This window comes from Momordica charantia, assembly GCF_013281855.1.
Source record: "Momordica charantia cultivar OHB3-1 chromosome 6 unlocalized genomic scaffold, Mcharantia_2.0 BLBB01000006.1, whole genome shotgun sequence".
Classification (NCBI taxonomy): Eukaryota; Viridiplantae; Streptophyta; class Magnoliopsida; order Cucurbitales; family Cucurbitaceae; genus Momordica; species Momordica charantia.
In genome coordinates this window covers 23,648,232-23,720,320 of record NW_028275164.1, presented here as the reverse complement: position 1 = coordinate 23,720,320, position 72,089 = coordinate 23,648,232, and the positions used below count along the sequence as shown (strand labels likewise).

General features: G+C 33.2%; 4 protein-coding genes across 10 annotated transcripts; 3 read left to right on the top strand and 1 right to left on the bottom strand.

Moving 5' to 3' along the window:
• Nucleotides 1-14,818: 14,818 nt before the first annotated feature.
• Nucleotides 14,819-18,415, top strand: LOC111023362 (uncharacterized). 4 transcript variants are annotated; one of them, XM_022300783.2, is made up of 6 exons: nt 14,819-15,030; nt 15,549-15,754; nt 15,887-16,066; nt 16,253-16,340; nt 16,435-16,638; nt 16,763-18,415. In XM_022300783.2, the coding sequence occupies exons 2-6, from the start codon at nt 15,644-15,646 to the stop codon at nt 17,953-17,955; spliced, it is 1,776 nt and encodes a 591-aa protein (XP_022156475.1). In that variant the 5' UTR covers nt 14,819-15,030; nt 15,549-15,643; the 3' UTR covers nt 17,956-18,415. The 4 variants fall into 4 exon arrangements, with proteins under 4 accessions (XP_022156475.1, XP_022156474.1, XP_022156473.1 ...); XM_022300782.2 differs by having other exon boundaries at nt 15,444-15,754; XM_022300781.2 differs by having other exon boundaries at nt 15,430-15,754.
• A 9,211-nt stretch (nt 18,416-27,626) lies between these two features.
• LOC111023363 (adenine phosphoribosyltransferase 3) lies at nt 27,627-32,957 on the top strand. Its single transcript, XM_022300785.2, has 6 exons — nt 27,627-27,987; nt 28,227-28,337; nt 29,993-30,085; nt 30,345-30,494; nt 31,040-31,098; nt 32,034-32,957. The coding sequence occupies exons 1-6, from the start codon at nt 27,906-27,908 to the stop codon at nt 32,085-32,087; spliced, it is 549 nt and encodes a 182-aa protein (XP_022156477.1). The 5' UTR covers nt 27,627-27,905; the 3' UTR covers nt 32,088-32,957.
• Nucleotides 32,958-34,268: 1,311 nt separating this feature from the next.
• On the bottom strand, nt 34,269-35,494 carry LOC111023338 (uncharacterized). The gene has a single exon (XM_022300755.2). It carries the CDS (start codon nt 35,282-35,284, stop codon nt 34,427-34,429), a length of 858 nt encoding a protein of 285 aa, XP_022156447.1. The 5' UTR covers nt 35,285-35,494; the 3' UTR covers nt 34,269-34,426.
• Nucleotides 35,495-63,775: 28,281 nt separating this feature from the next.
• On the top strand, nt 63,776-69,751 carry LOC111023341 (oxysterol-binding protein-related protein 2A). Of its 4 annotated transcripts, XR_002603103.2 has the most exons (11): nt 63,790-64,519; nt 65,558-65,917; nt 66,407-66,503; nt 66,927-67,351; nt 67,536-67,859; nt 67,980-68,120; nt 68,207-68,428; nt 68,553-68,666; nt 68,755-68,944; nt 69,164-69,229; nt 69,378-69,751. XR_002603103.2 is itself a non-coding variant. In XM_022300760.2 (10 exons), exons 1-9 carry the CDS (start codon nt 64,097-64,099, stop codon nt 68,920-68,922), a joined length of 2,274 nt encoding a protein of 757 aa, XP_022156452.1. In that variant the 5' UTR covers nt 63,797-64,096; the 3' UTR covers nt 68,923-68,944; nt 69,378-69,751. The 4 variants fall into 4 exon arrangements, 2 of the variants coding, with proteins under 2 accessions (XP_022156452.1, XP_087981640.1); XM_022300760.2 differs by lacking the exon at nt 69,164-69,229 and having other exon boundaries at nt 63,797-64,519; XM_088125514.1 differs by lacking the exons at nt 63,790-64,519; nt 69,164-69,229 and adding an exon at nt 64,536-65,393.
• Nucleotides 69,752-72,089: the final 2,338 nt, after the last annotated feature.

Here is a 72,089-nt window from a genome sequence, read left to right as displayed (position 1 = left end):
TGGAAACTCTAATGGGGATATTCCCATTGACGAACCACTGTCCTCCACATGACACTCTAGTTTTCTTCCTCATACATTGACCCCCTCTCTATCAGGTTCGATATCGACCTGGCAGAAAAGTTACTTTTTAAAAACCCGACCACTGTGGTGACTTCTAAGTTCGTGGTGTAAAATATTACCATTGGGGAACCTCGAAAACGGAACCAACAGCTGTCATGTACTCGAGTGTCTCCAACGTTAGAACTTCCGCATGATCTGGGTTGTTGGTTTTCAGACACGTGTGCAGTGAGATTAAATTTTGGAATACTGTAAATAGCCCCAAGGTTCATATCCATTTTTTACGCTTTTTGAAATCTTGGAATCTAACCTGAGCAGCTCGGAACTTATTATTAGGTCAGTCTCGTTCTCCTACTTTTTTGTTTTTGCACTTTCAGGCACTTTCAGTTTTAAACCATGTCAAGTGCTTCTAGTTTGTCTAGTAGTAGTTCATCCGATAGCGTAAATCGGAGTCGGAGCCTTTCGCCTAAGAAGGCTTACTCCGTAGAGGAATTCGCTAGTAGGTTAGATTCTGAGGTAAAAAAAGAGATAGAGAACTTTAGGTTTTCTAATAACGATGGAGATGACAATGACTCCTCCACCGCGAGCCAGGGTATGGAATTCCCTTCGCAGATGTCGGAGAACTATCTCGACCTTTTACGTAAGAGGTATAACATTCCAGACAACATCGTCCTTAGACTTCCTAAGGAAGGGGAGCGTGCTTGTGACCTCCCAGAAGGGTGTGTAACTTTATACTTGAAGATGTTCGAGTACGGCTTTCGCCTACTTGTTCATCCTCTAGCGCAAGAGTTCCTAGCTCGAACTGGGCTTGCTCTTGCACAGGTGGCCCCAATGGGTGGGTATCGTGTCGCCTTCGAGTTGGTGGCGTTATTTTGGTTAAGGTGTCGTAAGGTAGATGGGTTAGACCTCCTTAGGACCGACCAGCTTTTAGCATGTTTGGAGGCAAAATGCATCTCCAGGAAACCAGGGCGGTATTATTTGTGTGCTAGAAGAGGTGTAAGAGGCATTCTCAAAGGTCCCAGCTCCATGAAGAAATGAGTCGAAAAGTGGTTATATGCCTCCGGAGAATGGTTGCCAAGGACGAGTCCGACCAGCCTTTCTACAACGTTCCCTCTAGGTTTGGGAACTTAGGTAAGAGGTTGAATCTTTTGTTCTTCTGAACGCTGTTCCTCCTCATACTCTAACCCATTGTTTCTTTTTTTTTTTACAGTTGCCATCAGACCTGTTCCTTAGATTTTCTAGTCAACATTCGACATTCTGAAGTTTTATAAGGACAAGTTCAAGATTAGCAAGAAGATCGGTATTCTCTTGACCGACAAGCTGCTTTTAGCCTCCGGACTGCTAGATTACAATTCTCTGCTTGTTCCTCCTAAAGCCAAAAGATCTAACTCGGAGCTTAGTATGTCGTCTTCGGTTCTTCATTTAATTTTTTAAAGCGCTTGATCAATTTTCTTACGTTGTCTTGAATCTTGCAACAATGGTTTGTGGATTTGCTCAAGATGTAAGACGTAAGCGTCCTCGTCAAAGGCAAACATCCAAATCGAGGGCGGCACCAAGCCTTGTCGTAGTCGACCTTCCTGCTAAGGTCGAAGTGGTGGAGGTCCGTCAAGAAACTACCACTCCATAGGGGACGAAGGGCTCGGCGCTTCTCAGGATCAGGAGATCCTTGATGTCTCCCCTCTCAGGGAGGTTCGGAGAAGATCTTCCCCCAAAAAGTTGAAAAAGAAGAAGAGAAATGCGACCTCCTCCGAGGACATGGTGGAAGAGGTTAGAGCCGATGTGCGAGGCAGTTGCTTCGGAGGGCTTGTTGATGATCTAAAATCAAGAATGGATACCACTTCCGACATCGATATGAGGTTCAAGGTCGAGCCTTCTAGTGTGGGAGTAAAAGAGAGGATGTCGGGCTCCTGCTTTGATCACTGTTAGAGGAAGGCTTCCAAATTTGTCAGCTCTCCAGGCTCTGCTATCCAGCTACTGTTGGACTACACTGCTGAAGTAAGACATGCTTTTCCTCAACTGGCCTTAGATATTTCTTCCTTGTTAGGGAATTGTTTAACTTTTTCCTCGTTTGTTCTAAAGCTCACGTTGTTGCCTGCCACGCGACGGTAATGGTGAAAGTCGAGTTGGACAGTCGCAACCTCCTCACTGTGAGAAGCCTCATCGGCTGCGCTCAAGGTGGCTGTTGCTTTAGACGGGGAGCTCAAGAAAGCCCAAGCCGAGATTAAAGCTTGGAAGTCTACTTCCGAGGCCGACAAGGCCGAGCTTAAGAGCGCTCAGCAAGAAGTCGATCCCTATATGGAGGCTCTGAAGGGTGCCCACGCCGTAGCTAAGGGCTAGAAGAAGGAAAAATTTGCTCTTATGAAGCACAATGACCAGCTCAAACGCAATGCTGGAGACCTTTAGGCCAAGGTGTAGAGGCTGAAGACAGAGCTGGATTTTGAAAGGTCTAAGCTCAACAACGGGGTGCTCCTGGAGGAGGTTTTTTGCAAGCACTCAGACTTTGACAGTTTTGCAAAAGACTTTAGCGACACCAATTTCAGGTTTCTGATGAAGAGAGTTAAGGAAATGGCTCCTGAGGTCGACCTCAAACCCATTAAGCTACGTTACGCTGAGAAGTGGGCGTTAGGTCCGAACAAATCTCCTAGCCTCCAAGCCTTAGTGGACCAGTACTTTAAGGACTTGGACTCAAAGGTTGACGTGGAGGAGGGAGAAGCTGACGAAGGCATCTCATCCCAAGAGGTCGACGGGGCGAACCTCCCTACTGCTGGCATAGCTTCTTCCCAAGAGGTTGGGGCCCTAGACTCTCAAGAGCCTGATTTGTTGGCTTCCCAAGGTGAGCTCGGGTCGCACCTTGGAAGCAACTAGTCGACGCCCACTGCCTATTTTTTCTACTTTTCTTTCAATCCCAATTTTGTAATTTTGATGAGTCTCGAGGCTTATACACATCGGCTTTGAATTAAAGATCAATGTAATGAAATGTCTTTATCTTTTTTCCGCACCTCATACCTAGAACCCATTTTGTGTTGGCGAACTGGCTTGAACTCTTACTTTTTAATTCATATTTAGCACGTCCTACCTCGAACTCGTTAGCTCAAGGGTTTAAATTTTCACTTTAGATTAACTTCCCATACATCGTACCTCGAACTCGTAGGTTCCAAGGTTTGAATTTTCACTTGTGGCTAAGTTCCAGTACATCGCACCTCAAACTCGTAAGTTTCAAGGTTTGAATTTTCTGAAGCGCTTTGATTAGTGTTTTCGCACTTTACGCTGTGTGGGAATGCCTGGCCCTAATTTAATTTCACGTCGAACTCGTAATTTCAGGAGAGATGAAATTAAATAGTGCATAAATGTTTTATTAGTGCTAATCGTTGAAAATTTTACAATTCCAAACAATTTTGAACTATTTTGACATTTCAAGGATAGTAGCGTTTTTGGTGTTCTACGTTCCATGGCTGGAAAAGTAGTTTCCCCTCGAGATTCACTAGCATATATGTTCCAGGTTGAACTATGCCCTTAACTTCGAATGGACCTTCCCAACTTGGTTCCAATGTGTCTACATGCTTCTGCACTTGATGCAAGAAAAGGAAGGTAGGGAGGAACTCCCTGAAGTCCTTTGGTCATACCGAACTACTCCACATGAGTCGACGAACGAAACAACCTTTTCCATGGCCTTTGGTTCCGAGACCGTGGTGCCGGTAGAGATTTACATGTCTACAGAAAAGGATAAGTACTATGAGCAGGCAAGGAACGAGATCGAGCTGCTTCTAAACCTCGATCTCCTTGATGACGAAAGAGAATCGGTCCAACTCTGCCTAACGGAGTATCAAAACCGTATGGCCAGACAGTACAATGCCAGAGTCTAACCTCGGAGTTTCCAGGTCGGGCATCTAGTCCCACATGATGACCTTGTTAATAGCCTCCACCTATCCATTGGCTTTAAGGTGAGCAGGGGACGAGTTGAGATGACTGATTCCAAGCTTCTTGCAAAAATCCTTGAACTTTGCATTATCAAATTGTTTTTCATTGTCTGTCACAATGGTGTTCGGAATACCAAAGCAGCAGACAATGTTAGCCTAAATGAACGACGTGACCTTGGCTTTTGTAATGGTAAATAGCGCCTCGGCCTCAGCCCATTTGGTGAAATAATCTACGGCGACGACAACGTATTTAGTCTGTCCCTTGCCCAAAGGGAATGGTCCGATCAAGTCTACTCCCCTCTAGGCAAATGGCCAAGGGGCGGAGATCAGAGTAAGTAACTCGGGAGGCTGGTGAATAATGTTCACGAAATGCTGGCAATTGTCACACGTCTTCACAAACTCCTTCGCATCTCGGTCTATTGTAGGCCAATAGTAATCTTGATGGACTACCTTGGTCGATAACGACCTGGCCCCCGAATGGTTGCCGCATATGCCTTCGTGTATTTCCCTTAAAACATAATAGCCCTCTTCTTCCAAAGTGCACTTGAAAAGAGGCAGGGAGAATCCGTGTCGATACATGACTCCATCTTGGAACAGGTACCGAACTGCCTTTCATGACATTTTCTTTGCTTCATTTGAGTCCTACATTGCCCATCAAGAATTCCTTGATTGGATCCATCCATGATAGGGGTTGGGAATAAACTTCCATCACGTCTGGCTCCAGGATGGAATCACGTCTAGCTCCAGGATGGAAGGAGGGTCTAATATCTCCATTGGGACCGATCTCGCGAGGTCAGTCTCATAGGCGGATGCCAATTTGGCCAAGGCATCTGCGTTTGAATTCTTGGATCTCGGAATTTGGTTAATCTCGTAAGCCCGAAACTAAGCAAGGTGCGACCTGACCTTGCTCAGGTACTTCTCCATCCAAGAATCCTTTGTCTGGTACTCCTCTTTAATTTGGTTCAGAATCAGCTGAGTCGCTGAAAATTTGGATGTGGCTGGCTTCTAGCCCATTAGCCATGTGCAATCCAACCAAAAAGGCTTTGTACTCGGCCTCGTTATTTGAGGTACGGAAGTTGAAGTGTAGAGCATACTCGTAGCGCATGCCATCTGGTGCGAGTAGGAGCACACCTACACCACATCCCCTTTCATTGGAGGACCCGTCAATATACATGGTCCATGGCAGGTCAAACTCGGAAGTCTTAGGTAGTGGTGGTGTGAGCTCGCTATAAAGTCGGCTATAGCTTGCCTCTTCATAGCTGTTCGTGGTTCGAACTGAATATCATATTCATTCAACTCCACTGGCCACTTTATTAATCTGTCAGATGTCTCTGGCTTGTGAAAGACTTGCTTCAAGGGTAGGTTCGTGAGCACGGTCATGGTATGTGCTTGGAAGTAGGGCTTAAGTCTTCGTGCCGAAGTGACCAACCGCGAGGGCCAACTTCTCCATTTGGGGATATCTGGTCTCAACCTCGGTGATGACCTTACTTCTGTAGTAAACTGGACTCTGGTGCACTTCCTCTTGCTTAATTAAGGTCAAGCTGACGGCATTGTCAGACACGACTATCGTCAGCTTGGCCAAGTACAAGTGTAACTTGTCTCCTAGCAAAGGTTTTGCCAGAAGCGGTGTCGAGCAGAGGTAGTTTTTGAGCTGTTCAAAGGCTTCCTCGCACTCGGATGACCATTTGAACGACCCTTTCTTTCTTAATATTTTGAGAAATGGGAGGCATTTGTCGGTAGACCTGGACACAAATTTGTTTAAAACAACAATTCTCTCATTCAACCATTGCAGCTGTTTGAGAGTCTTTAGTGCTTACATCTCGAGCACGATCTTAATTTTTCTGGGTTGGTATCTATTCCTCGGTTGTTCACCATAAATCCAAGGAACTTCCCAGACGAGACTCCGAAGGCACACTTGGCCGGATTGAGTTTCATCCGGTACTTATGAAAAACCTCAAAGGGTTCAGTCAGGTCGGCAAGGTGTGACCTAGATTGCTTGCTCTTGACAAGCATGTCGTCCACATATATCTCCATGTTACATCCGATCTGATTAGTAAAAATTTTATTCACCATCCTTTGATAGGTTGCACCTGCATTCTTTAGACCAAATGACATGACTTTGTAGCAATACAGACCCTGATCAGTTATGAAGGAAGTGTGGACATGGTCGAGCTTGTGCATTTTTATTTGGTTGTATCTGAAGTAAGCATCCATAAAGGTGAGCAGCTCGTGCCCGACCGTAGCGTCTACGAGCTGGTCGATCCTCGATAGTGGGAAGCAATCTTTTGGGCACGCCTTATTAAGATTAGTGAAGTCTATATACATTCTCCACTTTCTGCTAGATTTTTTGACTAGAACAATATTAGAGAGCCACTCGGGATACAAAATTTCTTTTATGTATTCAGCTTTGAGCAATTTGTTTATTTCCTCAACAATTACATCACTCCTCTCTTTATTTACAGGTCATCTTTTTTGCTTAACAGGTCGGAATGATGGGTCAATGTTGAGGCGATGCACCATTATCTTCGGATCAATGCCAGACATGTCTTTGTGAGACCATGCGAACATGTCAGAGTTGGATCTAAGGAAGGAGATAAGTTCTTCCCTATCAGCGGCTCCTAGCATGGTACCTATGTTCACTTGCTTCTCTAGGCAGAGTAAGGGGACAAGCTCCAGCTCCTCAATGGGTGTAACAACTTCACGCTGGTTGCTCTTGAGTTGCTCGTCCTCAGAAGGTAGGACGATCTACTTAGGCAGGGTTGCCTCATCTTCTAAGGCACAAATTGTCGATCCTTTGAGTGCTGAAGCATAACAGTCCCTGGAAGTCTTCTTTTCACATCAAACTATTCCAACTCGATTCAGGGTAGAATACTTCACGACTTGATGAATGGTCGATGGGATGGCCCTAAGTGAGTGGATGATTGGTCGTTCGAAGATGGCGTTGTAAGTTGATCTGCCATCTATCACCACAAACTCGGTCATCTGGGTAACTTGAGTGTCCCCCTGGCCAATTGTGGTAGGGAGGTCGACACATCATTCGACGGTCACTGATTCCCCTGCAAATCCAAATAAAGGTGTTGGACTTCTCCTGAGTTATGCCCCGGTCCACGCCAAAGCTATGTAAGTGGTGAGAGATAGGATATTGGGTGAGGCGCCACCATCTACCAGCACTGTCCTAACCTGCACGTGGTCGATCAGAGGGGAGATCACCAGGACGTCATTATGGGACAGATGGACCCCTTCCAAGTCAGAGTCAGAGAAGGATATGGGGCAGGTCGGTTTCTGCTCTTGAATGGCGCAAACTTTGAGCCTAGCTTCTCTGGAAAGCTCCTTCCTTTTGTTTCTAGACTGGCCTCCACTCGGGCCTCTCTGAAAATGGTGTTGATAACCGCAGGTCGATCATCTTTCCGAAGTGGCGTCCTTGAACGCTTCCTCTCATCTTTCTTTTCTGTCGAGCTCGATCTCGGCTTACCTACATATTTCTTGAAATAGCAATCTTGAATCAAGTCTTCAATCTGGCGCTTCAACTCCCCGCAACTTGAGGTATCATGGCCGTGGTCGTGGTGGAAACGGCAATACCTGTCTTTGTTGTGCTTTTCAGAGTCTCCTCTAAGTTTCTTAGGGCGCTTGAGGAGCTTCTCCATCCCCGTCTCTTTGATATTAGTAAAGATCTCAGAAATGGGGATGGTTCTTGGAGTGTATCATTCGTAAGGTCTTCTTCGTCTAGAACCCGAATCTGACCTTCTGTAATCAAATCGGCCCTGGGAGGGTTGAGATGATGATCCATTGTCCTTAGACTTGGAATCAGACTTCCTTTTGTCCTGATTGTTTGATTTCTTCTGGTCAGACTTTTTTTCTACCCGACCTGTTTTTGTTCTGAGCAGTTCTTGCCCATCAATCACCTTTTTGGTCTTTTGCAAGACTCAGCAAAAGTGGACAGTGCTTCTTCTCCCAGTTTGACCGTCAATGTCTAATCGGCCAGACCGATGAGGAAGTAGCACATGACAGAATCATCTGAGCAGTGCACGACCTTGAGCTGCTCTTCCTGGAATCTGGTCACGTACTCTCGAAGTGTCTCGCCCTCCTTCTATCGAATGATGGCGAGATGGATGGCTGTCTTCCTGTCGTAGAGTCGAGAAGAGAATTGACTTATGAATTCCTTTCTCAGCTGACTGTAGGTCCATATCGACCTGGCCGGCAGCTTTCTGTACCAGAGTCGAGCACTTCCTATCAAGGTGATCTGAAATGCTTGACACTTGATGGCGTCAGTTGCTGCCTGAAAGTCCATGAAGCCTTTGAAGACCTCCACATAGTGCTCTGGATCTTTAAGCCCATCATCGGGCTTCATAGCGGGCGTTTTGAACTTAGGAGGAATGGGCGCCTCCAGAATGTCCAAGGTGAATGGCGATTCGCCCATCTCGCCATCATCGAACGAGTTCTCTTTCTTCTCGCACTTAGCCTTCAGAGCTTCAACTTGTGCGTCAAATTTGTTCTTCATCAGGTCGAACTCTTCCCTTGTGATCACCCCTTCGTCTGTTAAAGGGTTGTAACGGGATTGGGCTTTGAAGTTCGAGTTCTTCCATGAACAAGAAGGAGAAACATTTGTGCCTAGTAAAGCAGAGTTTTTCTTCTTTTTGTCAGCGAGGATCTTTCTCAAATTGTCCTTCTGACGGCTGTAATCTACCCCTCCATTATCGGCAACGCGCACGTCGTCATCAGGGTGGAGAAGTGGATCTTGGTCATCATCGTCATATTGTAGGTCATCCGCTCCGCCCTGGGTCTTCGATTGGGACCCAGTTTGGTTCGCCCGCATCATTTCGTTGTAGGTCTCTTCCATGGTGCGCACTCGGTTGCGCATATCGTCAAGCTCCTGCTGGAGTATGGTGAGAATATCAGGATCCGCAACTGGTACGATCCTCCGAGTAGTGGTTCTTTTAGACACCCCACCTCGACCTTGGTGGGTCTTGGCGAGCTTCGGATGAGTAGGAGGCAAGATCAGATTCGCATTGCTGGCCGACCTCCTAGGCAGATCAACCTCCTAACCTTCTCGGACATGATCTTCCACCACCTTGGACCTTACTCTGGAGGCCATTATTACCATTTAGACCTCGTCGGTCTGCTGAGTTAATAGAAGTAATTGGTTGAACCATCTTGGTTTAGTTCGTGCTTGGAATGACTTAAGTTGTAGCTTTCCCACAGACGGCGCCGAATGTTTATGCGAAGAAATGCACAACGTCGAACCTTGGTCAAGATCAAACTTGGTCCTAGCCCCGACTTGGAACATAACGGGAAGACCTGCAAAAGAGGGCAAAATCTCTGACGCTCAAGTCAGTAAGTAGCTCGGACCCAATATTAAGTTCGAGGAGAAATTTCATACCTGGTGGTGAAATGAGACCTTCTATTTATAGGTTTAGACTCTGACAGGGGTTGCGACAGACAGTTACCTTGATCTGAGTTGAGGTCAAACCTGTCGGGTTGAGCAGATCAAACCTGAATAGTTTATCCTTGATATTGGCGATTTTGATAAAAGAAATAATGCTAACTGTTCCGCTTCGGATGGTTTCGAGGTGGAAATGCCTGGAAACTCTCATGGGGATATTCCCTTCGACGAACCACTATACTTCACGTAGCACTCTGGTTTTCTTCCCCAAACACATTTTATTATTCAAGAATAATAAAGTTAGGCTTTTATTTATGTTTTGAAAAAATAGTAAACGAGAACAAGTAAATAAGAAACGTTGTTTTGTTGTTTCTAAAACTTCTACACAATTTTGGAAACATTTATTTAAAATTAAAAATAAGAAACATAAATAGTTACGAAATGCTTATGTTTCTAAAAAATTGCAAAAACTAGAAACAAGGAATGTAACGTTATCAAATGAGCCTATGCAAGCCAAATTCAAATATGATTTTATTGGTTAAAGTATTTAGTAATCTACCTTATGGTAAAAAAATTTGAATTATTGATCCTACTTTTATGTGTTGTTATTTTGCAACTCAAATATTTATATCGACCATGTAAATAACTATTGAATGAGAAATTTTAGTTAATTATTAAATGTCACGATCACAAATTTAAAATTATATCTATGATCAATCACAAATTTACACGTGTCATAAATTAATTTTAAAATTGACAAATCAAATTATGTCACGTGTCTTTCTTATGGCTGTCCGATGACATCGACAAATTGGATCAACCCTAAGAAGTTTGGGCTCGAACCCATTTAAGCCCATATAAGACCCATTAGCACTCTATAAATTGAGGCGTCACCTCCCATTTGTAGGGGCACATTCTAAAAGACTAAGAATAATTGAAGATTCAAAGCCATCAAAACATTTGGAATTGTCTACATGATCATTTAGAGTAAGCGAAACATTCAAACTCAACAAGATTTGAAGACTCAAATAATCGTAGACTTGAAGATTACGACACTTCAAAAATACTGAATCTTCTCTTCACCAAGGCAACATAAGAACTCTTCTCAAACGACAATACTTGAAGACTTCATCAAGCTGCGGACTTCAACAAGTCGAAGAACTTCACAAACTATAAGTCAAAGAACTTCACACAAACTACCGGCTGTATAGTTGAAGAACTCCAACAAACCGAAAAACTTCACAAGCTACAAGTTGAAGAACTTCATCAAGCATCAAAAGATTATACATTAGAGATGGTAACACTGCACACATGAATATAAATACAAATTCATAAATTTGAGTTTCTTTTCTTTGAATTTCTTATCGAAGAATAACCTTTTTAAAAAACAAACAATAGCAAAATAAAGCCAATAAATCGTGTTATTATATGGGTAAAAATTTCAAAAATAATTTAGTTAAAAAAAAAAGTAATGTAACTTTCACTGTAATAACCTCTGTGAAAGGATATCCAAATTAGAAACGATTTAAGGTGCCACGTACTACTGGTTTTACACAATTTATCTTTTTTTACTTATTTCCTTTAGCAATGTTTTACATAGAATGAATATTACTCTCCACTGACTCGAACAGTTTTGCATCTTGGCAAAGTAGTCAGCAATATGTCCAGTCTCCTCTACCACTAGCTTTCGAATCTTCATTTTGTCAATCTTATATCTTTTTCTTTTTCCTTCTAAAAGTCGACATATTTATTGGATTTGAATTGTGAATTAATTCTATGATTTAGTTTAGGCTGCACTGGTTGGGCACACTGCTGCCCACTAAACCAAGATGAAATATTGTAAGTTAAGTAATAATAATATATATAATACAAGATTGATTTCGGTTGAATACGCTTTTGTGAGGTAAATCGTGTGAGTACTACATGACAAGAATGAGTTACGTGTAGCATAAGTCGCGTGTGATTTATCCTTAAGTCACGTGCTAGAGATGCGATTTATGGTGAAAACACGTCTACCACGTGTGATTTATCTCAAATTGTGGCGAATATACCTAATTTATCTACTCTAGCTTTGAAATTATTTTTAAAAATAACTTATTTCTGTGATCTTTTTAAATAAATTATTTCTTAAAAAGTCTATTATTATACTCTACATTTATCTCATCATCAAGTTAAAAAATAATTAGTTAACAAAATTTGTCAATTTATAAAATAATTATTAGTCAAATAACAACTATTTATTGTTTTCACTATATACAAGATTATTTATGAATAATTATTTAATTATATGCGATGCATAATTTAAATTTCTAGGTAGTTATAAATTAGGTGGTTAAATTACGGGTATTTACGGGTTGGGTTGGGTCGAGTTCAGGGGTTTTTTTGGACCAACCCGAAAATTCGGATTGGACAGGTAGGAGAACCGATAAAACCGACTATACTAGCTAACTCAACCCAACCCAACCCTATATTTTTCGGGTTGGGTCGAGTTGGATCCTCGGTTTACTTTACTTTCTATTTTCCTTTTCAAACCAGGGTTGGGATGGGATGAGTGGCGGATGGTTGTAGACAGAAGGGAATATCGGCAGCGGCAGCGAGAGGCGAACGGCGGCAAGAACGGCAGCGAGAGGCGAACGGCGGTACGAATGACTGCGAATATAGGTGAACGAAAGCAAACGGCGATGAACATAAGCGAACTGTGACAAACAAAGGCAAATAGAGGCGAACGGCGACGAACGAAGGGGAACAACAGCGAACAAATGAGAAAGGCGGGGAACGATGGTGAATGGCGGCGAACGACTGCTTAAGATAGTGAGATTGAGAGAGATGGAATGAGATTGAGAGAGATTGTGATGAGATCGATAGAGTAGAGAGATGAGAGGGAGATTGAGAGAGGTGTGATGTGATTGAGAATGTTAGAAAAATGAGAGGCGGCTACAAACCCTAAACCTAAAAACATAAGATATATATATATCGGTTCGGGTTAAACCGATTTTTTCCCTCTTAACTCGAGACCGAACCGAACCGAACCAATCGGTTCTTTAAAATTAGAACCCAACCGGAACCGAGCATATACTTAACCCAACCCAACCCTCACGGTTCAAGTTGGGTTCTTCGGGTTACCGGGTTTTTTGAAGACCCCTAGATTAAATCATGGGATTAGTACATAATTACTAGCCTATTTTATAATTCAAATTACACAATCAGCTTAACTTAACAATTTACATCATTGTCTAACTCTTGACACATTATAGGTAGAATCCATTAGAAAAATAATTACTCATAGGTCATTTCTAATATATGTTAAATAAAGATAAAAAATCAAATTAAATATGAAATAAATTTAGAATTTGGAAGTTTCCTAATTTTTGTTTTGAGATCCCTAAAATATCATGTTTCATGAAATCCATAATTTTTGTTTTGAAATCCTTGAAATCTCTAACATTTCTAATTTGAAAACTAAAATCCCTCGAACACCACCACACCCACATAGAAGACTACAGTTTTTCATTGATTTTTTTTTTCCAAATCATAAAAATCGTGTTAGGGAGTTGATTAGATTTTGAATATATGACACAATAATATATAAAACACCTAATATTCGAGAATATATAACTCTCCACGTAAAATATTTAAGTATATACCACTAAAAGTTATACATTAGATAATATTTTGAAGTAGTATATGTTTATCATACTGTAAATTATGAGATGAAAATATATTATATAATGGTAGTTGGAATATATTCTTTTAACATAATAGTATATAACAATTAAAAGTATATATTATATAACTATTTAGAAGATATATGTTTATCCTACTATTGAAAAAAAAAATATATGAAAAAGAAAAGTAAAAAAAACGGTGAGAGAGAAATTTTTAAAATTTTAATTACAAAAGGATGAATTTATATTAACTGTGATACGAGAAAAATATGGGATTTTTTAGATTACTTGAAAGATTTGAAATCCAAATATGGAGAAACATGATAAAAATAAAATCTAATCATTTAAATAAAAAATAAATTTATTCAAATAAAACCGTAATAATAGAAAGTAATCTTGAAATTAATGAAAATATAAATAAAAATTTAAAATATGAGAATCTGAATACGGAAAAATTTGAAAACTTAAGTTATTTATAAAATATAGTTTTTAAAATGAGCCATTAAAAGAGGATTTACTCCTGAGTTTAAGGGTTCAAGTTTGTGAAGGGAAAAAAATGTAAAAATAAATTTTGGATGATTGAAAATGAGCTAAAATAAATAGATAGTGGTGGGTATAGTCAGGGAGCCAGCTGTCTCCTAAAGTTGGGGCATATGATATAATATTATCTATTTATTATTCTAATCAAATATTATATATTTATTTATTTATTTTTGGACTGCAGCATTATTTAATCATTGAAGTTGAAGGGTAAGGTAGAGGCATCCCAGCTGTACTGATCCGTTAAATTCGTTTATGCTTCTGTTATGTTTTCTTCGATTTTAACTTATTGAACTATATATTGATATTTAAATTTTTCCTGTTGGGTGGACTAAAATTGTAATTATTTTTATCATATAGGTTAGATTTTTCATAAATAATCAATAATTTATTAGAGTCGTCAACATAAATATATAGGTTAGTAGTTAAGATATCTTACTCTTTCTTCATAAATAAGAGGTTCATAACAATCCACTCTCCAATTAAATTAATTCGGGAGAGGCTAAGCCAGTCCTAGACTAACTAGTGAAACTAAGGTACAATAGTGGGATTAAGTGATCTAAACGAGATACCTACGAGTGGCCTTTAATCAACACGGAGTCCAAGGTGGTCCATGAAATCAAGCGAGGTGACCACTTGGGTGTCGCTAACTTACAATAACTTACCTACACCGTATCATCCTACCTTGCATGACGGACCACTCTCAATGCACAATTGAACGACTTGTAATGTAATGGTGGCATATTTTGATTTTGTCGAATTTATGCAAATGGGCACAAAGAAGGAAAGAAGTATATGTATTAAAATGTATTTTAGGGACACCACATTAAAATTTTATACTTGATTGATTTGATGCACATATTACTTCGTCTCACGTTGTGCATATGAAATCACTGAATATCTAACAATCCATTTGAATATAACAGAACGAATAAGACACAAATTACCTTCACTGCACTTAAAAATAAGAAAAATCTTGATTTGAGGGAGGGAGAAAAGGGTAAAAGCAGAAGGGTGTAAGATATCCGGATCAAGAGGCGAGTGGGCATTTGAGCATTGCAGTTGAAACGGTCGCCCACACAGCAAAATCCATTATCAGTTTGAAGAGTTTTAACGAATGAAAAAGAGAGTTTTAGAGAGAATAAAAAATGAGAGAGAGAAGAGAAAGAGAGGGCGAATGAAAGCGACAGCACAAGTATCGATATAGAAATGAAATGGAAAAAGGGGTTTGGTGATTGGTGGAGAAGAAAAAGAAAACAAAACAAATGACGTTTCTTTTTAGTTTTTCTAATCCTTTCCCAACGCACGCATTTCTGCTCTCTCCTCCCCTCCCTCTGCTTCTGCTTTCTCTCTCGGAGTCTGACCACCAAATCATCTTAATTTACCCCATCACTTTCTTCTCCATTCGTCTCACAGCCCAGTAATCGCCAACCCCATGCTTCCATCCTTCTCTTCCGCTGCTTTTCGATCGGTACGGTACCCCCCTCTCTCTATTTCTGTGTTTTTTGCACAAATATTTTGTGGGCAATTCTTTTCCAGGCATTTTCTCTTGCCTAATTGCATTTTCTGGACGACCATGGAGAGTTGGAGAATGGCAAACTAGTTTCTAAACTTGGTTTCTTCCGTTCTGTAAAGGGTCTGGAGAACAAACTATGTTCCCAATAGAACGATTTGGAAGATTAGCTGTGAATGCTGAAACATTGGTCTTATTACCACTGGGATCTTGTGAAGTCTGGCATTTGGAAGTTGTTTGATGACTTCAGAACGCACCCAATTCTCTGTTCTTGTAGTCTCACAATATTATAGGAGAGTATTGCTAGGAAATCCAATTTATTCATAATTGTCGAATGCTTTTTTTTCTCACTTGTAGAAGGCTTGTGATAGGTTTACTTTATCTCCATCAAGTCGCCAGGTGTTCCAATGTATAAGTTTTTGATAGGAGGAATCTATCTTGGCATTTCTGGAGCTGAAGTTAACATTTTCTTTTAGATGGTTTGCAATGATGGCCAACGGTTTTGTGAGGGATTCTTTATGTTACGGCTAAAGGGTGTTCCAATGTGAGATTTCATCTGATTACGAGAGAAATGTTGGTGCAAGGAGATTTCAATATAGATTCAGTGCAAATGTATTCTGGTTCACTTAAAGAAGCATTGAAGCAAACCATGCTGAGCCAGGAGGTTATGTTTAGGAAGCAGGTATTGGGAGATGATATTTCATCCTCTATTACCATTTTCATCTTCAAGACTCAGTAACTTACTGAATTCATTATCTCTAATAAGGCTCTCAACTATAACTTGTTGCAACTATTCATCTCCTCATTTGTTCAGGTTCTTGAATTGCATCGGTTGTACGGTGTACAAAGGATACTGATGCAGGATTTCGACTTCGAGGAGTTTGACCGATGCAGTTTTAAGAAAGCTGGGATAAAACCAACTTTCATGCCATATCCAAATCCTGAAAGATATGATCCGTTGGTGAAAGAAACCAAAGCTTCCTCGATTCACATGGTAAATGAGTTTGCTTTCTTCTAGAAGTCTTGAGAATTGTTCCTACCCTGGAGGGCATAGTGCCATTGCTATATAACCTTGTGAAGTAAAGAACAGTTTGTAGATCAGATGAATGACTTAAACTTTGCTTTTAGCATTTCCAAACTTCAATTGTTCTAGCTTTAACGCGATATGCTTTCCTGATAGCTCGAAAAGCGGTCAGGTAAAACCTTCAAACTCCGGCACAGGCCTCTCGATTTGCAGCTGCCTGCTGATCAGTACGTTAGCCTCATTGGTAAGGGTTCTCAAATGTCCCTGATCTCAGTAATCAGTTAATGAAATTCAAAAAAGTAAGGTTTCTTGTTTTGGTGGTAATCTTTGAGAACCAGACTTGGAAGAGTTGGAACTTTCGCTCCATGTTGGAGTGGGGCATCGAAATGAGGAGAGTGTGGAAGAAATACTTTCGTACAAGAAGTCTCGTGTGCTCTCTGGAGAAGTTATTGATTTGGAAGATTCAATTGATGGGGATGCAGAAAATGAAAATGTGTCTTCTTTAGATCTAAATGCTCCAACAATTCAATGCACAAGCAATGGTTAGTCTCATGATTCTTCTTATTGATATCCTGTATCCAATAACCTTACAAATTAACTTTTCCGCTTGCTTTCTGATGATCTTATTTCCATCTAGCATTTCTGAAGTGATCTCTTTTTTTGCAGAGATTGATAACGGCCATGGTCATGTCTCATGTGAGAATCTCTCTATCAAGAACGAACAGTTTGGGTCCTATGAAGAAGGATACCTGGACCTTAATGAAGCTCAGAATGATAATTCATCTTGTCACTCGAATGATCCCATTATGGCTCGTTATTCAAGCTCAAACTCGTGGGCTGGATTCAAGGGAGCAGTCTGCAAGGTAAAACAAGCCAATTGCTCCTCCCCAATTTGGGTCAAAGAGAAGAATAACTGTTCAACTGAGTCCTCCACACTCGAACAGGATGCAAATCTAGATGTGATGGATTGTGGTAGCAGAAACAAGAGAATTGAAACTCAAACTACAGGGTCAAAATATAAGGGAACAAATGCTGGTGAAATGTGTAATACTACTCAATCTGATGAAGCTCCAATGGGGTCAATAGTAAACTTCTGTAAAGACTCAAGTGATTCTCGTGATGATGGAAGTAAAAAATCCATGGCAGTAATTGAGGTTCCTTCGAACATGCATGCAAGGCTTCAAAAGAGTGAAGTCTGCTCTGACGGCTGTGACAGCATATTGACCTGTATTGCCGAAAACGTCTCTTGTGGGGCAAAAAAGGTGCAAAATTTGAGGCTTCCCACGTCTAACCAGAGTAATGAAGCTCAAAAGGGGATGCATACTACAGAAACATCCTTTTCCGCCGAGCAAGATCACAAGTCCTCTGGTAGCATTGAATCAGAACATGATGAAGAATCTTCTGAGATACAAATTTTACTTCAAAGTGCAGCTGAATCACTTGTTTGTATGTCTTTGGCTGATCCAGCCTTTGTTAGTGACATGGGAAAGGGTCAGGTGGATCAGCAACAGCACTCTTCTGATTCTTTTGAGATACTAGTTCTAAGCCAAACAGAAAACAATGAAGAAGACGAGTTCTCTGCATCGTCCCGGCCGTTAACTGACAAAGAGAGTACGAATTCGGGCTTCAAATTGAGGAGGGGAAGAAGATTGAAAGATTTCCAGAGAGAGATACTTCCTGGTCTATCCTGTCTCTCAAGACATGAGATTTGTGAAGATATTAACATTCTGGAGGCTGTCTTACGGTCCAGAGAATACCAAAAAATCAGAGGTAAAATGCAAGATGGACACAAATGGTGTGCTCCTACCAAAAGCAAACGGTCCAGGCTCAATAAGGCGAGGCGGAGAATCATTTTGTGAAGGTTCTTTCAAAGCTATGCTTTTGACAATGACAATTGATGCTGCTCTGTTGCAGGCTGTAGATATTGTAGCTATGTATTTCTTGATTGCTGTTATTTGTTTGTCTGCTATTTTAAGAAGTTAGTTTCACTTATTCAGTTACATGTGTATGTATACTTGATATTCGAAAATAATCAAGTTAAGCACGTTATAAAATACGAAAATGTAAATAATGTGCTTTAACTTTATTACTTCCGAATGTCAAATATATATACACGTGTAATCGAATGAACGAAATTAACTTTTTGAAATAACAGACTAGCGAATAAGGGTGATCGAGAAATACATTACTCAGAATAGATTACCTAAAATAACTCTAGACAAATTGTCTAAGTGTTGTAGCTAAATGAAGATTCAATTATTTTGACCATTTTAGTTGATGAAACAACTCTGGAATGGAATGCAATGTCTCATTGATAAATTGGTTGCAACATTGTTTCTTATCGTGCTGCCTGACTAAAATCGTTACAAGAATTTGATAATCAAGATGACGGTATATATCTTAAAGTGAGTTTAAGGTGACTTTTGAAAGTAAAACGTGGATACTGTAACGGAAAATGCTAATTAAGCACTTAAAAGGACCGTTGATTTGTCCCAAATGCTTCATTTGCAGCAGTAGGAGGGGAAATGAATACTGCCCTTAGATCACGAGGTAACAAATAACTTTCAAGTCTCTAAGCCTTGGGCTCCCGGTCCCAAATGCCCAAAAATCTCAAGGGAGTTAGCAAATAGCAATCGATAACAAAAGAAATGTAGTTCAAGATTGAGAGATTCGAACCTCTAACCTTCAACGATGTAAGTAAATTGTATAGAAATTTTAACGCAATTTAAAATTGTTTTTAACTCTGTTTATTAACTTTGGACTCATCTAATAACAAAATTTCTTGGTTAAAATATAGAAGAAAAAACGAGCTTTTCACGGTGCGTCTTAATTTAATAATAATTTCCTTGTCCAAGCATTCTTGGTTATTGAACTATGCCAAATCTTTATATTTATGGATAAATTTAATCAGCTTTAAAATAATAACATAAGGTCATGAGCCTATGATTTTAAGTTAAAGGGAGTTGCCCCAATGTTGAGTGATGATTAGACATTGTAACATAGGATGCTCTTTGAATTTGATGAGACAAGTGTTGGCCAATCAAACGGGACTTGACTTTGATTGATTTTTTTTTAGTTGTGAGATTAGGGTCAATTTGTTCTTTAAATAATGCATTTGGTTGCATATTACACTTGGAAATTTTTCTAAAATATTCTTTGAATCTATGAAACATGAGTTCGAGATGACTTTGAGAGCATTTCTTCTACGACCACTTTGAAAGAATGATTTATACCTTTTCTTAGAAGAGTTTTAGCATAATTTTCAAAATTACTCAACGAAATTTTTTAGAAACTCATCCTAAGTACGTGTGGTAGAAAAATTCGTGAAACATAAATCGAACTTGTACGTATTTGAAAAACTTGTAAAATATTTTAATTAAAATAATCCTTATTCAAAATAGTTCTTACTAAAACACAAACACAATTCAGATGAGGGTGTGAAATTTGATAATATGATAGTTGAAAAATAAAAAATGAAAACGTCGTCAATAAGAAAATCGAAAAACATTGAGTGGGAGGAAGCACTTTGAATATGTATTCAAGCAAAGAATCATGGCTCCATAGATATAAGAGGAAGATTGAGTTTCTTTTGAATGATCCATATTCAATCTCCCATCATTTAAGTTGAAAACTTTTTTTTTTTCTTTTTTCCTTCCTTGAGAAACTTAAAAGGGAAAACAGCAGTATGACCCACTAGAAATTTTCATGGAAAGCCCATTTTTGTTTATAGGACACTTCATTTCCCTTTTGCCCCCACAATATCATTAAGCACTCAACCATTATATGTGGATAATAGAGCTTCATTTGAGCCTATTTTCTTTTCCAAATTCATAAGATAATGTAAAAAGATCCATTAAAAAAACTTAAAATAAGTGAATATTTCTTTTGTAGAAAAAGACATAAAAATGGACTAAAATCATATCAAATTCAATTTCTCGTCCAAAAACGAACGTTAGAGAGAGAGTCTTGTAAGACCTCCCATTTTTATATCATTCAATAGTGTCAATTGTCATCTCCGATATTAAACAGACCCGAATTTTTTTTGTCTCGCTTCTAAGGTATGTTGTGTTTTTTATTTTATTTATCTTTTTTAGTTACATAACCTTTTTTTTGTTATTATATCTAGAGCAATTTTATTGACAGGTCTCTTTGTTTCATTTATAATTAGATTCGTTGTAATATCGCCTAATTAAAAAAGTTATTTTCATGGGTAGGACACGTAACTTATGCTTATTACCTATATACCCTACTAGGCTCAATTACTTCCACTTGCAGCCCGCAAGAGGGACCACTGTCCACATTTGTTTTTCAAAATATTCTTTTTTATTTATTTGGCTTTTGCTTCCCTCTATTTTGCTATTTTTTTCCTTATTAATTTTTTTTTTTCAAATAAGATGTCTTGTTTCTTACTATTTTATTAGTTTTTCATCTTGATCTCTCAATTATCCTACACCATTTAACAAAAAATAAAACATTAATTTATAAATTTGAGAAAAAACGACATACTTCAAATTAATTTTAAATTTTAAATTTAAGAGAGTCCATTTTGAACATTTAATTCATATGGCTTTTAAAATCAATAATAATTCTTGAGACAAAAAAAAAATCATGCTAATTTATAAATGAATGAATATACACATATCTACGATTTATTTCTTTTATGTCGTTTGTTTATTGAAGGTAGTTGGTCTGGTTTTAAATATACACTTACCAGCTTCAACTTATTTTTCCATAAAATCCGTGCAACCCGAATTTCATTTTTGTACTTTCACTAGAAACATAGCTTGGAAAAGTAAAATTAAAGAAAATAAATAAACAAAAAAGAGGACAACTGCAGCAATAGACAAAATTAATAACACGTCCTATAAAATATTGCAATAATTGTTAATTGATTTTTTTTGAAATAATGAAATAATTTTTAAACAAATATACCCTGGTAACCAAAATTAGTTATACATGCATAAGTTTAGTGATTTAGGATTTTTGACAAATAGCAAAAACAACAGTCTTGAGAATTAACTATATCTAAAATGAATAAAATTAGAATAATTAATTTGAAACTAATTGAAAGTTGATAATCAAAATTTGAAAGCAGAATTAAGAAAAAAATTGTTATAAATGTATTGGGATAGATTTTGAAATTTATCGCTCTAAGAGGGTAAATATGATTATTACTGGATAAATTGAAAAATTTAAGTCTTACCTTTGACTTAATTTAAAAAGTTAGGGTTTAGGAGCATCCTCATCTTCTTTACTTCATGTGCCTCCCACGAAGTATTTGAATATGTGTCTAGCATCAACCTCATGGGTTGTATAATGCATGATAATTATTAGTAAATATACGCATATACAACCAAATTGAAGAATCAATAAAAAAAAATGTATGGTAATGATCAAGTTCAAGAAATTACTCATACATTCATGCATGATAACGTTTGGTAAATATACACATATACAGCAAAATTACTACAGTATCAATAAATATATATACATTACTGGATTTTTCTCAACTTTGATGCGAACGACGAAATGAGTTCCTTGCGTTTACGGTGAGATGTGGTGTGTACTAATGTCTCACTCTCATTCATGGTGTCAATGGTATGTACAACAATGTTATCTACTGTAAACTGCACTTGTGTCGCACTCTCATAGCTACGGTAAATGTTGATATTTACATTCGTTCGGAATGATGTCCCACTCCAACCTATGGAGTTGATATGAGTATCGACAGTATCAACGACAATACAATACTCTCTCCCCAACTCATTCGACAGCACAGTTAAAATCCATGTGACATCTCTATCTTCAGCTAGTCTAATAATAAGAAATTAGTGACTATCATTCTTGACCAATGATATGGATGCAACTTTTTTAAATGAATGTTCTTCCTAATGCCTTCAATGAGGTGGGATAACGTAGAGTTCTTCCAGACTAACATCTGAGAGATGTTGAAATTGTTGTACATATTTTTTTCATCCCACGTACCAACATATAGAATCGAGATTGATACACAATCTATTGTTGCAAAGAGAGAAGAGGAAGAAGAAGAGTAGAACAATAGTAGAAGGATGAGGTGAGAGACCGTAGAACAATGACAAATCGTTTAAATTAACTGAAATTCAAAACAAAATAATTAAAATAATTAACTTAAAATCCTTTGAACGTAACAAACCCAATTTAAATTAAAAACCAAGTTTTTAAGTGGTTAAATATGAAAAACTCTAAAAAAAAAACATGGAAAGGATATGTGTGGAAATCACTATATTGTCTAAAATTTCTAAAATATCCTTTAGTTATTTTTACAAAATTTAAAATAAATGGACATTTTTTAAAATTGGTGATAAAATTTAAACATCCACTCCAAATTACGCATAATGGAGAAGTTGGGTTGAGAAGTTAATAAAGTTGGAAATGGGAATGAATGGAGAATGCCGACAGTTAGGAGAGTGTCGGGTGGGAGAAAGCAGTTATTCTCAAACAAAACACTCCAAATATGACACAAATTCTTTTCACTCTATCATTTGCCTTCAACCCTTTGGACACAAAATTTCACACCTTTCTTTTTAAAATCATTTACTAATTTACTCGTTATAAAAAATGTGATTCTTTTTTTTTTCCTAAATTTCTTCTAACGGGCCCGAGCGGGTAAGGTAGGCCGATCCAATAATTTTTTTTTCAAGAATTTAGAAATGAGATATTGCGTAATTCATTGTAGGACAGTGAACAAATGAGAGACAAATGCCTTCCTTTTGACTATTCTTAAATCGAAAAGATTGTAATTAACATTACCATGGTTTAACTAGTCAAAACGTGTCCATTCACACAAAACTAAATTAATTCATTTCGGTAGTAAAGATTGATTGTTCGATCTTCCACTCCAAAGTTATTGAACTTGAAGGGAATAAAAATCAAAATGCTACTTTCCTTTTTAAAAAGAGGGATATCTAGTCTTCGATCTTGTTGTACTAAAAAATATTAGAAATTTTAAATTTTAAAGTTTTCTCTCTCATTCAAAATTTGAAGACTATATATTATATAAAAATTTATAATGTACAATTTTGCGTCATACTACAAAAAAATAGCTCCAAGAAAGGATAATTTTTAGTTATTTTTATGTGATAAAATTTAAGTTGTTGCAGGAGAAAAATGAAGTGAAGGAACCAAATAGTAATTTTGATTTAATAAGATTTGGAAGAGATTCTTGAAACATAATAGCCAGATTAAAAAAAAACTTTTGGTGCTTAACACTGGGGCAGTTTGAAAAATAATAATTTAATCTCTAAATTTTAGTTTGTAATGATTTAGTCCATGTATCATTAGTCTTTGAAATTTAGTATGTAACAATTTAATCACTATAATTTAAAGTTTTTACGTAACAACTTAGTGATTTCTTCAAGGGAATCTGATTTCAATAGAATCGAATAGTGATTTCTTATGGGGACAGCTTTCAGACCTTCACGTATAGCCATCATTTTTAAATATCGAATGTCTCATCTCTCTCTAATTTATTTACGGCTTGCTTTAATTAACTCTCCTTTCTAATATAGTGATTTCCTTTTGAGACAACTTTCAACACACCTATTCTTCAAATGTTGGAAGAAATACATTTTGCTAATTAATACTAAAATATCCCTCTAAAGCTATATTAATATTATCATAATCTATTTGTCTCACCACATCTAAACAAAAAAAAAAAAATCCTTAAATATGGCTCATTAGAAACATTAATATAATTCAAAATATTGTGAATTTCAAAGCTTTTAGTGTAAAAATGTGAAAAGAAATAGAGAGGAAAAATCAATCAAAATCATCACAAGATCTCAATCAAATGATGACCTAATTAGCTAAATCTCTAGGGGTGATTATGGCAATTCTGATAAGCCATCTTTCATCCCAAATTTACTCAAATTGCACATAGGAAAAAAGTGCAAGCTTTTTGTGCCAGATCCCTTTCAACTGTTTTTTGGCCTTATAAAATTAATATTGCCAAACTTAATTATTTCCATTATTTGAGTATGAACCAACCATGGATTGCTCAAAAGCTAATCCCTTTTTAACTTTCTAAGCACTTTTAATTGCAAAATCTCCATTTTTTTTCTCAAAAGGTGGGTTTGCTTATGGTCTGGTTTGAAGCAAAAGCAAAATCCTACTCATAAAGAGAGCCAAAAAAGAGTTGTGGGGTGGTGTTGGATTGGCTAAATAGATTAAGAAAATTAATTATGATAATGTTTTAACACTAAAAAGAAAAAAAGAACATTGCCACTAGATATCCACCTACATTTCCCATAATTTGTTGTTCATATTCTCATTATGTTTGTTTTGATTTGTCCCTTTAATATCTGGAATTTTAAAAACTTCCATTTTAAATTAAGGGCTGCTTGATATAACACAAAATTAGCAATTTGTTTTTTTAGTATTACCAACATTGAGATGCCAAACTGAGCTTAGCTCATCGGTAATGTTGGCAACTGTCTCTGGTCAAGAGATCATGAATTTGAATCTCCCACTCTCATTTGTTGTACCAAAAAAATATGGAGATTAGGAAATTGAACCTCCAACCTCTCAAGAAGAAGTAATTAAGGTACCTAATTTTGAGCTAAGCTCATGTTGGCCCAATTAAAGCAATTTATTGAGATATCTATATATATGATTAAATTTACCCTAACCCATTCTTTTAAGCGTTTGTTTTCATTGGTAATTTAACATATTTAAAACGGTATTGAGATCATATGTTCAAATCTCTAAAAACGAAGGCCAAACCCAAATGAACAAGTCAATTATATTACTCACGATGATATACTTAATATCAAGTATATCAGTAATATAACTAATGCACCTAATTTATTTTATATTATATTTATCAATAATATACTTTATATTAGACATATTAGTAATAAAGGCAAAATTAGAATAACAAAAACAAAAAACAAAAATCTAAATGGAAATTGCAGCGGGTAACAAAAATCTTTTATGTATTTCAAAGAATGTCACCTGTTTTTAAAATTTTCAAATAAAAAATCAGAAGTATATTAGATACTCATATTAGAAGTATATCAGACACTCATATAATAGGTAGTATGTTAGATATATATAACGTACATGTTGCAAGTATATCAAACACTCATATCAGTAGTATATCAGATGTATATGACGTACATTTTGTAAGTATATCAGATACTCATATTAGTAGTATATCACATACATATATCAGTAGTCAGATATATTACAGATGTATCACAGATATATATCATTTAGATAAAGTTGTCATTTTAAAATTGCACTTCCGTTTTTTGTAAGTGCTATATTTGAAAAAACATAATGTGATTGCTATTTTACTAATTTTACTAAATCTAACATAAATTTTTTTTATCAAGTAATATTTTTGCTATCTATTAAAAATACCTTTAAATATATGATTCGGGTAAAGTCAAGAACCCTCCTCAAGGACAGGAAAATGCTAGCATTTATATATGTGTAAGTATTTTAGTTTAAGACAAGTCTTATCTGTCTCTTTTGTTGTTCGTTTTGTCCTTCTAAGATAATAATACTATAATTTCTTTTTTTGAAAGACTGTATATCTTGATCAAAAGTCTCTTTTGTTTAGGATAATATTTAATTTTAGAGTCACTGTCTTTTTCTTTATTATATTGATCAAGTCTTTGAGATAACTATCTAAACAACATGATTTTGAATAAGATGTAAAAATGTATAGAAATAATGGACATTAGCTAGATATGTAATGAAATTACCTATAGTGGGAGGTTTAAATATGAGTTTCACTTTTATTAACCTTTTATTTTTTCTTAATACTAGTATTAAACTTGATGAATGAAATTCTATATATTTTAATCATTAAAATTTTAAAATCTCTTATTTTTTAAAACTTCAACTGAAACTCCTTTTAAAAATATTGTTTATAATTTGATAAAACGTAATATACGTTATCATATCATATCATATCATATTTAGATCATCAATAGACCGGGAATAAATATAGACTTTAATAGAAGTCGAATGATTAAAGTTATATATGCAACTTTCAGACTTAGAATCAAAATAAAAAGTAATCAAAAGTTTATGGACATGGAAAATGATTTCATGATCTAAACAATCTCACCTCTAGAAGAGAAAAAATAATTTTTTTACCATTTCTTTCACGGGACAAGACCTTGAGACCAAAAAGAGATTTCATTCTCAAAATTATGAGAACACAACATTAACAATGAGCCTATTAACACAAAGACGAAACATAAACCTAAGTTATTGTCATAAACTTGAAAAGTTTTGTTTTTGAAAAGCTTTGTTAATAACTCTGAAAGATGTGAAAATTTTAAGATTGTATTTTTAGTAGCAAAATTTAATACACGTAATATGAAATATGGACCCTTAAAACTTATAAAACCAACATATTAAAGGGGAGATGATACATTTAGATGTTATAAGAGAATATTTCCAAATTGCACGTGGGGGATAAGAATTAGAAGTTTAGGTAGGTGGATGTTGCTATTAAATTTAATGTTAGGATTGCAATAATTTAAAATATATATATATAGTTTTTAGGTTAATGGGAAAAGGATGGAATTAGGCACATAAATAATACCATCCAGATTTGAAAATAACCTTTTTACCATAGGTTTAATTTAAATCTCATTTTAGTTGTACTAAAAAAAGATCTCATTTTAGTTTATTACTTAGTTTTGGTTTTTCATCGTTAAAATGGCTGTTTTAATCCATAGAAATTTTAAGTTCATTTTGGTTCCTAAATTTTTAAAATTATTCAATTTTGATCTCTAAACATTAAATTTTCATGTTTATATCATGTTGGTATTTAAAGTTTTCAAATGTCTATCTTAGTCTCGACTAATAAACTATTTTGGTCATTTTAATTATTTTGTTTGTTAAGAGACGAATATCATAGCTTTCAAGTATATATATTAACGTGGACCAAACACATTTGTGATCTTTCTTCTTGATGCGGTGTTGTTGCTTTTGAACATGTGCCAGGAAGTGCAAACTATATAATCTAGCTTCTAAAGTAATTTCTTCAAATATGAACATGTGTCGGGTCTTTAAATTAGAAGTAGAAGGGAGTTTGTCCCAAATGTAGTCGATGTGACATCTTATCTTATTTAATGAATTTTATTTTATCTAAAAGAAAGTATGTATATTAACACGACACGAGTATTAATTAGAGATGACGAAAATAATTACATTTAAAAGTTTTAGAAACTAAAACCCACCTTTAAAAAGCTCAACAACTAAAAATAGAATAAGTTTTAGAGTTCACTAAAATAAAAAAATTCAACAAAGATGGACTAGTGACTAATAACCTAAATACGTCCTTCAAAAATATATTTTAGGATTTAGAAAAAAGTTAAAAAAAATATAGGAATTTAAAAAGCAATTTTAAGAAATAATAATAAACGAGAGTAATTAATTTTCCATTTTTGAAAAAGACAGTGGCAATTTTGAGGTCTTGGCGAGTGACAGTGTGAGAGCGCGGGAAATCGGCAAAAAGAACAGCGGCCACGGTTTGTGCTTCTGTTATTTGATTTCCCCTTTTTCTATTTTAACGATCACTCTTTTTTCTTCTTCCTCAGCGGCAGAGGGCCACAGTTTCTTCCATTTTCTCTATTATTTATACCCAAATCTCTCCCTATTTCAACTCCTTTTGCTGTCTTCAACTTCAACCCATCAAAAATTTCCCTTCTTTTTCCTCTCTTTTTCTCTCCCTCCATTCAGTGAGGTAGAGGGGGCGCTCATTTCTGCTTGATTCTTATTTTTGCTGCCCTGTTTTTAAGCTTACACAATGTCGGCTTACAGAGATGAGGATCCTCGCATCCATGGCATCAGAACCCAGATTCGTGTTGTGCCGAATTTCCCTCAGCCAGGTTTGACCCTCTCGCTGTATTTTTCCCTTTCGTTATTTCAATTTGTGTAAATTTATTTTCTCTTCCTGCCCTCTTTGGATGCTTGAAGAATATGTTGGTCAATCGAAGTTCAATGCATTTTCTTTTTGTCAAATGGATTCTGGGGTTTATTCTTCTTTCGGGAGGAAGATGACCCATCTGTGGTTGTGACTTGGAAATTTTGTTAATCTTTTTGGGTGTGCTCGTTCTTCTTTCGGCAGGTATCATGTTCCAAGACATAACCACTCTGCTACTCGACCCCAAAGCATTCAAGAATACAATTGATTTGTTCGTCGAGCGCTACAAAGGGAAAAACATTTCGGTTGTTGCAGGTGAAAAGGAAGTAAAAGAAATCATTTAATTTTTTTTCTTTTCAATATATATATATATTTTGAGTAAAGATTAATGTATTCTGATGACGATGATCCAAAGCTGGGTAGAAACTTGTCGCTTTTGATTAGCCTGAAGATGGCGGGGTCCATTCTTTGGAGAAAAAGTAGCTTTAAATGATGTAGAAGTGCCCCCATTGCATGAATTTCCGGTTGTTTTTTATAATGCTTTTGGTACATATTAATCATTGATGAATGGAAGTGACTGTGGGTTTGGGGAGTGATTCTATGTTTGACTACAAGCAAGCTTTCTTAGTGGGCTATGCCACTGATTGCTGTGTGTGACCATTTTTTTACCTGATCAGCTTATGTTGGTTCTCTCTCTCCCTCTGTTACTCTCCCTTTCCCTCTGTTACTCTCACCTCTGGCCTCTACTTTCTCTTTATTTGGCCATGTGATTCGTCATATTTGTATTCACTGTGGTAGGGGATCGATTTTTACCCGTCTCCATACGAAGGGATGCCTGATTGGACTTTAATTGCACCGTGACATTTTGGCTCCATCATGATGTGAATTCCTTTTCTTTTTTACTCAATTGTTGGTTTACTTTATCCACACCTCTAACTTTAAGACTTCGTGCCCATTTCCCCTTTGTTCCTGTGAACAAGAGAAGCTCTCTTCTTCTAGCGTTTACACTGTTGTATATCTTGAAATTTTTTTCTATACTGTTGTTTATTTATTGTGGCTGTCCTGTTTAAAGAAGTACAGTTTCCATCATTTTCATTTATCTGCCTGTTTCTATTACTTCTTTTGAACTAACATCTAATAAAGAGTATTTGTAACAATACAAACTGATTAAGAATATCTGGGGTTCGTGCCAGTAAGTGAAATTAGAACCACATAAATATATTTCTGGTAATGACTTGACATCATGATGGTTGTTGGAAAAAACCAAAACTGTCCATATACTATTAATCCTTGAAGTCTTGTACCAAAAATGCAACTTCATTCCTTTCAATCACATACTTGATAATTTTATTATCATGCTTGTCCCCCTTATGATTTATAATTTTTTTATTACTGTGCTCAGTGGACTTTAGTGGCTTCATATATTCGTATCAATATTACCTTAATGCAGATCTTCTGTTACAAACAGCTCTAATTCTTTTCCAAGGATGATATAAGCATGTTCTTATCATTTCTGTTAACGTGTCTTTTACCAATGGGCCTATGTGATTCAATTCAGTGGATTCAGTCCAAAGAGGTTGCTTCCATGTTCTATCAAGGAAATTTGGCCCTTTACTTCGAAATTTTAGTACTCAACCAGATTCACAGTTTATGAAGTTTTATCCTTCTATCATTACTGTAACTTATAATCAGCACTCAAATGTCTTTCAGCCAGTTAATAAATTCTTGGTTCTTTGCAATATTGTTATCATGATTGTGATTAGCTAGTTCTTAATTTCACCAAGTTTATTTTATTCATTTCAAGCATTATTTTCTTCCAAACTTTGCTTTGGCTACCTAGCTGCATCTTTTGTTATTTCCATCTAGAAATAATGTGGTTTATGCATTACATACATCTTTCTATCAAAGTAATATATTGTCAAAAAGCTTGTCATCCACATTCATTTCTGAAATCTATGGTTGCTTGGCAGGAGTTGAAGCTCGAGGTTTTATATTTGGCCCTCCTATTGCATTGGCTATAGGAGCAAAATTTGTTCCTTTAAGGAAACCAAGGAAGCTACCTGGTAATTTGTACAATTACCCATTTTTTCCTTGAGTTTCTATTTAAACTATCTCGGTTAGTAGTAGTGATTAACTGATCGTACACGCCATATTCTGCTTAGAAGATAAATTACCATATCTTTTTGAAGTACATTGAATCGTAATTAAAAGAAGTTGGATTCTGGTCCTGGGATACATGTTTGCAGCATAAGTTGAATTATCTTGGATAAAAATTCTTCCTTCTTTATGAATAGTGAATATTATCAACTTTCACCATGACAGGTGAAGTTATTTCTGAAAAGTACATATTAGAATACGGAAGTGATTGCCTAGAGATGCATGTTGGAGCCATCAAGCCTCATGAACGGGCGTTAGTGGTGGACGACTTAATTGCGACAGGTGGCACTCTCCGTGCGGCTATGAATTTACTTGGTGAGACTTCCTTTTGATATTGTTATATAAGCTAAATAAGTTAGATTGTTATATAGTGGGATATTATACCTTATTGCATAAGAATTATTTTCTAAGACTAGAAAAATCTATAATGTAAAGGCTGTCATTTTGGGTCCAGATTTGATGCTTGTTTTGTTCGGTTTGAAGTCCTTGTGTCATTTAAAGACTAAGCCCGTCCCCTGTAGCTTTAGTATAAAGACAGTGCATTAACAGAGATTCTGTACTTATTGCAGAATTTGTCTGTTTCAGAAAACAAACCAAATAATTGATGTTTTAGCTCAATATTCTCTGACTAGTGGGTGTAGGTTCTAATAAGTTTAACATCATGAAAACTGGACACGAAACTTTAGGTGCTGATTATACAAGGAAGATTATAAAAGGAATTCCAGGCTATAAACTTTGGTTTATATGATATTTTTCAACTCATTCTGTTCAATGATGATCCATATAGGAAAAATGAACATCTTTTTCACTACAATTCAAATATTTGTAATCTAAATGCATTGTTTTTTTTTCTTTTTCAGAACGTGTTGGAGCTGAAGTAATAGAATGTGCTTGCGTCATTGAATTGCCAGATTTAAAGGTGTGACTGATCCTTCAACTCCTCTTGTCAATGGTTATAAAGTTCAAAGTAGGTGCAATAGTTAGGCAGGTCTTGTTTGGCTTCATCTGTCTTTCCAGTATTTTTTTCTTTTATTATTTTTATTTGCGTTCATCCTATATATCACAAATTTGAGATTACATCTAAAACTTCTAATAATTAATCTGCAAATACTTACTTCAGGAAGAATTAATATTTCCTAATAATCATTTGCAGAGAAGTTATTACTTATTAGTGTTTATTTTCCTCCAGCAACTGCAAGTCTTGACTGGTCCAAGTAGGCACAAGTTATTTGACTTGAATGTTCTTCTGTTGGACTACACAAATCATGCCATTAGAATTATGTAACTGATAGAGATTTTTTTTTTTTTGGATTGAATTCAATAATAAGGGGGTGGGGATTGAATCTTCAACCTTGAGGAAGGTAATCAGTGCCTCATCAACTTGAGTTATGCTTGGAGGATTGGCTACTGATAGGGAAATGTGGATAATGGCAATTTGGTCTAAGTTGAAAGACGTATGAATAACTATTTTGAAGGAGTTGTTTTTCTCATTTTCTTTTAGGCTCTCCATAGAGTAAGCTACTTTCAGAAACTGACTTGTAAAACAGTGATTTTAAGTGTAGAACTACGTTAAAAGCAATTTTGAAAACAAAGCCAAAAACTGTTTCTCAAAACCTCCCAAACATTTGCTTTCTAGTTTTGAAGTACGGTTAGGTGAACTGCTGCAGGTTACATTTTCCCCACTTTTTGTGGACCCCTTGACCCCTTTACATGTGGAGCAAAGTTACTTAATATAGGATTGATAGACACTAGACGTATCTCTATGGACATGAATTCATGTAGGAACCGAACTCTAGATAATTTTCGATATCTCTTGTCAGCAATGCTGCAATGACATTTCTCTTGATGATGCAGGGTCGGGATCGGTTGAACGGTAAGCCATTGTTCGTGCTAGTAGAGTATCATTAGTGCAGGAAGATAAGTTTTCATCCATTGATGCAGCAAAGATGGAGTTTGCATCTGAGGATGATATTGGCCTGGCCAGTGCCACCTTATAAAATCTTATATTCAACTCAAAGCCAATGTGACAAACAAACCATCGTCCCTCTCAACCTCTGCCCCACCCCTCAAAAACAAAAAAAAGAATCTGCTCAAATGCCATTTTCACTGTCCAATGATTTGGTGAGTTTGGGTAGGAGCCTTAATTCTATCTTGTACACACCATTTAATTGTGAAAAAGGCTATTCAGGTAGATGCTTGTAGCTGGACTCTGTTGTTCTTTTTCCCCATCTCTCTAGTTTCCTTGAAAATAAATATCTATCTTCCCCACAATATTTGTCCGTTTCAGATTTAACTCCACGTGGTTTTATTTGCCCAATAGGACTCGTACCAATTGTGATACTATTTTTGTTCACTTCTAACGGATGTAAGATTTCGCTCGGGAATTATATTTATGGTCAAAGTGATGAAACAAAGAGAGACTAATTGGGTTACTTTAGTGTGAAGAACTTTGCTTGGAAGCATAGATGTGGAATGTGATGTTGAAGATTAAAATAAGGGCTGGAGCTTGCTGATGGAGTCAAGTATGTTGATCACTTTTTGCAGCTTTGATAAATGAGGGGAATTAAAGAGAGAAAAAAAAAAGGGTTGGGTGTCAAAGACAGTGAAATGGCAACATCTATTTATTATTATTTTTTTTTGGTTTGATTATGTATGATATAGCTTTCATTTTCTGTCAAGGAAAAGCAAGGTTTGGTCATTACCAGCGTGACTTGCGCTATACTTATGCCCATTTCTTTGTTGCAAATTGGAATTGAACGACCATATTTGTTTGCTTCATTTTTTTCAACTTTTACTACATTTTATTTTTCTTTCATTTCCTTCTTTTTAATTTCATTTTCAAAGTTGAAAAGATTATGCATTGTGTTCAAATTTTGTAGCCATTTAGTCTATAACTTTAATATATAAGATTTCTGTTTCCATAGTTTGAAATTTGTAACAATTTAGCATTTACCATGAAAAATTGTGTCAATGTATGTGAAATGTCGTGAATTACATGAAGTTTTGAAATGTATTTGGACTCTGAGTGATTTGTTGGATCTATTTAAATAAATTTATTATAGGTTGATAAAATTTTTCGACTAAATCATTATAAATTTTAAACTATAGGAACTAGATCATTATACATTAAAGTTGGGGCTACATCATATCAAATTTTAAATTACAAAGATTAAATTGTTAGCACCCAATGTGTTTTTCAATCTTAATTTGCTAAACAACTTGTTTTAAATTTGTTTTAACAAAAAATAATTTATGTTCTAATAATTTATAATCAACATTTTAAAAATTTTATCTAAAGGTAACATGTATATATGCATATGAAGTATGGAAAATAAATCCATTCGAGCATAGTTTAGTGGATAAGTCACCAATTATGTCCCTTAAAACTATTCTTATTTTTTAAAAATTTACTTGAAAACGATTCAAATATATAATTAAAAAAAATCTACATGTTTCTACAAAATGGTTTGTAAACATATCCAAAATCTTTGTTATTTCATCGGTCATATTAGGGATTAGTACGTCAAACTTTGTGCTAACCATCAATAAAAATTTAACAATTTTGTATTTTTTTAAACAACATTTTTTTAAAAAAATATTTCTCTTATCGGTAAAAAGTTTGATAATGATTAAGAAAGAAAATTTAATGATGCTAATGGAGAAGCATCTAAGTATTTTTCTTTTACCAACGTGACTAGTCAATTTTCAAAAATACTTGGACAAGTTGTATCTGAGATGACATAGTTTTCAAAATACCATAAAACTATATATATACAAATATAGAAAGGAAAGCTTGAAGGAGTAGAAAATCCAAATTGATTCCATTCTTTTTCAAGTACAAATACTTTCCCTACCAATTTGCCAAACCAAACACTTGAATTTCTGAGCCAACACAAAGGAATAACCAATATCTTCCCAAATCTTGCCTCGGCCTCAAAATTGAAATTCCATCAAATTGGGGCAAATGTATTTGCACATTAATTTCAAACATAAGAAACCGTAAACATTGGTTAATTAGCATTTATCAACACAATTTTTACATAATCACACAAATAATATCAACAACGGTCCACAGACAAAAATGAGACATGAGAAATCCCCAAAAATAAAAAGAGAAAAATTGTGTTGATAAATGCAAGATGAAAGATGAAAAGAGATTTTCATCCCAAAAAATCCGAAAGAAAAATAAGAAAATGCAAAAAAAAAAAATTATAATAATGATTTCCATTTTTTTTTTTTGGGAATTTTTACAATTTGTAGATGATGAGGAAACAAGGGAGCACCGCTCGCGAGTCGAACACTAGCAACTCGCCATTCTCCCCACTCACTGAGTCGAGTCCAACTCGGCCTTCCAGAAACGAGTCGATTTTCAGATGCTTCGTGACCCGGCCGGCGATGACCCGACAAACCAACATCGCTCTCCTCCCTCTCCCTCCGCCGGCCTTCTCGTGGGCCGACCCGCTCCCGGCGAACGTGCAAATCGCCGACCCTTTCATCCCGGGGAACGTCCACGCGCCGCCGCCGCCACATCCGTCGTACTTCGCGCAGTCAGACGTCGGACCCATGCAGTGGAACCGCATCACCTCGTTCCCGTCGGCGGCGCACCGCGCATTCTCCTCGTCGGCTGGACTGCCCGTCGCCGCCCTCGCCTTCACCATCTCGCGATACTCCTCGAACCGGGCCACCGTCTTCGACCCGTTTTGGACTTTGAAAATCATCTCGACCCGACCCGCAAACGCCTTGGGGCTCCAGCTCGTGTGGAAGATAATCTCCACCACGCTCCGCGAGTGGTGGCCCTCCGGCAACTCCGACAACGCCGGAAATATAAAATCGTTCGCTCGCATCGGCCGCGACGAGACGCTCATTCTCGGCCGCGTACAAGGACTCGAACCGGGTTCCGATTTAACCGCTCTCGGGTTCCTCGACACCGGCGGCGGAGACCGTTTAGCCTTCTTCGATTTGGCGGTGGTTTCGACGACGTCTTTGAGACTCTGAACGCCCTTCCGGCAACTGCCGCTCGGAATCAAATTTTTAGGGCTCGGATGATAAACGTCTTCAAACGCTCTCGATTTGCACTGAAGCGATTTCACCCACGCGCTCGCCATTAACAGACCTCAAAACGACGCAACCCTCCCCGTCACCGTCACAGTCGTCGGAGATTCGCCGGATTTTGTCTCTTTTAGTTTTTTTTTCTTGCCCTCTCTATGAAGAAGCTCAAGTTGGATTGTGGCTGTGTCTCATTCTCTGTAAAGAAAAGGGAAAAGGGGAAATGGTGGGTGCGAAGAGAAGGGGGGAGGCGCAGGCGCTATAGTAAATGAAGGTTTTTATTACACCCACCTATGGGGACGGAATGACGAAACTACCCTCGTGTGAATTTTTGTTGGTCCTCTCATCTCCGCCCACGTGGACCCGGTCTGATTTTCTCGTACAGAGAAGACCAAAAGAAAATTAAGTTTGCGAAAACAAATTTTCATCAAATGGTTTTCAGAGATTTGTGGTCCCCACACCAGTCACTTTTTTTCTTTTTTCTTTTTTTATTTTTTTGTCAATCTCTGATGGATTCAATTGGATCCACATGATTAGGTCTCGATCGTGATTTCAGTTACGCCTTACCGCACTTGATTATAACCTAATTTGACTTTAATTCCTATTAATTTAATTTAATACAATACTCTTTTTTTCTTTGTTTTTTTCGTAGTGCAATGTAATTAATCCTAATTAAGCTCATTGATTACATTTCTCGCCTGTTACAACCCCCCATATTTAATGATATTTAATTTTCATCAAATTCTTTTTTTTCTCAATCTAATAAGTTTTATTCCATTAAAAAGAAAAAACGATTTTAATATTCGTGTATATAAATTATTTTTTTCCCTTATGGGTGATTAGAAAAAAGGTTTTATCTTTATAACTACTGTTTTTTCTCATCATTTATTTTGTTGTTTTGTTTGGGTACTGTTTTGTCTATTTGCTGAACAAGAAAAGTCTTCCTTGTGCTTCTGGAGAGAGCTAATAATTTTAATTTACTATTTTAAATGCGAATCAAAATTAAATTACAAACACCCTGAAATGGTTTAGGGCCAAAAGAAAAAAAAAATTTTGAGGAAATAAGTCGAAATTTTATGGTTGTTAGCTGATTAAGATATTAAGATTCTTTCAACAACTAAATATTGTAAAAGTTTTAGGTTAGACTTGTATAATGTGTTCTGACGAATACATGCACACATGATAAATCTGTCAAACACACTCTGATACTGGTTCAATTGAATGAAGTAAAAAGTAGGGTTGTAGAGCGTCTCAAATCTCTTCTGTAATTTATAGAGGGAGTCTTCTTGAGTTAGTTTAGTGGATCGACTCGATGAAGTCTATACGGCTTGATTGAGTGGTCTCGCCCTAGTTGGATCGAGTATGATTTGATCGGATGGTCCCACCCTAGTCACTTCCTTAACCTAGTTAATACAATAATTTCACCTAGGATAAATTTGTTTATCTAGAACTCTAACTTGATTAAATCCATAGATTAAAGTCAACATTACACTACATTTAATGACAATCAAGAAAAATCATATATCCAAAAGTTAAATACTGATTAAACAAACCTAAATTTCTACCACTTATTTAATTGTACAATGTAAATAAAATTATATCCAAGTTGACAAGTATTCAATCTCAGCTTGAATTTATGGAAATCATGAACGACTAAACATCTCTTAAATATTTAGGATTGGAGTTAAGTGTGAGAGACATGTTTTATAATTATTGTTGAATGGATTTACTAAGAAGTTGAATTTGGGAACATGATAACATTATGAGAATTCTCTTGCAATCCTTACTTTTTATCTTCTTGTCTTTATATTTCTTTTCTTTTGCTTTCTTCAACTGCCTCTTTTTGCTTTCTTCTCTCTGTCAAGGATTAACTTGATAATATTTACCTAGAGTACAAAAGCAAGTGCCATAAGAAAAAAAAAAAAAAAACAAAAGGAATGTGGTCATAAAAAGACTATATATTAAAAATAAAGAGGATGTTTGAAAAGTTGAATTAGGTTAAGATTTTAAAAATTAAAATATAGTTACTTATAATCATAATTTTTTTTTAAAATAACAATAAAAAAAAAGAACAAAATTGTTACCTAAAAACATTAATAGCAACTTACTTACAAATTTATAAAAACAACCAAATTGAAAATGGAAAATAAGTTAGAATCTCTCTCACATGTTATGTTTAAAAAGGTTATTAAATATGCTATTTTTGTACCAATAAAAAAAACATATTCTAAAAATGCATTTATTTATTAAGAGTAAATATCACCTCTAGATGTATTTATAAAAAAAAAAAAAAAAAGTAAGGTAAGGATGCGAGATATTAATGAATAACATTAATAAATACTATATTATATAAAGGTGCTATATGGTCTGCTTTTGTCTATATAAATTATAAACTACATGCATGTGTCTATTTGGGTGGACACAGAGAATAATTATAGCAAAAACATATCATAATTTAAAATAAAATATATAGATTTATTATATATTTTCTTTCATGGCCCAAATTTAATTTTCTTTTAAGGTTTGAATATGATTTTAGTTTGGTAACAAAATTTGTTTTCTACTGAATTAGAACGTTTGAACACTAAAATATGTCGAAATACTTTGGACCATAAGCTCTTAATGCAATTAGTGAAAATTCTTAAATAATCTCTGGATAAGGTGTGACACATAAAATATTATTACTTATGGTAAGGATTTTAAAATCAATCTAGCCGACATGTCATTGGTCCCAAAAAAGGAAAATAAAAAATAAAAACCATGCTTTATTTTAAAAAAATGTTTGGAACTTTTTATTTTATTTCTTTTTGTCTTTTGATTTTAATGTGGGGTGAAATGTATTGCGTGGTTCTTGGAATTTGAGCATGAGACAGAGAATTGAATTTGAAACAAAATAGGTCAACTGAGTTGTGGACAAACACTTTAATTTCGCATTTATGTCTCAAATCGCTGGCCATTTCTCGCAAGTATATATTTTATATTTGGTTTATTTTGATCCACGTAATTTCGAAATATATGTTAGGATCGAAATGACCGTATTAAGTCACTTGAAGTGAGATGAATTAAAGAAGTGAATCGACTAAACTGAACCACACAACTAGACTCGACTAATCGAGTGAATCCGATCCGGTTGGATTAGCTCATCCAAGACAATATATGGAGACTCACTCTATAAAAATAAGAGGCGTGAGACGTCAACTATACGTTTGACAACTCTACTTTTTGTACTCTCAATTGAACCATTCATTTGACTTAGGTATCAAGAACGTGTTTGATTTAGCATCAAATTAGAGTGAAGATTTCTTGTGTTTCGTAGCATTAAACGTTGGAATCAAAATCCAATTCTTGCATCAACATCTATTTTGGTCTTGTATTTTTTAGAAATGACTATTTTGGTCCCTTCAATTTAATTTTTATCTCAATCATAATTTTAACATGACATTTCACCAACTAAATTTCTAGAAATGTAACCATAAATTTATATTAAAGGATTTTCAGTATGTATAAAATATATGTATCAAAATAAATGTTTTGAAAGTATAAGAACTAAAATAAATCGTAATCGTTAGAAGTAACTGTATTTAAACATTTATATATAAAAAATATCCTCGTACTCACAAAGAATGAAAACCCATGATTTGTTTTTAAATACAATCTCTTTTAACTTCAAAATTAGTTGTGCTTATATTAGTTAAAGAAATTATTATCATGAATTTGTTTATGTGGTTAAAATATAAATGAAGCCTTTTTGAAGTCATCTTTTGAACAATCTTCTTAACCTTGACAATACTATACAACATTCATGCTTCTCATTCTAATACAATTGTCTCTCTCTAGTCTCTACCTGAAATGATTTAGGAGATTGAGGTGTGGGGACATGGAATTAGAGTATAAATATTTGATAAGAGTGAGGGGTGTTTCTGTAATTTAGGTACTAAAATGAATGTAACGATATTGGGGTTGGCTTTTTATTTTTATGTTTAATTTTAAATCCCACTACATTACACCCAATTAAAAAAAAAAAGAAAAAATAATAATAAGAGGGAGAAAGGAATCTTCCATGGAAGTTTGAATTAGGGAATGGGTGGGAATGGGAATAGAATAGAAGAATGGAAGCTTTGAGAGAGAGAATGCATCTAAAAAAGCACTGAAATTTGAACTATTACTTAACTAGTGGAAGATAAATATATAGGACAATCTCTCTCTCTCTCTCTCTCTCTCTCTCTCTCTCTCTCACACATATATAATTGTGTTTATTTTTGTATGGTTTTACAACAATTTAAATACTATTTTAGTCGGATGAAGTAGAAATTGAGTAATGGTGCCTAACTGCATGTTAACTTAGATCTCACAAAGGGTGTTGGTAATGAAATGGGGCAGAGTCTGAGCGCCATCCTCACCCCGTCCCGTTGGGGATTTTTTTCCCACCCCGATATATATATATATATTTTATTTAATTAATAAAATATTAAACGGGGTGGGGACCTCCTCCGTTAAAGGATTTTCATATGATTGGAGTGTGTAATTCTAAATTGTAATAGAAAAAATGAGACAAAAATGAAAATAAATAGACAAAAATAGTTACTGTTCAGTAATATAGGGAAAAAAACAGAAAATTTAAAAAATACTTGGAATAAAATGAAAAAAAACTATAAATGGGTTGATTTGGGAGTACATAAAAAAAAAATAATAATAGCATGGGGTGTGGAGTGGGATTTAGAAAGCAAAACAGTGTGGTTGTTGAAATTGAATAAATAATTAAGGAAAGAGGTTATGAGAGACAAATGCATTGAGATAATAAAACAGAAAAGAAAAAGAAAACTGCCATTTTCAAATTAATGATTATGTTTGTGTTTAATTATTGCATTTGGGAGTTGGAAACCCCATAATTCAATGCCCTTCCACTGGACCAATTCGTGATTCTTACGGACTCTAAAACCCATAAATTACCAGTTTTATCGATACTCGTAATATATTTTTTCAAATACAGAAAAATTAATCAAATAGATCCAAATTTGGTTTACATACCAAAATTGTTGTAGTTTTAACCTAAAGTAAATGGACGGTATAGAATTTATATAACCAAATTAGATATTTATTGATCGGAGTATTAGTGAAAGAAATACATTGATTTAGTTATAAGTTTGGTCTGAAGTTTGAAAATTGTGCATAATATGTCTTCCAGAGTGTCTAATAAATCGTTTAATAATTTCTTAAAATTTAGAAGTGCCTAATAAGTCATTAGACTTTTAATTCTGTGTCCCATAAATTTCTATACAATTTTGAAAATATTTAGACAAAAAAGTGAAACAAAAAAACATAAATAATTACAAATGCTTAGATTTTTCAATAAAAGTACAAGAAACAAGATTATCCAACATGTCCCTTGTTTGATCTACTCCCCATTTCCAATTTTTTTTCCAAAACATAAATAAAAAGTATTATTTATCATTATTTGATAATAAATATAACATAAATATTTAATTTCCATATAAAACTTTTATTTTTTTAATATGAAATTAGAATAAAAAACAAGTTTATTTTTCTAAATAAAGAAGCAATTATCAAGTGTAGCTATATTTCTACATATTAAAAACGAGTAAATAAAAAATAATAAATAATAAACAAAAATGTTACCAAATGAATATTTAGGGCTCATTTGGTAACGTTCATGTTTCTTGTTCTCGTTTCCAAATTTTATTAAGAAACTTAAGCATTTTGCAACTAAATATGTTTCTTGTCTCTCAATTTTTGGACACATTCTAAAAATTATATAGATAGAAACAATTAAAACAAGTTTGTTGTTTCTAGTTTCCGTTTCCAATTTGTTACAATATATAAATATAAATATCATTTGATCATCTTTGACTTCACGAGCGTTGGGCTATATAATTTTATTTTTCTTTGCTAAAAATTAAGAAACAAGAAACGAGAACGTTACCAAAGAGCAGACTCATTAAACACGAATAGAATAAGATCCAAGGAATAGTTTGATAGAATATTTAGTAGAGCAGGCAGTAGTGAAATTAGTGTCCCAAATTTGAAACCCAAAGAGGAGAAATTGGAAGAAAGAAAAGAAAGAAAAAAAAAAGGGGGGAAAGAGGAGATAGTAGGGTGGGAGCTTTTGACAGGCTTTGGTGTCACGCCTGCACCCATAAATCTAATTCCAATTCTCTTGATAGTCTTTGTGTTCCGAGAAACTGCTTTGTTTATAACCCAAAAGCATGCTCTTTTTTTCCTTTTTGAATTTACCACTTTCAAACCTTTCTTCTTTCCCATTCCCCCTTTTTCTACTTCTATTCCCTTCTTAACTCTTTTTTACCATATTTTACATCCGCACCGTTTTCTATATATTTTCCGTTGATGGTAAGTTTCTGAGAGGTTCACGTGTCATTCAGAACAGGTTGTCGGCGGAAAAATGGGTCTGCAATGGCGATTCTCGACACCGGTACAGTGTCCCACCTAATAAACTTTGACACTCAAGTTAGTAATCACATAGAAAAATGTAGTAGAGAGAGTACCTTAGAAAATTAGTGACAGTTTTTTAACTAACCGTTTGGTGGTGGTTCTCTCTTTTTATAGGTGTTTGTGGCCAACCATAAATGACGTTTAGTACATGGCATAGTGGGAGCTCGTTGTGGTACAACAGTCTAACAGTCATGCGAGGGCATTCCTAGATCACGATGGTCGTGCTGCCGAGGCACGCAAGTCTCGTCCTCCCTTAGTCGTACACTCCATGCAATCCACGACCCCCACTTCCTGTTGTCCTCCCTCAAACCTGACACGCCTCTTGTTCGGATTTTAACTCATGACATTTTGGTCAGAGATAGATGCCTTAACCATTTGAGCTATGCTCGGTTTAGCAGAAAAAAAAAAAAGATAAGTTATCCAATTGAAACGCGTGTTTTTAAATATTGTTCAACAATTTTTATGAGATTAAGATATTAAGAAAATTATGGGAATTAACTAATGATAAGTCTCCTAAAACATCTATATATTTTTAGCCTCTCAAGCCAATTATTATAACGTAACTAAGCGAGTATAACTCAACGGTAATTGATACATATGTCCAACCTAGAAGTTTGTGAGTTCAAATCTCCACCCCTACATGTTATACTAAAACAAAAATATATAAATAATCTAAGTACATTTAATTCACTACAATATCTATGATATTTAATGCAAGAAAAATGAGGGGTGGGTTGGTTTTTGGGTCAAATAGAAAAATCGAACCAACTCAAAGATATTCTGGTTTGACTCGAATCTGGTTTGACTCGAATTCGATCATGTCGGTGTACTTTTTTGATATATATTATTTGTATTCTAATGTTTTAATTGTCAAAAGTATCTAAGAGACTCAAAACTAGTAAAAGATTCTCATTTTTTTCCCTTTTTCAGGAAAGCTTGAGTCATTTGTTGGTCGTCGTCGAATTTGTAAAACGGTTTGCTAGGGTTGTCATCGCTACCGTCGCTGGAACCCACGAGCGGTTGTTGGGTTTCGTCGCCTACAGCCACTGTGGTTATGTCGCCCTATCATACCTCTACGTTTCCTTGATTGCTGCCTTACCGTGAGGTACGATTCAAAACCCTCGGTTCGTTCAATTAAACCCAACTTGAACCCACCATTATCCCCGATTCGGGCCGGTTTTTGGGTCGGTTATTTAAGTTCTTTACACCCCTAAAAGATACGTTGGTGGTATCCTTAAGAAAGTTATGTCCAATCTATAAAATCTAGTTAGGTATACCATATAAAAACAATAATAATATAACTCCAAATAAGTCATTTATAACAGCATAATAGAATTTTATTAATTTGTTCTTTGTGGATAACATATTTATTCTTTTAATCAATGATAAACGAAATGAGAGGTACATCCAATTTGAGTATATGTAATATATGACCAAATTTCGAATCTCCACTCTCATCTCGTCGATCTTAAAAAAAAAGAAATTATTTTAACCACCTAAAATAACTTTTTGGTGAGAGATTATATATCCTAGAATTCTATAAAAAAAATTCATTTTTTTAAAAAAGAGAAATAGTTAATGAGCATGAAGTGTAGAGAGAGAGAGAAGTTAGGCAATGGTGAGATAAAGTTATGTATAAAGGGCAATGAAGTACTAAGGATATAATAATTGTGTGTTTGAAAAGGGCAATATTTAATGTGTGGAAACCTAAAGGCATCAATTAAGAGGCTTGATGGCAATAACTTTGACCAAAACATTGTGTTAAATTAATACAACCCAAAAAATTCAAACACGATAACTTCATAAAACCCAACTCCCTTTCTCCATTTAATGCTTTAGGGTCATCCTAACCTATAATAAACTCACCCATTTTTTTCAATCTCCATAAATGCCTTTTCCAATGTATTCACCCAATTTTCAACTATCATTTCTCGAGATCAAAATCAAGAATTTCAATCTCAATAAAATAAATAGATGTCTTAACCGCTGAATTATACTTATGTTTACGAATAATGTAATGATTAAGAGAATCAAAATAAATAAATATATTGGGATATTCATATTTTATTTTGGCTATTTTTATGTCCTTTATTATTGTTTTAGTCTCTAAATCTCTTAAACGTTTTATTTTAGTCTTTAATTATGCTTCAGATAAAAAGTCCTTTCTTTTTTTTGAAATTTCATAAATAATGTAAAAAAATCATGTCTTTTTCTTAGTACAACAAGTAAGAGTGAGAGATCGAAAAAATCGGATTCCTACCTGGATAAAGTGTTGGAAGCAACTTGGGTAAAAATTAAAAATATAATATCATGGAGATTTAAAAACTAAAATAGAATGAGAAGTCTATAAGCTTACTTAGAAAGAACTGTGAATCTCTTTAATGTGTTTACCAATTGCAGGAATAGAATCAAAGAGCGGAACTCATTTCAAACTTGGTAATCTCATTCCAAAAAAATGGACAATCTCATTCTTTTCCTACATCCTCATCAGTCTAATTCTCATTCTTTATTTCATGGACCCACACATTTAGGTAGTGTTTACTTCAATGGAACGACAATCAAAGAAAGAGAATGAATTTCTCCATTCGTGTTTACCAAATTGTAAGAATGAAATCAAATGGTGGGATCCCATCTCAAATTTGGTAATTACATCCCCTAAAAATGAACAATCTCATTGCTCCCCCACCCTTTGTCTCTCATGTATTTATGAGTCTCGTAACTTTTTTAATTAGTTGTTTTATATTTTATTATTTATTTTTTCATTTATACAACTATTAATTTTTATTCTAATAAAAATTTATATATTTTTAGTTACTTGATGTGATTATATAATAGAATATTATAAATATATTTTTAATTTTTTAGTTTTTTAATTTTATTTGTTATTATTAATTAATATCAATAGTTTTTAAAAATATAATTTAAATATTATTATAATAAAATTTAATAATATTTTATATTAAATGATGGTCGTTCTAATAAAAAAAGTATTTAGTAGTTGTAATTTTATTTTAATTATTTATTATTTATTAATAGTAAATAAATTGTTTTAATAAAAAAATACTTGTTGATATAGTAATGAAGTAAACTAAAATTTATTACTATTTTAATTAAAAAAATTAACACAATAATTATTTGTAATTAGTTAGAAAGAATAAAAGAGTTATACTTATGTATCTTATTTCGATTCCGACTACAGAAAATTTTTGGTAAACAACATCAAAAGAATAACATTCCAATTCCTATTGATTTTCATTCCGATTCATTCATATTCCAAATAAGTAAACATGACCTTATCAGAGTTACTTTACTACTTTTACCACTATCTCTCTTTTATTAATGAGATCTATAATTTTTAAAATTAATTATTTTGTATTTTGATTATTTCTTTTTTATTTATGTTACTAATATTTTTTTCTTCTAATACTAGTACCTAAAATAGTACTTAAAAATTTAGAAGTTACTTTTTGATATTGTAGTATATGAATTTGCTTTCTTAATAAGCTCATACTCTAAAACCGAAATCAGGTAAAAGTTTCATTTTTTTTCTCGACAAAATGAATAATCATCATATAAATTACAAGAAAATAGATTATAAAAACAAAACATGTTTTTCAAGAATTATTCTTTGAGAAAAAACATATTGTTAAAATACTTGTCAAATTTACAGAGCCAAGGAAGCTTTAAGCATGTGAGTGGAAAAATAAGTAATTTTTAAGTATGATTTTAGATTTCATATCATTCTAAAAGATCTTAATCAATTATGACAACATTATAACTTGTAATTATTCAGATCATTATAAAACCCCACAAAAAATATAATATTAATTAAAAAAACAATATGATTTTGATTTTATCATTTGTAATGTTTTTTTTTCCTCTTCAATACTGTCTTTTCGACATGATATTGTCTTTTGTCGTTTTAATGTTTCTAATGTATAGGATATTCTATAGTTTTCAATCCCACATTTTGGGAAAAAAGATTTTTATTTTATTATATTCTTACAAAATAAATTCATTAAGGTTAAAAATACATTTGGTGCTTGTAATTTGACTAAAGTAACGATTTAGTTTCTAAATTTTAGTTGTAACGATTTAGTCCCTATACTTTCATTAAAGTAATGATTTAGTCTCTAAACTTTAGTTTGTAACGATTTAGTTTTTGTAGTTTAAATTTTGTAACAATTTAGTCATCATCGTGAAAAATCTTACTAAAATTGTCAAGTTTTATCATATAACAATTTAATATTTCTAATTTATAAACATATTTGGTCACTCATTGGTTTATCAATCGATATATATATGAAACTTAACAAAAAAAAAAAAAATTCACGATAAGGACTAAATTGTTACAAACTTTAAAATACAATGGCTAAATTGTTATCTATTAAAGTTTGGGGACTCTGTTACAAATTTCAAAGTACATGGATTAAATTGTTACAAATTAAAGTTCAAGGAGTAAATCGTTACTTTAACCGGGACCAAAATTGTTTTTTAACCCTTCATTAATTATAGTAATTTTGGAACTTCTTTAAAATGCTTTTCGTTTTTAAAGATTTAAAAAAAATTGTTTTTCAGTTAAAAAAAAAGATTGTGTAGTAGAATAAAAGCATATATATAGGCTTGAATAATTCTTTTTTCTTCTGTTTTCCTTAAATGTATTTTAGTTTAACTATCTCTATGTAATTATTAAATAACTATTGTTTTTAGGCATAATATCCCATTTAAACATGTTGTATTTTTTAAGTAGAAAATAGGACATAAGTTATAAGAATATCATAATGATTTTTTGCACGTTAATAGGATATTTTATTAAGAAATTTCACAAAATAGCATAAATTTAATATATTATTTTATTTCTTCAAAAAAAAAAAAGGTTACATTCTTAAAATTAATTCAACCTTTTTTTTTTCAAATATAGCATAAGTGTAATTTTTTTCTTTAAATACAAGCTTGATTTTAAATTATGCTATTTTTGCAAAGTTAAAATTTTTACCATATTTGAAAATATATATTCATTTTATGTTATTTGTATAAGTCTCTATTTTATTTATTTTTTTTAATATCACTTTGATAATGGTAGTATCTCCCATATGAGTTTGATTGTATATGTGATATTTTATACTTTGAATGGATAAATATGAAAAGAATTAAGTTGGTAGAAAGCATACATGGATGTTTGGTAGGTTTGCAACTTCATTGATCAATGTATGATATTCACCTTTCATCAACCATCTTTCTAATACTTTCAAAAAAAAAAAACAATTGGTTAAAATTTACCTTTTATTTCCTTTTTCAATATACACAACAAATTTGTTGGCGTTGCTACAATATTTTATATCTTTTGTTTTTCCTTTCATAAAATGATCAAAAATGGCAACAATTGATCATCTCAATTATATGGATATGTATCTTTAACGATAGTGAACAATATATCCTCAAGTATTAAGAAAATATATTATTATTATTGGTGTTGTTGTGTTTTTAACTTTGACACAAATCAATGTAATTGGCATATATCTTCAACCAAAAAGTTGTGAGTTTGATCCCTATCCCTACATGTTATACAAAGAAAAATATTTTTTCAATAAAATGATTTAAGATAGAAAACCAAATTCATTTATACATATCTTTTACATTGGATGGTTGAAAATGATACTCACAATTAAATAATATTATTGCGAAAGACATATCTTTTCTGTGTTATAATTTTCTTTTGGTCTAATTGGATGAATTTGAAAGTTTTAATGCAAAAATTATGAATTTCTTTACTCTACTTTCATGAGAAGTCTTGTCTTCTATAAATTTGACGGATTTAAATCTACCCTAAATTTTTTTCTTTCAGAAGTTAGAACCATAAATAATTCGAGTCACAATCATATTTAACATATACAATTTCAAATAAATTTATATTCATTTATCCCATGCCATTGATGAGTAAAAAATACATAAACTTATAGTTAATTTGTGGATTAATAAACTACCATGATGCCTTTATGATGGGATATAGAAGTTTAGATAACATGTGATTTTCTCATAAACCACATGGTTGGGCAATGTTTAGAAACATTGGAATATTGTTGTGGGCTGTCATTCTCAATCTAAATTGTGGAGACATCAATTTGTTTAGTTTATGAAATTCCAACAAATTCCCATTTCTCTGTTTGCACCCACATATTATAAAGTGTTAAAAAAGTAATCCAAAATTATATAGTTTCACATGAGTTGTCTTGTCTCTTTGTTGCTTTCACAAATGATTAAGGTTGCTACAAATTCACACTTAATGTTAGTTTATTGGATGCTAATTCTTATAATTTGACTTTGATTTTTATTTATTTTTTAATTATATATATATATATATATATTAAAGATGCTGATATTATCTCCCATTAATTAAAAGTTGGAAACTTAATAAGATATACAAGAAAGGACAACATTTCAATTAATATAAGATGTTTTTTTTAAGAAAAAACAAAACTACTTAAAATGAATAAAATTGTAACATTAATAATAATAAAAGAATTATTAAATTAAGTATGATGTATACTTAAAAAAATGGTATATTTAGATTTTATTCATTCTACTCCTTTTATTTTGTTATAGCCTTTTTGAGTTTTAGGTGCTATTTTCATTTTCTTTCTTTAAGGTTTCAAAAGAATTTTATTTTTCAACCTTCCTTGTGGGTTCCTTTGTTGATGATGAATTTTTTTTTCTTCTTTTTTTCTCTTTTCTTGGGTCACTTTATAGGTTATTCTCTTCCTTTTTTTAGTAGTTTTTTCTTTTCTCAAACTTTTTGGGCAATCTCTTTTCCTTTTTCAAAGTTTTTCTTTTTTTTTCCAATTTTTTCTACTTTCTTGATAATTTTACATGTATTCTATCTCACACGTTTAAGCAAAAATAAATAAGTAAAATATCAACATTAAATTCTATACGAAGGAAAAATGTGTATCTAAATTAAGTAATTTAGTTATTAATAACGACCAACCGTGACACTTACGTTTAAATTTTGATTAATGAACTGTTATCAATGGTAATTATGTTATTTTTAACTAAATTGTGGACGTGAACATTATTGTCAAATAGGAGAATAAAATGCAAGTCTAGACTCGTTGATGTTGATTTACTTTACCTCCTAACAGTAAGTCTAATACAAGTTTAATTCAATGGTTAAGGCAGGTTCAATTCCTCTTCCCACGTTTGTTTACTAGAAAAAATGATTTTGAAATGAAATTACTAATAAATATTTTTCATAAAAATAATAGAATATAAATTTTGGTTTTGATGTATTTTTCATTATTTGTTATACTTCCCGGTTCAAAAATCTAAATTCAATTCCTAATAAATATTTAAAAATAATAATAAAATGTAAAATTTGAGTTTTGATATACCTTTCATTATTTGTTATACTTCCCGGTTCAAAAATGTAAACTAAATTCTTTTTGGACTACACAGGCGGGCCATAAAGCTGGTCCATTGGGCTTTCATATGAAATTGGGCCTTCTATGTTTGCTGTCGTGCTCCAACTTTCACTGGGATTGGTTCCATTAAACAATGTGATTAAAATTGATATTTAAATTAATTGTTTTTTTTATAATAAAAATACATGATTTAATTCACAAAATAACACTAACCTCAACCTAACCTAATTGGTTGAGACATGTATCACTAACTTTAATTGGAGCTTGAATCTCACCCATTACAAAATCGTATTAAAAAAGAAAAACTTAAAGATATAATATTAAATTCATTGCAGAAATAACTTATTTTTTTCTCTTTTCCTCCAAAGTCCTCTCTAGCGTTGCAAGAACCTAGTCAATAAAGTTACTATCTTAGAAATCATTTTTCGTATGTTAATTTGAAATGCTAATAGAAAATGGGAAGAATCCGTTGAATTTACCCCTTGAAATCCTCCACTTCTACCACACGAATAAACAGAAAATAACTGAGAAATTTAAAGAAAGCAATAAAATTAAGAAACACAAGAATTAATGTGGAAAAACTCCAAACCGGAGAAAAAACCACGGCCCACAAGAAAAATCCAGTATGTTAAAAATTATTACACACAAATTTCTCTCCCCAACCCCAATTACACAAAACATGTTATATCAGGCTTAAATATTTCAATTGGGATGATTAAAACCCAAACCCATAAACTCATTTTATAGTAGTTGAAACACACTTTCTCCTTGTAATTTTGTGATGTGAGACAACTTGTAACACATGGAGACCATATATCCTTGTATTATTCAAATGTGGGACAACTTCAATTCCAATATTTTGCCAAAATCCAAGACATTATATATATTAGTTAATATATCTTTATTTAAATAATTCACATTAGAAAGTATATTTTTATATATAGTAAACAGAAATTAAACGATTAGACTCCATGACGAGAATTTTCACAAGATATCATAAAAGAAGCTAGTTAGTCATACTCATATGCGATCTTTCATTCAACGACCTATAAAAATAGTTTGAGTGAACTAATCTCATATTTTTTCTTACCTATAAGACTAATTAGAGATGAATAATATCGTATTTTTTTGTTCAACTTGACATGACCTAAAAGAAAGGGGCATACTTGAGGAAAAAGATGGTATGTCCCATGTGCAAAAGGGTCGTATGCCCTACTCTCTAGGCTCCAAAGTCTCAACTTTATTACATTTTTCTTCTCTCCATTTTGAAACTTTAAGGGCACTTTTTTTTTGCCGACTCAAAAATGGCCCCATTTTTGGATTGAATTGGTAAAGTTTTGTGCTTTGATCCTACCATCTTCCTTAGCTTTTGTTGTTCAAACCCAATTATTGAAGGCCACATTTAATGTTCGATTCTTTTGTTAACATACAAACGTTTTTTCATTGTTCTAAACATCATATCACACTCTGGTCTTATTATTCAAACCGTTACTGATAGACGTTGAAATATTGTCAAAGACTTATTTTCTTAAAAAGAAATTAGAAAATAAACAAAAATAAAATAAAATCACTTATATCAGTAGTATAACAGATACTCATATCAATAGTATATTAGAGACTCATATCGGTACTATATCATATGTATATCACATACATATTGAACAAACATTCATATCAGTAGTATGTCACGTACATATTACAAGTTTATTAGACACTCATATCAATAGTATATCACATACATATATTAGTAGTTAAATATATTACAGGTATATTACAGATGTATATCATTTTGGTAAAATCGTCATTTTAAAATTAGATCTCATTTTTTCAAAAGTGTTATATTTGAAAGAAAAAAAACCAAATATAATTACTATTTTACTAAATATTTTTGCTATGTTTGCAACTGGTATAGAGAAAAAGGAAAATCCTGAATCTTCGTGAGCTGAGTAAAAACTCTCGAAATTAATTATATTTTCTTCTTTCTCTCTCTCTAAATTATTATTGAAATTATAAAGCCTAAACCAAAGCCTACCCTCTACCTAGCTTATCTTTTTTAATCTACTTTCTAGAATTGCTATTTGGGTCTCCCTTCAATAATTTTAAATATGCGTGTTGTTCCTTGAAATTTATAACAATTTTACTTTTTTAAAAAAGTTTAAATTATATATTAAAAAAATTCGATGATTTCCCTGCTTAGTGAGTGAATTTTAAAGAATAATAATGTGGAATTTAAAAATATTAATTTTTAAAGGTACTTTTTCAATAAGCGGCGGATTCAGAAATTTTGTTGAGGAGGTTTCAATTAATTTATAAGTAAATAATTTTTAGAATTCATAAAAGTATGATTTTGAGGTTGATAATGTCATTTTTATAAATATTTTTTACAAATTTGGTCTCGAATATTGTAATTCTAATCAACAGAACGCTGACATCTTAGGTGGGTGGGTGGACATTAGTTTGTATATAATTCAAACATTTCAAAGCTGAGGAGGACCTCGATCGATAGATCCGCCCCTGTTTTCAATCGACGGTTATACCAGAACAGTAACTAAATTATTTTCAAATAAAGAAACTGAGAGATATTTTGGAAAAAAGTTGAAGCCTCTTTTCATTCCATAAAAAATTATTGATATTCTTGTGATTCTAATTTAAACACTCAATTGGTAGGGAAAAAATAACAAATTTAATATTATTATTTATTGAATAAAAAACAAATTACATATCAAGTAAGTTTCAACCTTTTTCCAAAAGTCCTTTATTGGGTCTTGTCCTTTTATCATTGTCATTTATTTACAAGGTCATTTTATTGAGCTTTCAAGATGTGGAATATCTGCATAGAATTTGGATTGTGTTCAATTAAATACTCTTCTTTTAAAGGACTTTGGTTTTGATTAACCCAAATCATTGAAAAAGCAACACAAAGATACGATTGAAAACACTGATTTTGAATTATATGTTTTGTTGATTGTGACATCTAAATATAATGCAAACGAGTAATTTATTTCGCTATTTAACCAAAGTTTCCTCTCTTTATCTCGACTATAAGTAACTTAACTCTTTGTCATGAAAAAACATTTCTTTTTTTTTCTCTTTTAGAGGATTGTTATTTTCTCTACCTTTCTACTCGCAAAGATAGCAATTTTTTCTTTTATATTTTTTAACCTCAACTTTCTTTCGGAGAAATATTATGATAAATGACACTTTGGGACCGGGGTGGTATTATCGCCACAATTAAAGGGCGTTCAAGTACTTGAGGAATTAGATAAGTTCAATAAGAATAAACTTGGGCGTTGTTGCCTCTCATTTCTTCTTTGCTTGAGCTTTTTACTATTAACCCGTGTTATAAATATGATGGCGTTTTTAATGATGGGGCGTGATGGAAGTTTATTGTAGTCCACATGAAGTTGTCTTTGCTTGTTGAAACATAGCATATGACATGGTTTTTCGTTGTTGTGAATTTTCCTCCTTCCTCCTTCCTCTTCATTTCTCCTTTGGCCCTTTGGATAATGGCTTCTTTGAATCCATAAATGGCGGCTTTCGAGAGCCTTAGCTTTCTTTTTTGTACCCCTTTTTTTTTGGTTGGTTCTTTCAATCTTTTTGCAATGACCCCTCTGCCTCTATACCATAGGAAATCATCGTTATGGCTACATAGGACCCAAAATTTATGTCCTTTCTCTTATTTGTTTTAGCCATTTAATGAAATCAAAACATGTATTTGACAAACTCGAACTCGAGCGTATGTTTGATATAATTTCGATCTCTAAAGTTTGCTACTTCTATGATTTATATAAATTACTTTTGAACTAGACTTCACGCATTTGATGTAAATGGGTTATGTTATTCTAATTTGAGTATTTAGATTTTTTTGTTTGTTCAACACGAGGGAACCAACGGTATTACCAACTACATTAGAAAGGTAAGAAGTATTTTGACCAACAACATCTATGAACTTTTTATATATATATAATTTAAACTATTTTCTGTTTTATTAATATATATATATATATATATATAAACTCATTTATCTATTTTACTCTTTTAATATCACAAATTTGAATTTATTTCCTAGATTGAATTTTTTTTTGAAACACTTTGAATTCAAATTAAAGAATGCTATTTATGTAAAATTTTAAATTTGTTATGCTATATTTTTATTTTGTCGCTTATGTAGTTGCTTCTGGATCATTGATTCAATTTTTTTTTTCAAAATTTGAATAGAATTCAATTTTTTTTCTTTAAAAATAAAGTGAAAAATTAGTCTAATTAAAAACATAAATTTTAAAAAATAAAATAACTACCAAACAAAACACAAAATATCTCCCTTGGGATATTAATGTCCTAAATTTATTCCCTAGAAAAAATCGTCAAATCAAATAAGAGTATGATAAGCTCTAAAAAAGAGATATTTTCAGATGCATTTTATGATTCTTTTATTTTTGAAAAATGCAATTAATTTTTTGGGATATGAGAAGTGCTTTCATTATATTATTATTATTATTTAAAAAAAGGTTCCCAAGGACGTTTAAACAATTAATAAAAAGTGCTAAACTCTAATTTTTTGAAACTCTCCAAAAATTGCTTGTTACATCTGTTTTCAAATAACAATTTTCCATTTCTGAAAAAAAAAAATTATACGAAAATAGGTTTAATAAACTATTGTTTTCTTTTAATTTGTTTTTACGATTGACCCATTTCTTAATTATAAAAGCTCATGAGCTCGAGGAATAATTAATTTGAATTATACATACAGTCCGTTCACACCAAATCTTATGTTGATGTAGGAATTTGGATTCGTGTTCCAACAATGAAAGTTTCAATGAACATGTTCCATATACAAAAAATATGTAATACCGATGTGGTGTTAAGCCCAATACACTTGTATGTTTAAGTTACCAGATAGTTTCATTAAGAGTAGTAAAAGTAAATTTATCAGAGCTACCTCGTATTCTAGTCTCTCTTCTTATGTATAGAGGAAGTCTCATTGGGTTATTTCAACTAGGTTGGATCGTTTCAAGTCTAATTTGGTTGAATATCCCAGTTGAAGTGGTTCAACCCATATTGCTTCCTTAATTTCGATTCATATTGTGAATATGATGAGATGATGAGTCTCTTGAAAACACAAAACAGAAAGAATGGATTAAATAATAATATAGGTAAAAAAAACCAATATTTAGCTTTGCTGAACAAGGACATTAATATAGCAATTTTTAAGAGTTTGTAAGTTTTTCTTATATGCCTCTTAATTGAATTGTAATTCTAAAAATAAAAAATGTTAAATACAATTAAGCCCTATTGTTAGAAAGTTTTAATTTGACCCATTACAAGAAGCTTTTGTAATTAGAAAAGAAATTTTTTATTAAGAAAACTAGAAAATAAATTAGTTTACCTAAGAGAGAAAAATCGAAATTTCTACAACTTGTTATAAATTTCCTTTCTTAGATAGTATAATTTCTCCCCTTAATTTATGTCATCTCATTAAATATATCATGTCTCACAAGCTTGATATCAATAAAATTCATTCAAGGATGATTAAAAAAAATAAATTTAAATACTATTTTGCTCCTTGTGTTCATTTTAGTATTATACTTTTAAAATGTCCATTTAGACCTACTTAGGTTCAATTTTTGTTCATTTTAGTCCCAATATTTTAAATCCGTCCTCTTTTGGGTCCCTGCACTCTTAAAAAGTGATCATTTCAGTCCATTCAATTTTTATCTTATTTTTTTATAGCATGCTACTCCACTCATCAAAATTCTTGAAATGTAATCATAAGTTTGCGGATTTCCATTTGTGTTAAAATTTTGCAAATAGAGATTAAATTGGTCGTTCTTTTAAAGTATATGAACTAAAATAGATATTTCGAAAGTACAATAATTAAAATGAATAAAAGCTGACAGCACATATCCTTCCGAGCCAAAACCAACTAAAAATGTTAAAATAAAATAAATACAAAAGAATTAAAACATATATATGATATATATATTTCAAGTTTTTCTCTATATACAGAGAGAGAGAGAGAGAGAAAAAAACTTGAAGGAAAATGAAAAATGGGTTGGTGGAGAAAGGGAAAAAAAGGAGAAAAAGGGAAATTTGGAGGGGATGTTGTCATAATAATGAGTAGAAATGGCGCCTGAAACAGTGAGTGTACGACACGTGCAGTGCAGTGGGGGCATAACAAAATCATCAGCTTCTGAGTTTGGTTTTAAAAGACCAGTCAAACCCCGATAATGACCCTTCCTTCCAACCATCATTCTTTTTTTTGTTAAATTACATATTAGTCCTTATAATTTCAACCTCATTTTAATTTTGTCAATTTAATCTCTCTATATTTTATGCTTGCTTAAATTTCGTTTGATTGGATTTAGGGATAAATTTGAGTACAAAGTAAAAGGAGAATAGGTGGATTTTTTGAGCTGATAAAAAGACAATTTAAAATCTTAATTTTTTTTAGTCTTCTCAATCCTCATTAATTTTTATGGTTTAATGGTTCATTGATAAATAAATGACATCTAATTTATGTTTTGAGATATAGAAACAAGAACCCAAAGGCATATTGTTTATAATTTATCTCATCATTTCCACTTCCCATAAATGCCTTCCTTTAGAGTAATGCGGTTGGTTCCATCTGGAGCAAAATAACCGTACCTCCAATAATGATTAGGTTAACTTTTTTATAACTATGATACATCACCCATTTCGGTTAACTTAACTGAAATATTTTTATTCACATTTGTTAGTGATTAAAAATTGCAATAATAGAAAGTAAAAAATATAATTGGCACCCTTTGATCTATAGAGAAGGCAAAAATTGGATTGCATGAGAGAAGGGGTTATAGATTTGGTTTTAAAAGGCATGCATGTCTTTTTGCACAAATATGTATAAGATTTTTATCAGTGAAAGATAAAAGATTACATAAAGGACCTGATGAAGGAGCAGAGCTTTAACCCTTTTCTTTTTCTTTTTTCTTTCTTAAGCTTGCAGAAGAGAGAGAGAGAGAGAATTTATTTGGAGGCCATTTTTACACTCTCTCTCCTTTTGTTTGTTCCCAAATGATCACATATTTTAAAACCAATATCCTCTCTGTGAATCTGAATCCACTTTTAAAAATTTTAACCTTTGCAGCCAATAATGGCACCACCTACTACTCTTTTTACCTTTTTCTTTTACCTCACACCCTAAAATATGTGTTAAATTAGAACAAATGAATTGCTAAAAGGGAGAGGGATTGAAAAAGATGTTAGAAAGTGTGTCAAAGTAAGAGCTAATGATTAAATTGAGATTAGATATTTGTTCATAAAATTAGATGTAATAATTATTCAAACTGCCCAACACTAACAACTTTGTTTCAATGAGTGTTTTTTTTTTTTTTTTGGTCAACATTGACACTATTAGCATCCATTGAATCACGTGCATATGTGGAAGAATCACAAATCCAAAAGAACAAAATTCCAAAACCCCAAAAGTAAAGAAATATTTATTTTCATCATTTCATACCCTAATAATTTCTGCACCACAAAATTATGGCACATCTGCTCAATACCAACCAAATCCAATCCCACCCAAAAAAGAAAAAAAAAACTTCTTCAATTATTAATTACAAATCTAAATTAGTGTGTAATACTGTTGAGCTGAAATTGTTTTTTTTTTTTTTCCTTTTCCAAAACAAGGAAATCAAATGAAATAATTTAAAAAATAAAAGGGAAATTTCCACTTGGATACCACATTTAAAGCTACATTGGCCCCAAACCAATTAATGGTCACAGCTTTGTCTATCACACGCATATAACAACCAACCATACTATAAAAAATTTCCTTATCCCCTACCAATTATGGACGTACCAGTGGCAGGCACGTGCAATGCCGGTGGGAACTCGAGAAATAATAATAATATTATTAATATTAATGGCGGAATAAAATGAGGAGGAAGAAGAGGAGAACAACGGGACCAGTTGGAGCCTTTTGGTTTCCCAGCTGGATGCTTTGGTATGTAGATGGAGATGGTGAGAAATAGTCCATGTTTGGTACTCTACAAACATGGATTTGATAGCCACTTTTGTTTGCTTTCTTTCTCCGACCCTTTTCTCGGTTCTAACAATCATTCAATTTGTTTTTTTTTTCTTTTGATCGATCAGGATTTAAAGTTTGTTGAATTTAATTTTGTTAGTGTTTGAGATTCTTATCGTATCACCATCATTATTCTATTGACCCTTTGTATCTGAGTGGCGTAACGACACGTTGTTCATTATGATTGTTGTTTTTCCTGATTGTTTGGATGTATATAAAGTTTTTTCATTACATCCTCGAGTCACGAGACAAAAACCCCCACATTGTGATGGTAATTTTCTATAATTTTGCTAAATATATACTACCCCTTTCCTTTTAAATACTTTTGTATACTTTAGGTATCATGGTGGTCCTTGCTAAGTTTTCTTTCTTCTTTCTATTTGTTTGGCTGTGGGATATTCTGAGAGCGTTTAGTGGGAGTAGAATATGCCAAATTAGAATCATTGATATTGAGAATACTATAAAATATCTCAAAAATTAAATTATAAATATCTATAAAGAGCGTGTATATAATATAAAAATTCTACTTTTCAAATACAAATGGGAATTTAAACTCATGATCTCCTAAATCATGTCAATTAATGTTGAACTAAACTAACCTTGACTGTATAAAATTCAAAATCGTAACTAATCCTCATACTTGATTTGACATTCTTGATTTCCCTCTCTCTCACTCATCACCTGCCACCTAACAACCATCTCGCTACACCCACTCTCACATACATTGATTAGATTTTGAACCCCACCCTCTATCATATCATATATTATTTATATATGTCGACGTGAACTCATCTTCGGTAGTAGGTTCAAATTCATTTCTCGCATTTAAACCATATTATTTATAGCCAACTTCTTCAAATACTATCGAAAGAAAGAAAATAAACAAATAAACAAACACTATAGTCAAAATTCTATGAATAGAATATCTTATGTTACTATTTTTTTTCTTTTTCTTTTTTGAGTTCAAAAACATGTGGTCATGTGAGAGTGAGGAGTTGAATATACTCATTGACATTAGGTTACTAAAAGGTTTATGTAAAATATTATATTAATTTATCTTTGATCTAGATATTTAAGGATCCAATGAAACACACACAAAAAAAAAAAAGAAAAAAAAGAGAGGATGAATTGCGAATTAGATAAATGTGGAAAATGTAAAAAGGGAAACATAAGAATTGCACGCTACGCTATTGATGGGTTGGATTTGAAGAGACCTTTTTGCTTCGAGAGATGAAATTGAAGCAAAGTGTAGGGACTAGGGATTAGGGATTTTAGGGTTTCCAACCCTTCCCCTTCCCCTTTTTCAATATCTTATTCCATTTTAAAAACTATTAAATATCCACCCTACGTGCCATGTCATTGTCTTTACATCACATGCTACGATGTAAAACGAGGAAAAAATTTCTAGTACTATGGTAGTATATGGAGATTTTTTCATACTACTTTCATTAATTGTTTGCTATATCAACAACATTTAATAACGGTGTCACATTATGAATGGTGTGAGTGTGTACTACTAAGATTAGGAGTTGAGGCAACTTGAAAAGTATGCAAATTACTTATAATAAGTTGTTGCAATTAAATCATGACCAAATTACCAAAAAATTATATTCTAAAAGGAAAATACTTGCTTCATTCATGGTGATGACCAAATCTTGTCCTCTCCTCACCATCATTATAAAATTGACTATTTAATGGTCATGACCAAATTTCTCTCGGCTGTCAAACATTTAATATAGTGGTAAGGATAAGATTGTTCTTTACTTTCTAAAAGAGTATTATAGTAACAGTCTATCATTTAGAGATGATTTTTGTAATTCTTTCCTACTAACTTTATTTTGTAATTCTTTCCTACTAACTTTATTTTAGAGTTAAAAAGGACACATTTTGAATCATGCCTAAGATGTTAAATGTTGATGTCTCAATCTTATCGAAACGTCGATAGAAATACCGGTAAAATGTTGATGTCGATGGATATTTTTGAAAGGTTATAAAGACAAAAAAAAATTGTTAAAAATATTTAAATTAAAAAAAAGTATTTTAACATTTTTAAGTTAAACATGATTAATATTAATATTATGTCTATATTATATTTATTTTGTTGATTTTTTGTTGATTTTTTTTTTTTTTTTTTTGCAATAGTTTGAAAATGTCGATTGCCTTCATGTTGATGTTGAATCCATTGATACATGAAAATGACGATGAAAATGTTGACACGTCGATTGATATTTAATATCCTGATCATGTCTTTGCTTTTGTGTTAATCTCTAATCCAATAAGATCATTTAAATGGAAAAAGATAGATTGGATATTAATTTTGGGTTGACATGTTGATAGATTGGTCTCTTCGAGGACCTCCGATGTAAGATGGATTGAAGATTTTTTTAAGTCATATTTACTTAAAAGGGAATCAATTTTTTTATTTGATGGTATTTACCAACTGTAGAAATAGGATCAAATAGGGACTTCTCAAACTTTGTAATCTCATGCCTTATAAAATCTAATCTCATTACTCTCCTACAACTTATGAGTCTCATTCTGTTTCTTAATCGGTAGATCGGATATATTTATTATAATTATTTACAACTTCTACCATTTCTCTCTCACCTACACATAATTTTTTTAATTAATTTTTATTTTTTTCATTTATACTACTAATAATTTTTCTTTTAATAAAAATTATACAATAAGTGGATATGATTTTATTATAAAATGTTATAAATTTATATTTAATTTTTAAAATTTAAAATTACTTTATTATTATTAATTAATATCAATAGCTTTTTTTAAAAGGTAATTAATTATCATTAAATATTAGAATAATAAAATTTTATATTAAATGTGGGTGTTTAAATAAGAAGTATTTTAGTTGATATATTTTTATTTTTATTATTAATTATTAATTATTATGAAATAAATTGTTATAATAAAACATATTTACTATTAATACTATAGTAATAAAATTTATTAAAATCCGCTATTATTGCAATGAAGAAAATTAGCACAATAATATATTTGTAATTAACTAGAAAAAAAAGATATACTAGTAATTGTTATATATATGATTCCGATTTCGATTCAAAAAATTTTTAGATTTAGCTATTATTTAATTTTGAAGTATTTTTCCTTTTTTTTTCCTCCTAATTGATAATTTTTGGAGTTGAATGGACGGGAGTTAGTTAAGTTATATATTTATGGAGAGGGGTAATGGGGTCATGAATCTGAGTTGTCAATCACGCGTGGCACACGCACTTGATGGCCCACCACCGTTACTCGGCCACGTGGTTGTGGCATAATTTTTCTAAGGAAAAAGGAGAATGAATTAAATTAGGATTATTTAAGAATAGAATAAAAAAAGGGGAAAGTTTGTAAATTACGAAAGGAGTTGGAATCTACCCCGTTTTGAAGGGTTCGCAAAAGTTTTGTTGTATCCACCGTTGCGTCCCTTTCATCATACCAATACATTGACCAATCCAACGCACCAAATTCTCCAACAACAGATCTTCCATATTTTTACTGTTTTAATTTAGCCTATGTTGGATCTCAAAATAAGGAATTCAATCCTTTCATATTTTTACTGTTTTTTTATACATATTTGAAAATTGAATTCAAATTTAAAAGATTATTTATGTGGTAGGATAGTTACCAAAAAAATATTTAGTGCAATCTAAAATAATATTAATTAATTTTTAAACGCTTATGTTATAATTTTTTCAGAATTATTATTTTACAATGTTATATAATTTATAATATATCATATTTTATATTTTTTAATATGAATAAAAAGATGAAATGAGTTTATAATATAAAATAATATATTTATCAAATTTTTTTTAATTTAGTGTAATTCTGAACTTTTAAATTTTCAAATTCAAAATTTTAAAACATATTTTCACATTTTTCACTGATTACATAATAAAAATAGTTTTTGAAAACAAAACTACACATATTTACCCATTCATTTGATTGAAGGAATCTAAAAACAACAAAGATGACATAGTAAAAAATAACTCATAATAAACTTATATGACATGATAATTAATGAATTTGATATAAATTCATAGGATGAATTAACTACCCAAAGCTAACATACATGCTCAGCCGTAACTGACACCTGACACCTGTTTCTGACGGAGATCTCACGATTCCAAATCTTCACCTCTAAGGAAAAAAGAGGAAGAAAAATAAAATTTTCTCTACCAATTTTCTCTAGTTGTTTGTTTTCTTTTTCAAAAAAACTAGACCTACTTGCTCTTAAATTTATTTCACTATTGCATTTGAATTCTTGCTCAAATTTAAAAAATAAAAATTAATTTTTATATTTTAAAAAATTGACTTAGGGTTTGAGAATGTTTTTTTTAAGTAGATAACAGAACAACAAGTAGTGTTTGAAATGCTAAATTTTCAAAAAACAAAAAATGAAAAAAAAATCAAATGGTTATTGAACAAAGTCTTAGAAAATTTTCTTCCTATAGATAATTTAATCTCTTATAAATTTCATATCATATAAATCAACAATCTTAACAACTAAACCACGAAAATAATATAATTTTAAAATATTAAAACCAAAGGAACTAAGATATATATTTATCAAAAAAAAATAAAATAATAATCATTGACTTTTTGGTACTTTATATAGATTTATTTTAAATTTATATTGTGCTTTAAAAATGAATGAAAAAAAAACAATATAATGTCGGCCAAAAACATTAGATAGTCAAACTGGTAAAGAGTTGGGTGTTTCCGAGTTATCCTTTTTTTCCGCCTCGGTGTTTCCAAACTAGTTTGAAGTATGTAAGATGTAAAAGACAATGTTATTTATAAGTTAAAGATAAATGTTACCATATCTCAAAATAAATAATAATAATAATAATAAATAAATAAATATTACCCACCCACAAATGTTAAATTGAGAATCGAACATTTTTATGATAAGATGATTTATATCTAAACGATGAATATTCGTCGTTATTGAATAATGATCCAATAATTCTTATTCAAATTTGATCTTAATTACAATAATGTCAATTTATCTCAATTACAATAATGTCAGTATATATATTCTTTTTTTATATCGTCCTATTTATAAGAAAAAACATTTTTAATTTCTGATTACTCTCTAAATTTGGTTTACTTTTAGGCCCTTTATTTTCATATCAAATTTTGTTTTGTAGTATTAGATTTCGATAATTTATATGTACTTGGAGATTCTAAACTTTAGTTCAAGGAATACATTTTATTTTAATGTTACTTATTTTCCCTTAAAAAAATAAACTTATTTTTATGTGGACTGAAAAGGAAGAAGATATTTTTTCCACGAAAGAAAGTTTGATCTTGATTTGATGATCTTCCTTTTAAAAAAGAGTTGAGCTTGACAAAGTCGGGAAGGGTAGTTTTGGAATTATGCGAATCAAGTAAAGGAAAACTGAAATTTTAAGTACGAACAATAAATAAATTATTATATTTGTATACATTTTGTATTCTTTATATATATATATATATATATATATATATAAAATACTACTCATGTCCGCATGACACAGTGAAGAGTAATTCAGAGAAAAATCGTCTATAAAATTATTTGTATATTCATAGTAGGTAGCTTTCGTCGTTTTCTTTTATTATCCTTCCTCTCCAATATGCAAAGATTAATAATCCTGATCTGGATTATGTAATCCGGATCTGGGATTGTGCTATCTTGGACTAGGATTCATGTCATTCTAGTTTTTTTTTTTCTTTTTATTTTAGTTTGGGTATTAATTTCTGGTCCTCTTTGTTAATTAAATCCCGACATTGAGTCTTGTGTCGTACTTATGTAAATTTGATTTTTCATATTAAACGATTAAATATTTAATATTCTATTGTGTAATTTCAACCATTTCTTTTAGATTTTTTTCATAGATTTGTTTTTTCCAATTAGTAATTGATTTTTCAAATTTAAAAGTGAGATTTTTTAGGTTCTCAAGTGATTATTCAAATTGAAAAGGGTAGGAGAGTGAATTGGTGGAGGGAATTATCGAGAAATTTACTTTTTTTTTAATAAAGATATTATAAGAATATTTTAATAATTTTACGAGTAATGCAGAATGAGAGAGGTGACAAATAACAAGTTTTAAAAATAATCAAAAGTCGAAATCAAATTTAAAAAATCGTCAAAAATCCCAATTTTTCCAAAAAAAAAAAAAACGCCACTAAAACTTATCTATATATATATATTATGTACACATGGGATGCTCCATAATTTATATTGATCTGACAATCAAAATTAGAGATACAAAAAGTAAAAAAGTAAAAAGACAAAATAAAGATAAAGAAAAAGAAAAAGAAAAAAAGTTGTGAGTTAGAACTCAGAAGCAGTTGCGACTCATCGTCAACTGGCTGGGTCGTCGTCTTCATCGACCTCTCAGTCCGTACTGAAAGAAAGCCTTCATTTTATTCAACAGAAAAAAAAGAAAAAAATGAAGAACACTTTTTTTTTTTCTTTTTATTTTGATTCTCCAAAATTCTCAAATTTTGGTAATCCGTTTCGCCCTCCTTTAATTTACCCATCTGCCACATCCTCCTCCATGACCCACTTCCCCTTTCTCTCTCTCCTTAAATTCTTTGCTGTATATATAAGTAATCTTCCTAAAGTTACTATGTTCTTCGCATCGATTACAAGCAAAATCCTCTCTCTTTTTCTCTCTCCCTTTAACAGCCCCGTCTGCAACGGAGAGACTCTGTCAGTGTTGTTTATTAGAATTTTTTTGGCACATTTTCGCATCCTGTGCGCATTTTTATTATGGGGGTGCTATTCGATCTCGAATCTTGATTGTCTCGATTGGGGGTGGAGTGAATTTGTTGGGTGAATTCATGAGGAGGGGGATTTGGGTTTGGGTTTTCTGATCGGAGTTCGAGGGATTTGGAGAAAAGAAGAAAAAATGAAAGTGAAGGAAATGCACCCGCTGTGCTGCATCTCGGTGGAGAGTTTCGGAATCGGATGTGGGGTTGGAGAGAAGTCGACGGAGGATGCGGCGGCGCTGTCGAGGACGAAGAGTATGCCGGCGAGTCTGGCGGCGTTTTCCGATGGATCTGATGGGTGTAGTGTCAGACGGCAGCCGGGATCCAAATCCACGGTCGCCGGAGTCCTCCACAAGTGGACCAACTACGGGAAGGGGTGGAGATCGAGGTGGTTCCTCCTCCGCAATGGCGTATTGTCGTACGCGAAGATCCGCCGGCCGGAGAATCTGAACCTTCTTACCCCAAACGACGACGTTAGATTGATCGGAGAGATTTCGAGCAATCGGGTTCCGAGGGGGGACAGGCGAAAGCTCCAGAAAACGGTGGGCGTGGTTCATCTCAAGGTAAAATGTCTGAGATCTGAATTGTGATGGCTGATACAGAACAGAGCATCGGAAACTTTGCAATCGGAGATACTTTTTGGGCTAAAGAAAAAAAGACTTTCCGTAATGGGCAACATTTACATTCGAATAGCATTTTAGCTTTGTGTTTTACCATTCCTGGCATTTCTCTTTTTCTTTCTCTCTCCCTCTGAGTCTCTGAGTCATAGTCTGATTTTGCCAGATTCTCAGGGGGCCTTGAAATCTGAGCTAATGGAAACGCGTGAACCACAGGATTCTAGCATTGTTCCTCATATTTCTATCTCTTTTTTCTTCTGGGTCTTCCTCTTAATTGGAATTTCTTTCTTCACACTTTTTAACTGCTTGTTGATGTCTGAGTGGGTCACATCCGCAGGTGGATTAGGGGAGCCATTTTAGTTTCTTTTTGCTCATCTCTAGGGTTATGATTATTATTATTATTCATGAACTGATGGACGAGGGTCATCCTTTTTGTTGGACATGAAATCACCCTTCAAATTCTATCTTTCTTTCTCTACTTTTTCCTCCTTCCTTTTACTGTTTCAAAGATTAATTTCATTTCACCTCGAAGTTATTTTGCGGAAGGTGTCCGTACTTGCAAATTTAAAAGCTTCAAAAATTTGTTTATTTCTTTTAGTTTTCTGCTTTAGCCGACAACACAAAAAAAGAGGTTAGGTTGAAGGATTGTGTTTATTGATTGACTCCATTTTTTCCTATTAAGTTTATTTCCCTCTTTTGGGGGCTACCCTTTTAAGAGTTCACTCTAAAGCGAATTACTATGCGGCTTGCTTATGGATATAATCAAAAGGAAACCACCACCAAAAGAAAGAAGAAGAAAAGGGGGAATTTTAGGCATTGGGTAGGTTTCCTACTTCTCTCCAGCGGGTGTTATTGTTCATAATCTTCTGGGTTTGGTTTTGGGAGAAGTAAAAGTAGAAGAATGTGTGTTATAATGGCTTTTCTCTACTACTATTGTATGCTTTGAATGTGCCATTTTATGATACCTGAAATTTGTCTACACAGATTGCATCATTTCGAGAGAGCAAGTCGGATGATAGGAGATTCTATATATTCACTGCCACAAAGACTCTTCACTTGAGAACTAATTCAAAGAGTGACCGAGGGGCTTGGATTCAAGCTCTGGCCTCCAATCGCGGCATGTGTCCTCTAACCACGCTGAATTATAGTCTCTCCCCCATGCCGAGTGATTTATCGGTATCTACTGAGAGACTAAAGAAGCGTTTAATCGAAGACGGAATAGGAGAAACTGTTGTAAATGAATGCGAACAGATAATGCTCTCCGAATTCTTGGAAATTCAAGGGCAGGTTCAAGTTCTCTGTGAAGAACGATGTAACTTGCTTGATACAATTAGGCAGTTGGAGGTAATGTTTCTTCTTTAGAAGCCCTTTCCTTCTCGGCATTGTTAGTATTGTGTCGATTGGAGGCAGCTCTTATCTTTTAGACCATTTGTATTATATATGATCATCTTAGGATATTCTATATTCACATGCATATGAATGCCAGTTACTTAATGCTAGCTCGCTTCGGCATAATCGATAAACAAATGGAATATGAATTTTTTAAGTAGATTACTTCATGTCTGAGATATGTGAAGTATTGATCTGTTAACGGACTATGTTAAGTGTATACATGCATCTGAGTTTAACTTAGGCAATGATTACATCTAACTTGAGCACTTCTTTTCTTTCTCTAATATAAGTTTGTCCTTTGGGGCACAATGTCCTTGTGCTCGGTGTATGTTTAGTCTCAATCGGGTCGATAAATTGATACTTGTTGGTTGACTTCAAATGGTTTAGTGTATATGATCTTGCTCATGTGCCTGATAGTAGATTTTACCATGCTATATCCAGGCTGCTAATTTTGAGGCTGAAGTTTCTGGAATGACTGATGGTGAATTCCAACTGACGAAGCATGATCTTTCCTCCGAAGAACGTGGAAAATATAGTGGTTCTTTCCCTTATATTTTGTTTTCCTTATTTGATTGAACTCTGGTTTCAAGTGTACTTTTTTTTTCTTTCTTGTCTCAGTGTGTGGTATATGTTTGATAGAAATGCATGTCAAATCTTTAAAGCAAAAGAAAATTCTGCTGCTTATGGTAGTCAAGTCTAGGTTCCTTCTCTGTTTCGTTAAAATCTTAAGATATATGGTTTTGATGTCTCTTGGGAGATTGAAATGTGAGATGTGATTTGATAAAGTAATGTTGTTTAAGTTTGATAGGTGTATGAAAAATGCTATTCGCCACATGGAACAAATTGGTTACTGTATTAGTCTCAACTATGCATAAAATTTTATTAACTGTTAAAAGAGTAGTTCATGAAATGAATGGTTTCGTCTGAAGATTCATATTGGTTACTTTCATCTGGTTTGTAGAATGCAGTACCACGTCGGACGACATTGAGAAGCAAGAGCTTGAGGAGGAGGTTTCGGACGAAGACGAAGTGTCATTTTATGACACTAGAGAATGCTTTAGCGAACCTTTTGTCGATGACATCGATGGCAGGTCGTATAGAGTAGGTTTAGAAGATGATGGAGTTGATAGCAATGGTGACATGAGGGAGTTAGAGCTGCAGAACTCCAGATATTCGCACATTCAAAGGCGAAAACGGCTTCCTGAGCCAGTGGAGAAGGAGAAACGAGTGAGCCTGTGGTCAATGATCAAAGACAATGTAGGAAAGGATCTTACACGAGTATGCCTCCCCGTCTACTTCAACGAACCGATATCATCCCTTCAGAAATGCTGTGAAGATTTGGAGTATTCATATCTATTGGATCAGGCATATGAGCAAGGAAAACTGGTGAGACTAATAGAAAATATAAAAAACTTTGGGTTGAATTACAAGTTTTGTCCCTGAAAGGTTATGTCTTATGGATATTTGAACTTCGAAGAGCGTCTAATATAGGTTTTTAAACTTCAGGCAAGTTTTCAGCATGTGTAGTTATGCATTGAAATGAAATTGGGAACTTGTCTTGTATGTGCAGGGAAATGGTGTGCAGAGGATTGCAAATGTTGCAGCATTTGCAGTTTCGGGGTACGCTTCCTCGGGAGGGAGGCACTGCAAGCCGTTCAATCCTCTGCTGGGGGAGACTTACGAAGCGGATTTTCCAGAGAAAGGAATTCGGTTCTTCTCAGAGAAGGTGAGCCACCACCCGACCCTGATTGCATGCCATTGCGAAGGGAGAGGGTGGAAGTTTTGGGGAGATAGCAACCTTCAGTCCAAATTCTGGGGAAGGTCGATTCAGCTCGATCCTGTTGGAGTTCTGACTCTTGAGTTCGATGATGGCGAGATCTTCCAGTGGAGCAAGGTATATCTTGCTTTGCTATTGTCAACCAAATACCAAAATTAATATATATGATTCTATTTCTTACCGTATATCAAAGTTGTTAGATTTCTTCCCATGAATTTCATTTTATTATTCTCTCAGGTGACAACAAATATCTATAATCTCATACTCGGGAAATTGTATTGTGATCACCACGGTATCATGCAAGTACGCGGTAATCGGGAATATTCATGCAGCCTCAAGTTCAAAGAGCAATCTTTACTTGATCGAAATCCCCACCAGGTTCGTCTTCAATCTTCTGTGACAGTTTTTGCCCTGTTTTTTCCATAGTGAAACTTGTTCAAATCTATTCTACATCATCTATATAGGTTCACGGATACGTCGAAGATTCTACCGGGAAAAAAGTATCGACATTGTTTGGGAAGTGGGACGACAGCATGTATTATATAAATGGCCACGAGAATGTAAATAATTCAAAGAGTTGCAATGGTACCTTGTTGTGGAAAAGCAGCGAACCGCCCCCGAACCTCACCCGATACAATTTGACTTCATTTGCAATCACTCTGAATGAGCTTACACCAGGGCTCAAGGTATAGGGAAAATTATTAGTCATTTAGCATGCATTTGCCTATACCATATACATACCCCTTTCGTACATCTCTAATTGTTTTGTATAGCTTTGTCTGATCCTGGATATTTGATCACGGAATTAAGGAGATGCTCCCCCCCACGGATTCCAGACTTCGACCAGACCAACGGCATCTCGAAAATGGCGAATACGATAAGGCCAATGTGGAGAAGCTACGGTTGGAACAAAGGCAAAGAATCGTACGTTGCAACCTCTTCTTTCCTCTCGCCTTTTCAATTTCTACTTGTGGTTTTCTCTTTGTGATTCATTATCGTTCGTATATTTCAGTCGAGGAAGTTACAAGAGAACGGGTGGAAGCCAAGATGGTTTCAGAGAGAGAGTGAAGACGGAACCTTTCGGTACGTCGGAGGATATTGGGAAGCAAGGAATGAACGGAAATGGGACGACTGCCCGGATATATTTGGAGAATTGAATCAGGAGGTTATGGCAAATTAGAAGAGTGATAATCAGGATTCAGGTGAGTATTTTCTATCTTAATTTCTGTGGCTGATCACTGCAAACAACAGGGTTGGAGACATTATTCACTAGTTTCAGTATATATTTCACATATCCTAAATTTTCAGACTACCGAATTCTCAATGTTTTGAATAATGTGGCCTTAGTTTTTGGTTTAATGTTTTCATAGAAACAAAAAAAATATCATATATGTTTGATAATGACTTGATATGTGTTATAGAGTGGAAGATAAAGTTAGAGAAAAGAAAAGAAAGTAACAGAGAGAGAGACCATTAAAGAGAGCAAGGTTAGAGAAGAATTTATGTTTCCTTTTTCTTTTTAAAAATCACATCATGGGGTGAAGATTCGAATTTACGATCATTTAGAAAAAGATAGAGTGAAAAAAAAGGTTGTATCAACTGCATAACTAAATTGAGTTTCACACGACTTTGCAGGTGTAGGGAAGGTGGATCACTAAAGAGTAAAGACCGACTTTCGTCCTTACTCGGCAGGAAGGTCTTAAAATGAGGATCCCCGGAACCAATCGGTTGCGCTAAGGGAAGTTGTAGCCGATTGAAAGCTTTTGAGGAGGAAGCAGATTAATCATTGAAGGTTGAAAAAAGTGATTTCTATGGCCATTTTTTTTGTTAGTATTTTGAAAATTGAATGTTTGGGGTTAGGGTCATAGAGAGGTTCAACACATGGTGTTGTAATCAATTCAAAATGAAAGGGGAGGGAAAAAGGAAAAAGAAAGAATCTTGCTTCCTCACTTCTCATCTGAATCTTAATTTTTTCTCACATCCTAATAAACTGCCCATTCTTCTATATATATCATTCCTTCATTCTCCTTTCCAATTTTTATTTTGATTCAAAAAGTAATTGGGTGTGATAAGGCCAATCTTGCAAGCAATATGGAAGTAAACACCCAAGTTTCCTTTTTTAGATTTTGAAATTGTAAGTAAATTTTCATTGATTTTTTTTAGTTCATGAGTGGGAGATTGTACTTTTGAACTTGACAGATGGTTTATTTACTAAGTTATGCTTGAATTGACAAAAGATTTACATTATATATGCTGAAGAGTTCCATATTATCGTTGATACGTGAACTTAATCCATAGTAGGTAATCATATTGTATTTTGGACACTCGTTTTGATACCCTCTAAAATTTATTTCTCCACTATTAGAAAATTGAGTTTTCGTGACGCTCATGAACAGTAAAATACTGTTCAAAATAAAATTATGCCTCACGAAAGGCAAAAAATGCATGTTTGGAGGGAAAAAATGGAGATTTTCGGATATTTGACCTTTCGTGACATTTTTTAACCGTCATAAAATGGTGCTCAAAAAGTTGGTTTTGCGTGACGATTAAAAAACGTCACAAAAGGTTGAGGCGCGTTTTTGGCGGAAAATGACGGAGTGTTCCGTTTTTAACTGTCACAAAATGGTCGTCAAAAAGTTGATTTTTTGTGACGTTTAAAAAACATAGAGAAAAAAAAAGTAATTAATTAGCTTAAAATCTTTGAAGCTAATTTGATGGAATATACTATTTTTTTAGGGATTGTTACAATTTAAGTTAACAAGAAAATTTAGGTGGTAGAAATTTCCACTAATAAATTTTGAATCCCCTTAAAAATAAATATTATTTTCGTATTTCTATTTCATTTTAAAAGAAAAAATATTTAGGAATGAGTCAATTTCCATTATTTTATATTATTTTTCACCCTAAATGTAACGACTTGCATTATCGGGTTAGTTTACTTTTAAGATTTAATTTGTACTTTCGGATTTTCCCCTAAACTGATAATTTAAATACTTCTATTTTTGGGTAAGTTAGGATTTAAATTAGAATTCAAGTTTAATTTTGTTGGACGAAAATAAATTAAGTTAGCCAATTTTACAAAGAGGATTTTAATCAAGTCTTAATTTAGTTTTTCCTTTTAGATTTTATTCTTCTGGTTTTAAAATTAAGTTATTCTCTTAAATCTTTTTCCAAACACTTGTTATTTTAATTGGATTTTTAATTTTAGAAAGAGATTAGGAAATGTCTATTCCTCTTAATTTCTTTAGAACATTAGTCTATTGGTGGTTTATCATGAATTTGTTTCTTTTGTTAAATAAAAGAAAAGAAAACAAAATTAAATTGAAACCCTAAAACTCATTTTTTTTTCCCCTCTTGTAGGGGCCGCCTACCCTTCCCCCTCTCTCTTCTTCTTCCTTTCAAATAGCCCTCGTCGGCGACACCAGCGGCGACCCAATCCAATAGTGACAACAACTTGTGTTTTGGACGGATTCTCAACGTCCTCCGACCTCCGACTCCCAGATCTTCAACAACCCACGCAATTTCAGCCTTCACCTGCATTGTTGATCGGATTTGTTGGAGTTCAACGGCCAGCCTCAAGCTGTGATCAGAATGGCCGGCCACAAGAAATCTGGCGATTCTTCAAGGTGAGATGTGAAGGGATGTAAATCCCGGAGCGGAAGCGGATCTTCGTTGCTGATTTCGGGATACAAAACCGAAATTGAAAGAAGGAAATATAGGGGAAAAATCAAACCTTTGAAGAACGTTTCTTCAGTGAGTTCCCCTCGAACACCACCACTGGCTCTTCCTCGCTATCCTCTTGGGTCTCGGGATCATGCTTTTGGTAGCACCTTGATCGAAGAGAGGGAGAGATTGAGAAAATTTTTGAGAGAATTGGTGGGAGTTTTTTTTTTTCCTTCTGTAAAAAAAACTTCCTCTTCCCATTCTCCAACTCTTGAAGAAGAAGGGTGACGTGGGGTAACTCCCCACGTCACAAAACCTCCCACTCCCCTGCAATTTTGCAGGGGAGTATAATAATAATACATATTATTATTATTATATTAATATAATTAATATTAATAATATATATATATATATATTTATAAATAATTTATATATATATATATATATATATATATAATATACAATAATTAAAATATAAAAATAATTTATTAATTAATCATATTAATTAATAAATAATTATTAATTATTAATCCAATTAATAATTAATTAATATATATATATATTAATCAAATAAATAATTAACACTTAATTATTTATCATGAAAATAGAATCATATTCTATAACATTTCTCTCATATAACCTATAGTTCTAATGTATATCATATGCACATTATTTTTAATCTAT

Bases quoted from the DNA above. Each gene is read 5' to 3' on its own strand.
- LOC111023338 (XM_022300755.2), bottom strand. From the start codon at position 35,284: ATGGCGAGCGCGTGGGTGAAATCGCTTCAGTGCAAATCGAGAGCGTTT.
- LOC111023341 (XM_022300760.2), top strand. From the start codon at position 64,097: ATGAAAGTGAAGGAAATGCACCCGCTGTGCTGCATCTCGGTGGAGAGT. The intron at 66,504-66,926 runs GTTCTTTCCCTT...TCTGGTTTGTAG, and splicing joins AGAACGTGGAAAATATAGTG to AATGCAGTACCACGTCGGAC. The intron at 68,667-68,754 runs GTACGTTGCAAC...CGTATATTTCAG, and splicing joins TGGAACAAAGGCAAAGAATC to TCGAGGAAGTTACAAGAGAA.
- LOC111023363 (XM_022300785.2), top strand. From the start codon at position 27,906: ATGTCGGCTTACAGAGATGAGGATCCTCGCATCCATGGCATCAGAACC. The intron at 28,338-29,992 runs GTGAAAAGGAAG...GTTGCTTGGCAG, and splicing joins AAACATTTCGGTTGTTGCAG to GAGTTGAAGCTCGAGGTTTT. The intron at 30,086-30,344 runs GTAATTTGTACA...TCACCATGACAG, and splicing joins GAAACCAAGGAAGCTACCTG to GTGAAGTTATTTCTGAAAAG.
- LOC111023362 (XM_022300783.2), top strand. From the start codon at position 15,644: ATGTTGGTGCAAGGAGATTTCAATATAGATTCAGTGCAAATGTATTCT. The intron at 16,067-16,252 runs GTAAATGAGTTT...CTTTCCTGATAG, and splicing joins AAGCTTCCTCGATTCACATG to CTCGAAAAGCGGTCAGGTAA. The intron at 16,639-16,762 runs GTTAGTCTCATG...CTTTTTTTGCAG, and splicing joins AATTCAATGCACAAGCAATG to AGATTGATAACGGCCATGGT.